The sequence below is a fragment of the Rhododendron vialii genome, chromosome 4a (assembly GCF_030253575.1).
Source record: "Rhododendron vialii isolate Sample 1 chromosome 4a, ASM3025357v1".
Classification (NCBI taxonomy): Eukaryota; Viridiplantae; Streptophyta; class Magnoliopsida; order Ericales; family Ericaceae; genus Rhododendron; species Rhododendron vialii.
In genome coordinates, this window is record NC_080560.1 from 38,599,740 (window position 1) to 38,667,890 (window position 68,151).

At 37.5% G+C, this 68,151-nt stretch overlaps 6 protein-coding genes across 6 annotated transcripts in view; 2 read left to right on the forward strand and 4 right to left on the reverse strand.

Moving 5' to 3' along the window:
- LOC131324247 (acireductone dioxygenase 2) overlaps window positions 1-2,771 on the reverse strand; it is a 5,214-nt gene extending 2,443 nt beyond the window's left edge. Inside the window, exons 1-5 of the mRNA XM_058356134.1 lie at window positions 2,526-2,771; window positions 642-753; window positions 450-544; window positions 119-233; window positions 1-36 (exon numbers count right to left, since the gene is read on the reverse strand). The exon at window positions 1-36 is cut by the window's left edge and continues 89 nt beyond it. Coding sequence (XP_058212117.1) covers window positions 1-36; window positions 119-233; window positions 450-544; window positions 642-753; window positions 2,526-2,543 — 376 coding nt within the window. The 5' untranslated portion in view covers window positions 2,544-2,771. The remainder of the gene's footprint in view (window positions 37-118; window positions 234-449; window positions 545-641; window positions 754-2,525) is intronic.
- A 4,059-nt stretch (window positions 2,772-6,830) lies between these two features.
- Window positions 6,831-9,265, reverse strand: LOC131324248 (acireductone dioxygenase 1-like). The gene is made up of 5 exons (XM_058356135.1): window positions 9,070-9,265; window positions 8,476-8,554; window positions 8,255-8,349; window positions 7,383-7,622; window positions 6,831-7,215 (listed from the first exon to the last, which is right to left on the reverse strand). Exons 1-5 carry the CDS (start codon window positions 9,079-9,081, stop codon window positions 7,084-7,086), a joined length of 558 nt encoding a protein of 185 aa, XP_058212118.1. The 5' UTR covers window positions 9,082-9,265; the 3' UTR covers window positions 6,831-7,083.
- Window positions 9,266-17,798: 8,533 nt separating this feature from the next.
- Window positions 17,799-19,827, forward strand: LOC131324249 (EPIDERMAL PATTERNING FACTOR-like protein 5). The gene is made up of 2 exons (XM_058356137.1): window positions 17,799-18,544; window positions 19,366-19,827. Exons 1-2 carry the CDS (start codon window positions 18,415-18,417, stop codon window positions 19,635-19,637), a joined length of 402 nt encoding a protein of 133 aa, XP_058212120.1. The 5' UTR covers window positions 17,799-18,414; the 3' UTR covers window positions 19,638-19,827.
- Window positions 19,828-28,878: 9,051 nt separating this feature from the next.
- Window positions 28,879-34,669, reverse strand: LOC131324006 (uncharacterized). The gene is made up of 5 exons (XM_058355836.1): window positions 34,599-34,669; window positions 30,503-30,548; window positions 30,133-30,300; window positions 29,879-30,031; window positions 28,879-29,288 (listed from the first exon to the last, which is right to left on the reverse strand). Exons 1-5 carry the CDS (start codon window positions 34,667-34,669, stop codon window positions 29,259-29,261), a joined length of 468 nt encoding a protein of 155 aa, XP_058211819.1. The 3' UTR covers window positions 28,879-29,258.
- Window positions 34,670-35,271: 602 nt separating this feature from the next.
- On the forward strand, window positions 35,272-40,145 carry LOC131324250 (uncharacterized). Its single transcript, XM_058356138.1, has 2 exons — window positions 35,272-35,422; window positions 39,290-40,145. Exon 2 carries the CDS (start codon window positions 39,304-39,306, stop codon window positions 39,838-39,840), a length of 537 nt encoding a protein of 178 aa, XP_058212121.1. The 5' UTR covers window positions 35,272-35,422; window positions 39,290-39,303; the 3' UTR covers window positions 39,841-40,145.
- A 4,487-nt stretch (window positions 40,146-44,632) lies between these two features.
- On the reverse strand, window positions 44,633-51,601 carry LOC131324251 (VAN3-binding protein-like). Its single transcript, XM_058356139.1, has 7 exons — window positions 51,129-51,601; window positions 49,102-49,209; window positions 46,590-47,016; window positions 46,135-46,368; window positions 45,977-46,026; window positions 45,187-45,244; window positions 44,633-45,005 (listed from the first exon to the last, which is right to left on the reverse strand). The coding sequence occupies exons 1-7, from the start codon at window positions 51,438-51,440 to the stop codon at window positions 44,791-44,793; spliced, it is 1,404 nt and encodes a 467-aa protein (XP_058212122.1). The 5' UTR covers window positions 51,441-51,601; the 3' UTR covers window positions 44,633-44,790.
- Between the last annotated feature and the right edge of the window lie 16,550 nt (window positions 51,602-68,151).

Genomic DNA, 68,151 nt, shown 5'->3' on the forward strand with positions numbered 1-68,151 from the left:
TCCAAGCATCATTGCGGTCCCTCACATCAAAATAACCTTCACCACAGTGCCAAATGTTAGTGAGTTGCAATTAGTAGGCTGAAAGTACAAAGTCAATTCATATATCAACTATTCCTACCACTTCCAGCCAAGCAGTAGCGGATCTCTTCATCTGTATGAAGATGTTCTTCAAAAAAGTTTTTGATTTTCTCCTCATAATTTGGCAGCTTCTCTGGGCAAACCTCAATGAAGTCCTGAAGATAAAATTTAAAATATCGATCTTACAACGTGTGACGAGCTCGGCAATATTTCTACCCCAAGGCGGAAAAACTTTGTCTAACATAAACAATATTTCTGTTTCTTTTCCATTTTTCCATTTTCAGAAGCAAACTTAAAATAAGATTAGATGCTCTGTGAAAACGCAGAGACAGAGGAATGAAAAATAGAAAACAAAAAGCTTTCTCACAAACCACGTAGGAATATCCACGTTCCGCACGAATTTTCTTCAATTCCTCATCTGCTTCATAGTTATCAGCATCCAACCGCCAGCTGAGTACTCCAAGTTCTGCAACATTAACATGAAAGCTCATTAGCTGTAAGCTAAAGATTGTGTGTGTTTGATGATTTAAGGATGTTGATTTTGAACATGACTGCATAAGTACCAGAAAGCTTGTCTAGAGAGACAAATTCCTTGGGTTCCCGGTGATGAGGAAGTCTCTGGTCTTCGGTGCTATCATCCATGTACCATGCCTCTAGGACTTCCTCCCTGTCATCCTGAAGTAGCCATAAATATGAGGGAACACATCATTCCAACTTCACAGCAGTATCTTTTATCTTTCTACCTTAATTTTTCTTTTAATAAGGAGAAATTCAAAGACTGTTAAAACGACAGAACACAATTCCATAGGTCAGGACTCGAGAATAATAGATGTCGTCGTCGTCAAAATGGGATAGATCACGCTATGATGAGGTCATTGGGTTCTTGTCTTGATAACTGAAAACTCAAAGTTCATATACCTATAAAATATGGAAAGCGCTTGTGATACATAATACATAGAGTTTCTACCTAATACATAAAGTTATGACAGCAAAAAGAGCTTTGACTGTCATTAGCAATTATTTAGAAATATGTTCCTTTCAAGCTCAACAAAGTGGCCCTATCTCATTTTTCATTCCTCTTTAATCAATATCCCTTAAATGCCACCACAATATGTCGAAGAGTTTTTATGTAGGAAACATCCAACAGTATCAAAAATACCTTACAAACAATCTTCTTAAAGAATTCTTCATTGGCCCGTGCATATGTGGGTGGGTTACCCACATAAATTGCAGTTGATCCAAAAATAAGCTTTGTACATTCAATATAAGCAGTTGATTTTATCAACCATGAGAGACCATAGATTTGGCTTTGTCATACCAGGAATACCATAAATGTATAAACCACTAATCACAAGGCAGAAGCCAATTGTGGAATTGAGGGGCCATATCGAGATCATATGAACAAACCACAAAATAGGGTGCACTAGAATCTGAATGATTATCATGTCGAATAAGATCCCTGATAACAATACAACCACGTGCACGGGGAGGACTTATCACCTTAAAACAAAATCTTCAAGTTCATATACCTATGGGAAGTAGGTTCCCTCATCTGAGCATCCAGAAAAACTATAGGAGAAAGGTTTTAAGATCATAGGAAACATCCGCTGAATTCTACTACAAAAAAATTACCACAAATGTCTCAATTCATATCATTCATCCTTGAATTGGCAGGTGCACCCTTTAAGTCCTGGTCGGGGCACATATTTCTTCTTAATCAAATAAAACAAATAAAAACCACCAAAGCAGGCTACCAAGCAACTCCAACGGACAACACTCGTCTCCATTTCAGGAGTCCGGTGATTATAATTTACTACAAACAGATGGTAAATTACTTACATCACAAAACAACTTTTTAGTTTTTACCAGAACAAAGAACCTAAAAACTTCCTGCCCAATCCAAAAACTACTGCGGGAAACTAACCAAGCCACGTCGAGTGCTTAAACAAGCTCATTTATGCAGCGAGTTGAATGAGCACTTAACAAGCTAAGCAAAGGCGGCACCTTGTTTTCTTCATACAATATATTCCGAAAGCTTAGTTCAAATTTGGCTTGCTTATGTAACAAGACAATGTGGACGAGATTTTAATGTGCGAAAAAGAGTTACAATTGAGTAGTCTGATTCAATTTTGATAGACCTCCAATGGTCAACTAGCCTGTTCAATTAATTATCGGTACATCATCGATAGAGAATTCATTTTTAGTCGTGGCCAACTCAGGCGCACTCCGACTAATCCTGGACCAACCCTACCATCCCTAAATCAATTGGGGAATCTGATTAAGATTATTAAATGAACACAGGCTATTACCACAACATTCCTAAATCAATCGGAGAATTAACGAATACGTAATAAGAACTATACAATTTTAGAATCAGATTAAGATTCTGCACAGAACGAAGCCAGAGCAGAAACCGTAATTGAAAGATGGGAAAGCTCAAAGATTACCTTGCACGATGAACCCATATCCTCTCTCTCTCTCTCTCTCTCTCTCTCTCTCTCTCTTCCTTCTTTCGAGTCCTGCGCTTTGAGGCAACGCGATGGGGGAAATTATTTTAAATTCCGAAAATTCTGAAGGGATTTATGGTGTGTTGACGTTAAAACAAGTACTTACGTAGTATTTTTTATTTTAAATTAAAAATAATATATTTAGAAAATAATCTATTTTATAAAATAAAAAATTAATATTTAAAACATAAAAAATTTAGCAGAACGGGCCTTATAAGTGCAGAAGGACAAGACATCACTGTTAATTTGACCTCGTTTTTTTTCGACATTCCATGGTTTTTGTTTACGTATACCTCGACTAATTTATTTCTGGTGTTTGGGCATGTATAAGTCCATCCCAATTAATCTCTTTCTAGTCTAGTAAAAAACAAATTATCTATGCTGAATTATAAAATTCAAAAAAAAAGAGAATTTCAAAAAAGTCCCTAAACTTTCTTGAATTTTACAAAAAAATACATAGACTTTAACTAATAACAAAAAAACTCCTAAACTTACCATTTCGTAAACAATTAAGCCCCCGTCGTCTAATTCCGTCCATTTGTAACGGATGGAGCTAATGGAATGCGTTATCCTTCTTCTTCTTTTACTTTTTACTTTTAATTTTCAAAAATTACTTTTATCTCTTTCTTTTTTTATAGTAAATAAATATGCAATAAAGTTTTTTTTCTTACTATTTATCAAAAATTACTTTAAACCTAATTTTTTTACTATTATTTACAAAAATATATTCAACCCTCCTTTTTTTATTTAAAAAAATTGACCCCATACCACCAATCAACCCTACAACCAACCGCAAATAAACTAGCCCCAATTTCAAATTTTGAAATTATTTTAAACCTCCTTTTTTATTTTACTTTTTACTTCCAAAATTAACTTTTAACTCTTCTTTTAGTAATAAATATGTAATAAAGTTGCTTTTTTCTTACTATTCCCAAAAATTACTCCCACTCCCATTTTTTTATTTTCAAATTTTACCTTTCCCTCTCTCTTTTGGTTTTGTTTAGAAATTTAATCGTACACCACCAATCAACCCCACAACCAACCAATAGGGGAATTTAAGATTGCACACACACACGGACGCGGGGGGGGGGGGGGGGGGGGGGGGGGGGGTGTGGGGGGGGGTAATTCGAAAGTAAAAAATTTGGGAGTTAAAGTTGTTTTTGTAAATAGTTAGAAACGGGATTAAAAGTAATTTTTAATAAATAGTAAAAAAAACTTTATTTCCTATTTGTTTACTACAAAAAAAAAAAGAAAGAGTTAAAAGTAATTTTTAAAAGTAAAAAAGAAAGGTTAAAAAAAGAAGGTTAAAAGTAATTTTGAATTTCTAAAATTGGGACTTGCACTTTGGTGGTTGGTTGTGGTGTTGATTGGTGGTGTGAGATTGAGTTTCTTAAAAAAAAAAGAGGGAGAGATGGGGGGATGTAAAATTTGAAAGTAAAAAAAAGGGGGAATTAAAGTTATTTTTGTATATAGTAAAAAATGGGGTTAAAGTAATTTTTGATAATTAGTAAAAAAAAAGAACTTTATTACATATTTATTTACTACCAAATAAAATAAAGAGCGAAAAGTAATTTTTGAAAGTAAAAAAAAAAAAAAAAAAAGGTTAACACCTTCCGTTAGCTCCATCCATTACAAGTTGACGGAACTGGATGGCTGGGGCTTTATTATTAACGGAATGATAAGTTCATGTGTCTTTTTGTCATTAGTTAAGATCTAGGTTTTTTTTTGTAAAATTCTTGAAAGTTTAGGGTTTTTTTTGTATACTTGCAGGAGAGTAGTGTTAACAAAAAAGGGAATGACAAAATCATTTCCCTTGTTGTTTTCTGCCACGAAAAGTCAAAATCATTTCCCTTGTTTTTTTTGTATATTGGTTCTAAATGCATCCGGGTTCATTGAACGACACGAAATCAGCAAATTCCGTAGTAGGTATATAAAACTGTTGGCCAATCGAATCGAGGGTCTTTATGGTAGTTTTCGGTGGAGAAAAGGTTTCTTTCAATTTTCGCGGCTGTGTATGAAACTGGAGTTTGAAATTTTGGATGGTGCAGGTTTTTTATGCACTCGCTCTATATCAATGACGGGCGTTGTTTCTTGTGCTTTGAGAAAACAATGTTCAACTTTCATGTGGCCCTCATGCTTGAAGAGATGGATGGCTCGAGCTAAATCCGAAGGGGATAAGAACACTACGGGCCACATGTGTTCCAGTAACTAATATAATAAGTATTTAGTATTTTTTAATGAGTATTTATTTTTGAATTAAATATGATGCATCGTAAGAGAATGACCTGTTTCCTAAAACAAAAAATAAGTGCTTACAAAATAAGAACCTCAGAGGAACGATATTTGGATGGAGTTACAACTTCCAAGCAGGGTATAGCAATCAATCTTAAAGTGGGACATCGTTGAGGTGTGAAGCTCGCTTTGCTTCAGATTACATTCGGATACAGATCAAGTTCGTCTGGACGCTCGATCAAGGAGTGGAAGTCTAGGGCATCTGGAAAATCGCACATATGGACCTTGTCCGAACAGAGGTTACGTGCATCTGGACGGGCATGGCTTATTTGACTTGTTTTTATATTCATTAGTCGATTTTTAGAGTCAGAAAATCATATTGTGAAATAGAGGTTTGTACTTGGTATGGCTTCCGAAAAGTAAGCACGTTGCCCAACCTTGTATATATTTGTGTAATTTGTTCTTTTTTCGTGCTTTCAATTTCTCATGTGTGTTTATGTGATTCATATCATTCCATTTGTTTGTTGGATTGAACTCATTCTTCAATATCCCAACACATTTTAGATCGAAGAAACTCAAAAGAGATCGTCATTCCTCACACAAACATTCAAAGAAAGAAAACAAGACTACACATAGAATGATCATGGATGTGAAAGATAATTTGGGTGCTCCACGCCTCCAACGTATTACATTTCCACACATTCAAAACTAAATATATGAATGTCACCCGAATGAACCACGTTGGAGAGTATTAGAATAACATGCGACAGTGTCAAAGACCACCAACTAGTTAGTCAACTGAATAACTGCTCGGTGAATATTGTGTGGCATATATAATCTAACCCACAGATTGATTCTTCCATCCTTTTTTCCTGACCCATAGATTGGATGACAAGTTCCAGCCATAAAAATGGAATCTTCCATCCTTTTCACCTTACTTAAGTCTTACGATGTGATCACTGAGATAATCCATAAATCCACTATCTTAATTTATGGATTAATTAATATCACAATTAGGGCCCGTTCCAGAACCGAAATAAGAACTTATTTTTTGTCTAATAAGAAGCCTTGTTCTGGAAAATAAGAAGGTTGGTACTTATTTTGGAAGAATTTATATAGGTACCGACCAGCCGGGGATGGAAATCGTACCGACGGCTGCGCCGGGCTGTCTCCGGCCACCGGATGGCCGATCCGAGCCGTCCAAAAATTCTATAAAAAAAAATCGAGGGGGCGAACGCAAGAATCAATAGCATCCGAGGTGTGTAGGGTGCTTGATCCGAGCACTCCTTTTTCGTTTGAAATCATATACATGAAAAGGGGGTGCTCGGATCAAGCACCCTACACACCTCGGATGCCGTTAATTCCCGCGCAGGCCCCCTCGGTTTTTTTTTATAGAATTTTTGGACGGCTCGGATAGGCGGTCCGGTGGCCGGAGACGGCCCGGCGCGGCCGTCGGTACGATTTTCCTCCGCCGGCGCCCATTCTCATAGCAACAATCTTATTTTTTGTATAAGGTAACTTGAAGCTCAAAAATCATGTGTTTACGCAAATAATTTTTTTATCACTATGGATCTTGTTTGATAGATCTCATTGAGATCTTTAATACGGTACAAAAAAATTTGAATTTTTTTTTTCATTTACATTATTTTTGAGTTTGAAAATGTGAAAAGAACTTTTTATTTGAGTTTTGTGGAATGACCCTTCTTATTTTTGAATGAGAAGTTCCAAAATAAGTACTTATTTTTTAATAAAGTTTCCGGAACGGAGCCCAAGTTCCAAGCATTATCTAATTTCGAACGCCATACAAATCAAGACAAACACATAGGCCTGGTTTGATTCGAAGATTAAAACATACTGTATGAGATTAATAGTACGTCCTGGGATTAATAATCCCGACAGCCATTGCGGGAACCAAATGTGGGATAACTCAGGAATAGGTACACTTAATCCCATTCAAGACAGTTAATCCGTGAATCAAACGAGGCCATAAAACAGTAACGTTTTCACCATCACTGTCACTTTTTACGCGACTCTCAATTTTATGTTTTATTGGATGCTTTTAATGTAAACCACTCATACAATACAGAAATTAAGGACACACGTGAAATATGAAAACAAAAAGTCTAGGAACACTCCTCCCGGACACAATTGTATCTACAATCGTTCGATACATATGGGTCCACATGTATTGAACGGCTCCGGATGGAATTGTGTCTGTGTTTAAAAATTATGTTCCTATTGCTCGATATTAAAATAGAGCTCAAGTTCAATGAGCTTGGAGTGGGACTCCGATCTTCTGAGTCAGAACACTCTCGATGTACCCCTTCCTCGCCGGATGATCCTCCTGCGGACGATTGTAGGCCGTCCACACTGGCTCACCCACAAACAACCTCATCAACTGCAACAAAAAAAGAAGAAAAAGAAAAAGCTATGAGATTGCCGAGGTTACGGAAAAACAAAAAAAACAAGCCGAAATACCGAAATAAGTTTCAGACTTGTAAGTTTACAAGAATACATTATGTATTAGTAGAAGTATGTACTAGTACTGTGATATAGATTTGTTACCTTGACGTAGTTAGTGGTGTCGAGGGTGAACCGGTGGTAAATTCCGGCAGGTAAGACGATGAGATCGCCGGCCTTGATCCAGATGCGAATCCAGCGATCGTCCTTATCCCGGACATCGAAATACCCACTCCCTTCCAAGCAGTATCGAATCTCTTCGTCGCCATGGATGTGCTCTGTGTAGAAGTTCCTCAGCTTCTCCTCGTACTTCTCCACTTTCTCAGGGCACAAATCCAACATATCCTACCAATTTAAGCACCTTCAGATGTACATGCAATACGAAAGATACGTCTTGATTGGAGAAATATGATTGGAGATGGATGGTCCGGTCCAAGGTTTTAACCATGCACCCGCGGTCCGTAACAGTTTTTTTAGCATTCCAATACCATTACAACCCGATATACCAATGGAATTGCAAATCAAAAACATATCGGCCGGCTGGCTCTCGTTTGGTCTGTTTTCGATTCACCATCATGGGCGATTTCGGCACTTTCAAATTTTTTCCGTCAAGAATAATTTTTGAAAATGCATGACCGCTACAATTAATCAATCCATAGCAGCTAGCTTGAAACTCGATATTGTTACACCACAACCATTTCCTATATTTAAAACCTTAGTCCAGTTCATCTATTTGTGGGCTCTTTCCGGACTTATTTTGTTCACTTTTTAGATCTAATACCGAGAATCACGTAAAAAAATCATGTCGACCCGATGCCGTTTGAGAACACCACCTTCATTAATCAAACATAAGTTTTGACAAAATTAATGTTACTCCATTATTGACACAAACCGACGAGAGACTGGACCGTCGAACTCCTATTTGAAGTTAGGTGAGTGAGTTATGACTCATGAGTGAGAGATGGAGTAGTACGTACAGAGTAATTGTAGCCCCTGGCTTCTCTAATTTTCTTCAATTCCTCGTCCTTCTCGTACGCCTTTGGGTTCATATGCCAGTATAGTACTCCCAGGTCTGTGCATGTCACGCATAATTTCATTCATCACACCGATTCGTAGTGGAGAGCAACAGAACAGTCAAGACATGCATCTACGTACAGATTACAGAGAGAGAGAGAGAGAGAGAGATGTACCAGCTAACGCTGGAGTGAAACGAACTCTTTAGGGTTGCGATGATGAGGAAGCCTCTGGTCCTCAATGTTTTCGTCCATGAACCATGCCTGTAAGGGCCCGTTTCGGAACGTAAAATAAGTACTTATTTTTTAAGAAGACAATTTTAAGCTTAAAAATAATATGTTTACGCAAATAATTTTTCTACCAATATGAATCTTATTTAATAGATTTCATCAAGATCTTTAATACGATAAAAAAAAATTAAAAAATTATTTTTTATTTACATTATTTTTGAGTTTGAAAATGTGAAATAAACTGTTTATTTTTTAAGAAGGTTTCTGAAACGGAAGCTAATACAGTATACGTATAATTTACTCTTCATCAAAGAACGTTAAGATTGGGATCAAGAGAGAGAAAGGGGGTAACCCAATGGGTTGACAAAGTGGTCTTAGTCTGATACTTAAGAATTTGTTCTCTTTTAAGGTCTCAATTCTTTTTGTCATCTCACTCCACGCGTAAGCGTGTGAAACAATAGTGAGAGGAGCTATAAGGATTAGTTCAAAGTGCTCCTAAGCTGGTCCGGACACTACTGAAAGAGAGAGAGAGAGGGAGTAGTGATTACCTCAATAGCCATATGGGTAAGAAAGTAGAAACACCGTGCTCGAATACTTCCTGCGTTGGTGGGCTTCGCTTGGCGAGTTGCAGAGGCTCGGGGATTTTAACGTGGACGACGTTAGTGAAAATCTTGTAATCTCGATGGTTCGGCACAAAAATCAGCTGAGATGCTCGTTTTCTTTGATGCCAATTGTGTGGATCAATTTCGACTGTTTTTCTGTGGATGTGTTTCTTCGGTCGGAGAAATTTTTCGGTGCTGGGTATATCCTATGTGATACCCGCTCGGCGCATCCGGACCATCCAATACATTTTAGACCGCTCGGATTGAAACTCACCCCAATGCTTTCTCTCATTTTTTTCTCTCCAAATTCGAATCGTCCAAAAACGCAATGGATGACTCGGATGCACCGAACGGACACCACGTAGCACCCGCTCGGCACCGAAAATTTGACCCTTCTCTCATATCTCACTCATATCTCTGGGCTGAGCATTACAATCCAAAATTTGTAAACCTCCCCAAACCAACGCAAAACAAATACACGCACTCACCATACTAGATTAGTACTCCCTTCGTTTCATATTGAGTGTCTATGTTACCGTTCTGAACATTTTAAGAATTTTTTTATATATTTCAATCTATAATGCTAAAAATATCCAATGTGTATCTTATTTGATAACTCTCAGTTAATTTTATTATAGAAAAATTTTAAAATCATAAAAAATACTATAAATTAAAAAAGGGGAAAAACTGAAATGGTCCATATAGTTAAGTGTTTGTGTCAATTTAGTATCTGTAGTTGTAATTGGCTCGATTTACACTCTGTACTTTCCATTTTGTTTCAACTTAGTCCAATTACTAACCACCGTTAATCCGCCATTAGTCCTTTTAACAGCAAAATCAAATGACCCCTTTTTGGGGGTTAAAACAATAATTCTTGCATTCCCCTCTTGCCCTAATATTAGGGGTGTGCATGGGTCGAGCGGTCGGGTTTGACCCCCGAACTCGACCCCGACCCGACATGGCGGGTAATTAACAAATGTTTTAGGCCGGCAAACCGAACCAAAAAAGGGTAAGAACCATTCGCGAGCCCGATTCTTTAAGTCGGGTCAAGTTCGACCAAAAACCGAATTAATCTTTATGAATTGGTCGAGTCGGGTAAGAAACGCACCAACCCGGACTCTGAACCAAAATCTAATTTTTAACAGAAAATGAACATGTACTTGTCTGAAGCATATGTTCGACCCCACCCGGGACCCTTCGGGTCTGGTCAGGTCCGCGGGTAGACGGATTTTTTGCACAGGCCTATCTAATATACCTCTGAATCAAAACACAGCTCATTCTCCATTGATAAGAAGGCACCTGAGATGAAATTTGATTATAATTTTTTGCAAAAAGTCACCCTCTAATTCAGCATTTTCATGATCAGCCATGAGGCAACATAATCACTGGTATTGTCTACCTGTTCAACTTGTGGACAAATACTGAGATACCTTATTTTTCTGCATAGTTCTGAAAATGCATATAAAATCATATCCAAAAGTTACAACATGATATAAATCTAAAAGTCACAACATGATAAAGAACAATGTCCAAAAGTCAGAATATTATATAAATTCAGGGGTTGTTCGGCTAAATAAACCAAGTGGTTTTTTTTTTTTTGTCTTTATTCAATTTTTTTCGCATTTGTTAGTTTTTTTGTCAATTTTTTCGGAATTATTGATTCGTTATGACGAAAAGAATCTAAAAAGTAAAAAATTACCATCGAAATCCATTTTTATTAATAAAGACGAAAAAATTGGCTTATTAGTTTTGTTTTGTCTTTATTAGCTTATTTTTGTATTTATTTAAAAGAACTAACGGCAGTTAGCAATTGGACCAAATTGGAACAAAATGGAAAGTGCAAAGTATAAATCGAGTCAATTATAACTACAAGGACTAAGTTGACACAAACATTTAACTACAGGGACCATTTCAATTTTTTTCACTAAAAAAATATAAACAAGATAAAAATAACCAAAAACTAGAGATAGTGTGATTGATTCCACTGGATTAGTCGATATACACAAAAACTAGTCCGAACACCTAAGTTCAAAAAACATATTATAAGAAAGCTTTACTCAAAAAAATTTATTTATTTATTTGCTCGGCAAGCGTTACTCAAAATTTTGGCGTATTAAGAGCTACATATGCTCCCATCGGTTCGTTTAATTGTCGTTTAGACTTACTTTTAAAAACTGACTTTGTACGGTGCTAATTTTGATGGGCTAGGGGTGATGATGCCATAAACCGATCAATTCGAGTGCTCTAAAGACACCTACAAGACAAGTTCAATGATCGGTGCTATCTCTCCACGTGAATAGATAGAAATTTCTTTTCGGTACCGTTGCTGTCAACCGATTCCCTCCTCCCTTTTGCCAATCAATTATCTTCTATCGTCAATGAAGTTTAACAAAGAAGTGGGCGTTATCGTTGTCGCCGGAGCAAATCTTCAAAATATAGTGATTTGAAGTTTTTTTTTGTTTATTTGGTTTGGGTATTTATGGTTTATTAACCATGAATCGGCGATTGAATATTCATGTTTTTTTTCTCGTTTTGTTCGTTGATTTTTTTATTTATGGCTTGTTTGGGTATTCTTACCATGATTATTAATGAAGATTTCCATGACGATACACAGATTGAATGGTTTTTTGTTTATTTAAACCATTTACCATGAAATATTTGTTCGAATCATGAGATATTAATCGTGTCCACGTAGTAATCGTCATGGTAATTTAACCTTGTAACGGTTTGAATATGTCATGTTATATATATTTTTTACGGTAATTTAGCCATGTTCCATGTAATAAGATCAATAAAAAATATGACTTTCTGTTATCTGGTTGGCCAACTCGAAGAATGAAGAAAAAATGCAAATATGTAGTCAACTTATCATGTTATATTCCTAAAAATAAGTAATCAATCATATTGAAATTTACCAAATCCCATTGAATTAGAAAAATAATCCAATCCAATCCCACTAAATTGGGAAAACAATCAAATCCAATCCCACTAAATTAGGAAATCAATATAACATTGAATTAGAAAAATAATCCAATCCAATCCCACTAAATCGGGAAAACAATCAAATCCAATTGCACTAAATTAGGAAAGCAATATAACATGATATATGTATATCATAGTGAAAAGGGTAAGAAAGGTAATTCACACACTAAAGGATGAAAACATAAGTATGAAAAAAAGGTGAGATGAATTCTTACATGACATGAATAAAGAGGATGAATATTTAAATATTCCTAATAAATTCCCTTCTTTACAAATTTACATGCACTCGATAGTTTTTTATTTATTTAAATTCTTGGGTCAAATATGAAAAATGACTTCTCACATACAGGTTTAGGACCTTTTCCTTTAACTTTTTTTTTTTGGGTAAAGACCTTTTCCTTAACTTATTTGTATTAACTTAGTCTTTTCTGCAATCTTTTATTAGTTTCCCACCAATTTTTTAAAAATTACATACTCATTTTTATTAGAAAAAATTGAAAATAACAAGTATAATAATTATTTTTTTTAATTTCCAAAAATTGGAATATTTCAAGATGATCCACCTGGAGAGGAACATTAATTCAGGTCAAAACTTCATCCATCCTCAACTTATGCTAGTATTATTTGACATGTCTAGTGGGCCCTACTCCAACAAAGCCAGACCGTACCGAAAACCAAACCCAGCAAGCATCGACTGACGAGCCCTGTGTGTACATGGGCCAACACCCAAAATGTAGGCCCGAACCCGCAGAAAAATCGTGGATGGGACCCCCTCTCACAACCTTTGCTTTCCAATTTCTTTGCACCTATACAGACGTTTTTTATATGTTTTTCTTTTTTTTTTAAGTAATATTAATCGGATGTCCGGACTAGGCTGACCAGTTTGAGCGCACCTTGACTAATTCCGGGGCCGTGAAAGTAACGATCGGACATAACACCCCAGTAGCCCCAAAGTTTGAAATATTTTACCTCCGTAACAATGGAACATATGACTTCAAGAATGAGCATTTATTATTTCCTCACAACCATTTAGCCAAATCCCTTGAAATTACGTTTTTGATATGCTTTGACCTGTCCCTGGTCCCACTCTTGAAATCGATAAGGGAGCATCCCCCTCCCAGTAAAGCTACGCACCTTAACACACAATTCCGAAAAAAGTGACATCCGGAGCCGTTAGATGGATGTAGATTCATGTACATTTAACGGTTTCGGACAATTTTTTTTCTTTATGGCAAAATTGTGCTTTAAAGGTACGATCCTGAAATTTTTTCTCTCTCTCCGTTAGGAAGTTTTTCGTGCCTAATTTCATAATTATAATATTTATGTTTATAGCTCATTTGAAGCATCAATTATGTTAAAAGTCATATCATCGGACATCTACTGTCAATGACATAAATGGAAATTCATTGATACATTCATACTTGGTTAGAGTTTATTCTAATCGTATATGTATTTGTTATTTTTATCTTTAACTAGCACTTCATATCTCTTGATGCTGCTGATTCTAGGTATGAATCTAAGGCAGATTGTGAGTGCCGTTTTCTGCGTCAGGCTCAATGTCTGATTTGGGGTGAAAAACATCGAGTGCCTTATGTGTTCTTGTTTATATTTGATGATTAGATTGGCTTTGTCCAAAAAATATTTGTAATGAACTTCATTATGTAAGTGTCGTTAAATTGATATATTAATATAATCTTCTCCATTTTGTAAAAAAAAAAAAAACAAAAACAAAAACAAAAATGGATCTGATTCATTCGGACTAGATATTGCAGTAGCTAATTATATTCATCTATATGATCAATATGAATTTTTCCATTGATGTTCTCAACAAAATCCAAAATGTGGTGAATCCGCCACAAATACAGCATAATTCTTTTTTTTTTTATCCAACAAAAATTTCATTCAAGAAATGTCATAATTAAGATATCTACCAAAAAAAAATCCGGAACAACCAAAGGAAAGAGCCTAAACCTACACCACCTAGGCCGGAACAACACATACTGCAAAGCAAATCGAACGCAGTTCACATGGCGGTAGCCATACAATGAGAAGGCGGACTAATTACGACTAAAAACAGAGAGCACAATTGGAAACCCTAAAACCCTCCATGGGCACACCCAAAAGGGGGTAATGGAGTGATTTTTCAGTGCCGAACAAGTATATCCTACGTGGTATCCGTTCGGCGCATTCGAGCCGTCTGATACACTTTTGAACGGCTCGGATTGAAACTATCTCTCTCCTCTCATCCAACACTCTCTCTCCTTTTTCTCTTTCTAAATCTAAGCCGTTCAAACACGCAATGAACAGCTCAGATGCGTGAGCGGACACCACGTGATACACACTCGGCAATGAAAAATTTTCTCCCTATACGAGAGGGACAAAAAACCCCCCAAAAAGGAGGCAGAAAAACACAAACCGGAGCTGAAAACAAAATACTAAAAACGAAAATAAAAGAGAGAGAGAGAGAGAGAGAGAGCCCAGTATGGGAGCGTAATTCATGGAGAGAGAGAGAGAGAGAGCCCAGTATAGGAGCGTAATTCATGGTGAACAAATCACTAGTTTCAATTACCATTAGTTTCAATTACTATCCAATTTATTGGAAATGATTTCAATCATTGCCTTTTCCATCGCTATCCAATGTACTAAGGCCCCATTACAAAACACCTTCTAAAAAAATAAATATTTATTTTATATTTTTAAACTCAAAAATAATATAAATAAAAAAAAATTTTAAAATTTTTTTGCACCGTATAACAAGATTCATATTGTATATTTTTATATTTCATTAAGCCAATTATTTTTGAATTTGAAATTGCTTTCTTAAAAATTAAGTACATAAAATCCGTTCCGAAACGGGGGCCTAAGATGTGTTTGAAATTGGGTAATTAATGCGCGCATGTCGTGAATCCGTCACAATTAATGGTGCTTTTTATTTTTATTTTTTTTGAAGATCTTAAGGTCAAGATGTGGATTATGATATAAGATTCAATTCAATACCATCCTTCAATGGCTATTCATTTGTAAATTAATACAATCATTCCAATTTTCATCAAAGTAAATTTGGTTACATGCCATGTTAACGACAATATTTTAAGAATACTTACACTGATTATGCGTACGGAAATTACGGGAAAATGAAAAAAGAGAGAGTTATATTCTGTATTTTATGGATAGATTACGAGTTTTTTTAAGGGAAATAATTTGTACACTCTTTTTTTTTTTTGATAACCTTTTTTATCTTTTAGTGAAACTTTTGTGCTTATTTTTTCACCGAAAGACAAGAAAATGAGTGCACTTATAAAAAAGGGCATATATAAAAAAGAGTGCAAAAATCTCTACCCTTCTTTTAATTATTTTTTCATTTTGTAATGAACAATCAATTAAGATAGATAAAGTAAATTAGTTCTAACAATTAATGATCTGCTAAAAAATGAAGAAAAAGAAGGAGAAGTTTTTCAGTGCCGAGCGGGTATAACGTGGTGTCCGCTCTGCGAATTCGGGTTGTCCATTTCGGTTTTAGACAGCTTGGATTTGGAGAGAGAAACAGGAGAGAGAGTGTTGGGGTGAGCGGAGAGAGAGTGGTTCAATCTAGGTCGACCAATACACTTTTGGATGGTCTAGATGTGTTGCTCAGGCCCCACATCAGCCGGGTGACGTGGTACCCACCCCGCATCCAAAATTTTCTCAAAAAGAAGATGGTCGAGAAAGAGAAAGAGTCACTTCTTTATTGGACAAAATGAATCTAGGTGGTATTAAAGTGCGGACGTCCCATTTTCTCATCTTTCCGATCAAATTTTGATGATCCGAGCCGTTCAATATGTTCAAAACGTGATTTTAAAGATACTCATGAAAAATTAGCAAAAAAAAAAAAGATCGGGAAGAGCTTCATCCGAGCAGTTTTTATTTGAACTGGTTGATAAAAAATAAAAAAAATTTGCTCGGATGAAACCTTTTTCAGCCTATTTTTTTGCTGATTTCTTATGGGTACCTTTAAAATCATGTTCTAAACATATTGAGCGGCTCGGATCATGGCAAATTGGTCGGGAAAAGGGCGTCCTCACTTTAATACGGTAATGGCGCTCTTATAAGAAGTTTTGTGTGCATATCCATATATGAACTAGTTCTTTTGTGCTACTCTTTTCGTCCCTTTTTAAGTGTTCTGTTTCATAATTCCAACTTATTAAAAGACATCATTATTATACCTTTCACATCAACTTTTATCTCAATTTTCCTTCTTTATCCTCTATGAAAATATCATCATTACATTTTACTTACTAACTTTTCAAACTGGAATATATTTTTAGGGGTAAAATGAAAAATTCACTAACTTTTAGCCGCTAATTTTACAAAATAAACATTTATTAAGGAACAGCCAAAAAATGAAATACTGAGACTCTAAAAAAAACGCAGAGAGTACAATTTTATGACAATTTAACGATATTTTAAATTAGGACATGATATTTTGCGTGGAATATATATATAATAAGATCATGAAGTGAAGTTTTGGTAAGCAAAAATCATGAGATCTCGGATTGATATCTAATTTTTGAATCTTACAGTAATATTGACAATGATTCAAAATTCCTCATTTAAATCGGAGATTTAATAGCCCATCACTTCCAACATCTTCTAATATAAAAGGGGCAAGAGAGCATGCACAGATTATCTGTTCGTACCCCTCCGCAACTTCTCGCCAGAAATACCTCTATACTCATAGTCTTCTAGTCTCGTCATTTTGAACCAGAATTAGCCAAGAAATCCAAGCAAGGCAGTATGTGCGTTCGGTTCCTCCTTTTAAACTTATCATGTTTTACGCACTTTGATCACGAATCTCGTCTTCTAACATTGCATCGCTTGTAGTAATATTCTCACCAGTTCAATCGATATAGTTTAGGGTGATAGCACCGTCTTCATCTCTTTCACGAAGTTCCAATGATAAATTATTTTGCGTAATTGCTATTAAAAATTTTATTGTTTTTCCCAATCTTTTGAACAATACTATTGTTACAAAACGAAGATGCTAAATTTACCGACAGTTAGAGAACCGATGGGGAACCGACGGACACTCAGGGCTTTTTAGTTTTGAAACCAACAGCTGTTTTTGCATACATACGTACATGTGTAGAGAGAGAGAGAGAGAGAGAGAGCTGTGGGGACGAGTGAGTTCAATAATGGTGTCTTACCATTTTCTCTTTGGCTCAGATGTTCCTGCCGTACGAGGCAGAAACCCCCAAGACTCTCCACACGTACGCCCACACGTGTGATCTATAACTGTACACACCCCGTTTGTACATCCACACGAAGTACTGTGCATATTTTTCATGCACCTGACCAGCCCTCCGCTTTTAGTAATATTACACTTCCGTCCACCCTTTTCCCATTTATGCGCCCCAGAACCCCTCCACTTTTAGTAAGTATTACACTTCTGCCCACCTTTTTAACCCCTCCGTTTTTAGTAATATTACATTCTTGTCCATCTTTTCCTCAGCTTTCCATTCCTCGTATAGCCCCTCTGGGACTTTTTACTTCCAGGGTCAATTTCTTACCACAATGGCATACCCGTAATACTGTCGATCATCAAGGACAGGTTCTTTATTCTATCACAATCAATCAGACACAGTTAGGGTCCCACGCTCTCACCTTTTGGCCAAGAACAAGGACAAATAAAACCAGTGATTTTTTCCATCAGCCGTGCCGTCAGCACATACTCCTTCGTGCATATGTTTTGTGTCTTGCAAAGATAATTTCAACTACTTATTTTATTTAAGATATGTTATTTAGTGTTTTCGTAAAATATTAGTCAATTTAGATATCGATAAAAATGTTTACGAAACACTTGATCGTAAACATGTTTGGTTCTAATATTTCGAAGGCTAGCTTATGTGAACTTCGAGGAGGGTCCTAATTCCTTCTGTCAAAGTTGAATTTGTGAGCCTATTAGGAATCCCGAGCCATCTATGAATGTGCAGTGATGGTGTTGGCTTCATGTGCCGATCCTCCGATACCACCTAATAAACTTTTCAAGAAATAGGGCAAACAAATCTCTCTCTCTCTCTAGACTCTCTCTCTCTCTCTCTCTCTCTTTCTCTCTCTCTCTCTCTGACTTGGACTCACGCAATACCATCACAAGCAATCCTAGCTACTAGCTAGCATAACATCGCACACCTAGCTCTCACTTTAACTCCTCTCCATCCTCATACCTTGTTCTATGTTTCTTCAAACTCATTTGTTGAAGATCGGATTCACATGTAGCAGTAGTATCCCGGCAGCTAATTGTTTCTTGCTAACGCACGCCTGAACAGGTCGGCGATGGGCGTAACGCGTCGCGTCCAGCAGAGGAAGAGGGTTTCGTCCGCAACGGTAGCTGCCGTAGCTATTGCCTTCCTCTTGTTCGCTTCCGGTACTTCAGCTTTTGGTCTCCACCCGACTCGGCGACTCGGTGAGTTCAAACACAGCAACATTATATATGCTTCACATTCACACACATCTGCTACATATTCACGTATTTTAATTTTACTTATTAATTTTCTTTTTTTGCACCCTTTTGGCTTAGGTTAACATTTTCTGTAAAAGCATATGTAATATTTTTTTAAAAATGCTAAAATAGTCAATTGGGTTGTTGCCGTTTGCATTTTGTATGTGGGAAAATATGAGGAAGTATATGAGTGAGTGAGGCCTAGTTGGATTAATGTGTTATGAGAATGTCTTTACTAAACCTATCAGGCTACCAATAGATTTAGTAAGGATATTCTTTTCTTTTTTTTTTCCTTTTTTCCAAAAAAAAAAGAAAGAAAAAAAAAATGTTCTTACTAAACCGAAACCTATTGGTAGCCTGATAAAAAAAAATTGGATTAATGTGTAATGAGAATGCCCTTACTAAACCTATCAGGCTACCAATAGATTTAGTAAGAGTATTCTTTCTTTTTTTCTTTTGTGAAAAAAAAGAAAAAAAAATGTTCTTACTAAACCGAAACCTATTGGTAGCCTGATAAAAAAAAAAAAAAATTCATTATGTCCGAAAAAGTGTGTTATTAAGCGTAAACTGACCCACAAATCTTTGAGTTATTAAAAAAATATCGGTCGAATACCATTTGATCTGACAAAACCATAATTCCACATTACTATGGAATGGTAGCTATATGGGGGTTGGTGGGGGACCCATAAATCTTTGAGTTATTAAAAAAAATATTGGTATTGTAATCTAGTGAGTATATATGAAATTAGGATATCATTTCTCTTTGTTTGTTGTGTTGTTATTAGGTGGGGAAGTGACAGAAGAGGGGGAAGGAGTTGCGAAGAGTAACAACATCATCCCAAGTACTGAGTCAGGGGGTTCGACGGAGCGAGCGGCGGCGACTCAGCGGAGGCTCAACGGGCCGGGATCGTCGCCGCCCAAGTGCATAGCAAAGTGCGGGAGCTGCAGGCCGTGTCAACCCGTCCGAGTCGTGATTCAACCGGGCGTCAGCACGCCGTTGGAGTACTACCCGGTAGCTTGGCGCTGCAAGTGTGGAAATAAGATCTTCATGCCTTAGGAAAATGAAAAGAAGGAATTTACTCCAATCAGTATTGGGTTGATGATTAATAGGTATAAGGTATATATATGGATAAAAGGTAGCAAAAGCAACACCAATAACATATTTATTTAAATAAAAATAAGAGTATTCCTTCAGTGTTTAATTACTCATTACCAATACTAATATATATGTTCTCATGTTGCTTTTATTGTGTTTGTTAGGAGTAATTTTTATGGATATTTAGGGTCTGTTTGGAAAAGTTTCTATTTTTCAGTTTTATGTTTTTGTTTCCGATATTTTTTTAAACAGGTACCATAAACATGTTTGTGTTACTATTTTTATTTACAAAATACATAATAATTCAGCTAATTTACGGAAAATCTAGAAACAGAAATTAAGTTTCATTTGTTTTGAAAATGCTTTCGACAGCCCAAAAAATAAATAAACAAAAACTATTAAAGTCACCAAAAATGTGTTTATTTTTATTTTTAATAAGTAAACAAAAACTCTTTTCTTGTTGTTTTTCATAAGAAAAATGATTTTCACACTATTCTTTTTGCCATCTACACTCCTCGCATAGGTGTGTGCGGTTAAAAAATGAGTTTGAAAATCAATTCTCTTTTCATAAACGAAAAACAAAAAACTAACATCTTTACTAAACAGAGCCTTAGCTTTCCATTAGTCATTTTCGCTTTCATCGACCTCACCCCTCGCATAGGTGTGTGCGGCAGTGTGCCCCGTGTATAGAGTATACGATTATGGGACCCACACGGGATGGGGTCCATTCCGAATTAACAAACAAAATTGACGGAGGAATTGAATAGGCCGAATAATGAGGCGGGGTTCACTCGTCCCGTCCCTATCCCCGAATATCTTGTCATTTCTCGTTCAAGCCTCGATCGATCTCCAAGACTCCAATGGTGTAATAGTTTTGGCCCCCCAATCTCCGTACCAGATGAGTATGAGTTTTCTTGTCCTATACCCCCCATCCCACTGTATGGCTCGAGAAAAATGATTCCTAATTCTATGTGTATATTTTTCCCGGTTCAGTTGTTATCCCAGGTCACCGTACGTAGATCTCGAATATTTTTTCGTTGTATCCAATTTTTTTTTAAAAAAAGACATTCAGAAATGGGTAGCAGCTTTTCAATTGTCTTACTGGTATAAAAAATACATTAATTGTTCAGTATCCTTATAATCTATTCGGGTTTGGAGCAGGTACCGGAGTGGGTTACTTAATACCAGCACCAACTCAAACCCGAAAATATTGTTATCAAAGAGTAGGGTTAAGAGCTCCCCTCCATAACCCTTTTCCTCCACACTCCACCAAACTGAACTTTTTGGCTCCAAACAAGATCCAAACTATTCATCTTTGTAGCCCTCGCCCGTGAATATGTGTAGAAAAATAAACTTGACACGACGCTCGGTATACTGCAGTATATATGAAAACATCATCCACTTTATATTACAGTATTTTTTTATTTACCAAACGATGTGGGATCAAACTGAGTTTTTGCGCACACGTATTTTTTAGGGCGATACCAACACGATAAATGGTGTGAATCCTTTTTGCGTGTTCCAAATGAAGTTAAAAGATTAAGTTAGCTGAGAAACGGGAACGTAACGCGTTGGGAATACGAGTGTTTCATCGAGATTCTCTAGAATCCAGAGCCTCTCTCTCTTTAATGATTTCTTTGGGACTTGCATTAATGCAAGTCAAATTGTGCGACGGGTCTGTGACAAAGAGGAGTTTTTTTCTATAATTTTTGGAAGCCAAATTGATTTTTAGGTTATGAATTATGGATTGTAAATTACTAGTATAAAATATGCGAGTGGATTTGTGCGCGCGTCTGGTCCGATATCGTATGCTTTCTAGATTAGAGGTCTATGTAGTGCACCTCATGTACTAGAGTATGGTGCGCGTCCATAAGTTTTACCGAAAACTCATCATCGTGATTCAGAATGTCCTATTTGTAGTCTAATATTGTAGTTGTACTAAGCATCAAATTAATCAGGCATTGATAACCACATGATCAAGATCGATTTATCTTATCGTTTATTAATTTTTTGTCATGCTGCCTATCCATTTTTTAATAATAAACGTTGACCGACTGAAGAGCTAATGATATCTGATCAATTAAACATTTACAAATAAGCTACTCAGCCATTTTTATTATAAATTACAATCTACTACAAATTACTCGTATGGCTCAGTTTTTTTTTTTTTTTTTGTCAACGGAAAAAGCATACCCCTAATCAGTTTGGATGCTCGTAACCTTTTGTCGAAGGAGAATGTGATTACTGGGAATCAGATTTCTAGTAATTTGACACCCAGAGTAATTCTATTCCGATATTTGAATTAATTAAGTAATCTTTTCAATGAATCATTTATTTTGAAAATATCCTAAAGTCAAATATTTCTTTTTTATATTGATCAGTAATGCTACCCACATAGATTTTGTGCACAGATTTTTTGTGGGGCCCACTACGGGTCCCACACAAATAATCCGAGCCGTTCATTAAATGTAAAACATTTTTTCAAGGGCCCCCGCAAAAAATCAGCTCAATCCGATACTCATAGATGCTTGATTCAATCATTAACTTTTCATTCGAATCTCAGGATAATGAAAAGTTAAATGATTGAATCAAACACTTATAGATATCGGATTGAGCTGATTTTTTGCGGAGGCCCTTGAAAAAATGTTTTACATTTAATGAACGGCTCGGATTATTTGTGTAAGACCCGTAGTGGGCCCCACAAAAAATCTGTACACAAAATCTGTGTGGATAGCATTACTGTATATTGATTGAGGCAGAAATCTAAGATTTTCATAAAGTGAAAGGGATGTAACCTGGAAAAAAAAAAAAAAAAAAAGAGAGGTTAGGACGTTGTTTGCTTTCCTGCACAGTATATACGTATTACCTTTGCCAGCTTGTTTTTTTGTGGTCAGAGAGAGTAAGAGGTTGCACTGTACCCCAAACAACTGTGCTATTCACACGGTGAAAACCTACACAGACCGCGTGCAGATTTTTTGTGGGGCCCACTATGGGTCCCACACAAGCAATCTAAGCCGTTCATTAAATGTAAAATATTTTTTCAAGAGTTTTCGCAAAAAATCAGCTCAATCCGATACCTATAAAAATTTGATCTAATCATCTACCTATTCATTCGGATTTTAGGATAATGAAAAAATAGATGATTGCATTGAGCACCTATAAGTATCAGATTGAGCTGATTTTTTGCAGCCCTTGAAAAAATATTTTACTTTTAATAAACAGTTCGGATCATTTATGTGGGACCCGTAGTGGATCCCACAAAAAATCTGTGCACAATCTGTGCAGGTTTTGTCTGTGTCAACTGATTTATTGTACCCGAAAAGTGAAGAGCGTTTTTGCAAAGAGAAATTAAGAACAGATCATACACAAATTTGATCCAATCAATAATTTTGAAAATATGTTTTTGAGTTTTCTCCGTACAAAATTAGCTTAATTAGATAGTTATAAGTGTTTGATCCAATCTTTCAAAATTGAGGATCTCGAATTCTAAAAGAATTTTGAAAATAAGTTAGATGATTAGATGAAAAACACTATCAGGTATTCGATTAAGTTAATTTTTTATGAGATGACTCCAAAACTTATTTTAAAACTAATGAACGGATTGCATTATTTGGGGAGATGGCAAAGTGGGCCCTACTGATCGGTCTGTGCACAATCTGTGCATAGACTTTATGTGCAAGTAGACTTTTGATAGATCACTAAACTATTTTTGGTTTATGTTCTTTTTATCACTCAGGTGTCGGGCCAGCTTACAAATACCTCAACTAATCCTGGGGACTTATTCCATCGGCCACTTGCAGGAGTCTCAGTTAAAATTAGAGAAAAATTCTGTATAAATTAGCCACAAAGAAGCTAGTAGCACCTGAGAGGCATTGAACCTGAAAACTTTGGAGAGAGCAAACCGTCAAGTCCCAGGCCTTGCTCTTGGGGCCAACCCAACCCCCTTGGAATTAACTTTTTTTTTATTTTATTGACGTTAAAATATGTAAATTGTTTTGGAGATATTACGGATGATTGACATTAGAATACATTTACCTTTTCAAATGTTATATACAACATTTTACTATCAACAGTTGATCTATTCAAATTTTGCCATTCTTGATCGTAAATCCTGACTCCGTCACAACCGGGTGTTGGACAGAATCAATGTTTCAAAATTGGAAGGGACATTTTTTGTTCACCAAAAAGTGGGGGGGAGTTTGTTTCCTGGAAAAATAACAAGACGATAGACATGTGAATGATCAACTGGATTCGTTTTATTATAGTCATACATTTTACTGTTTGTGTTTTAAGGACACAAGCGTTTTGGTTGATCAATTGAACCGTCAAATCATGCTTCCTAGGCCCACCATGGATCTCACACCTTTTGCAGATCCGCTTATGCAGATTTACCGACAGGATACCATGTGTGTGGTACTCGTCCGACACCCGAAAACTTCTCACTATTGCTACCTCATTTTATTTTCATAATTATGATTATTGCTGTAATCTGAATTATTTCATGCATGATTGCCACACCTAAACAAAGACCTTACAAAATGAATAATTCGACTCATCATGGAATCATACCGAATTCGACATTTGATTTTTTGGAAAATTACGAAACATGATATATATACTACAGTACTATTGTTCCGTACAATCTTTTAAAGCTGTTGCCATTTCATTTACCCATCACCTATTCAAATTACTTGAGTTCCTGTCCTTCCTAATCTGGAGAGGACCCAATGCCCTTTTCTTTCTTTGATCTTCGTACCCATGCCCTTTCTAAAAGCAAAAATTTGAAGAATTTACACTCATTTTGCAGGTACACTCACAGTGTTCAAGGGGTCCAAGTGTGTGGATAGGGATAACAATCTCATCCGAATCGATGCATGCCTGACCTGATCATCTGCATTGATCGGGGTAGTTTTTATCCGATTTTTTTGAACATCGGGGTCGATTCTAATTTTTAATTTGAAAAAAAATGGCAGGTTTTAGTTCAGGTTTGGTATTAACAATATCCGTACCAAAATCAAATCTCAACCGAACTCTAACCCCATATTATAACACATATTTACCCAAGTACCTTCACCCACAGAGAGAAATGCATGATATGTGCTCTCATATATATTCACATAAACGCACTCATACACCTATATAGACAGTTCCCACGCACATAAAAAATCGGGTTCAGGAAGAAACCGAACCAAATTGATCCATGTCGGATATGGTTACGGTCTAGGCGAAAGAATATCTGCCGAATTCGACGGTTCGGTTTACATTATACTCAATTGCAAGCTCGATTTGAATTTGACAACAACCCAAGCTGAACCGACCCATTGTCATCTATCTGGGTGTGGACTCTTTGACCATTGTGATTTGTGAGTGTGTGTGCAAACACAGGCAGGTATGTGCCATTATGATTGGAGTATGTGTCAGTGAGTGTTTTTGTATGTCTGTCTCTAGCACATGCGGTTTGAAGAAAAACCAGTAGTCTTTCTGGATTAGGTGACACAATACAGGATGGCTTGGCTCCATAATGGAGTAGTTTAGAAACCATACATGAGGGGTACTTGTTCACTTGGGGGTTCCTAAAACAAACCTCTCACTCAACACAATTTCTATCAAGTTTTTCTTGAATCTGGCTTGTCTGTGCGCGGTCCAAAACTAGACTGCAAAGGTGTGATTGCAACCGTCGGATGGTATTTTTAATGGTTCAGATTAATTTGTTTTCATGTTCTTACCAGTAGGAATATACTTTTCCGGTAAAAGTTTCAATAAAATTGAACCATTAATTATCAAGATGAACGGTTCAGATCGAACCGCATACGCTTCTCTGCAGTTGACTGCAGAGAAGCCGGATCTTTTTACTACTAATTTTTCTTTTCCTTTATTTCTCTCATCTCCTCTCTCTCTCTCTCTCTCTCCACTTATCCTTACTCCTAAAACCTTCCTCTAAAATGTCACCATTGGTCCCTGCATCCAAATATGCATGTACCTTTGTTCTCGTGCAATTTCGGCCGCAAAAATTGCACAAAAAACTATTTGCCCGGGAGAGGTTTTGTGCAATCCTACGACTAAAATTTCGCGGTAACAGAAGTAAAGTGACAATTCCGGCAAAGAAAATTTGAGTTAAATACCACTACAGGTACACCGTACCCAAACAGAGAGTCTAGATTCTAAAGTAGTCTATTGCCCATTCCACCTCACACCCTAAATTTTCATCTGGTTTCAGAGTAAGGAAAATGAAAAGAAGAGAGAGGGAGAGAGAGAGATGATATGAACCACGAAAAGTCTAAGGTTCTTGACGGAAGGATCCCGACGGCTCGCCAGGCCCACTCCGGCCACCGAACGGATAATTCGAGCCATCTAAAATTTCTAAAAAAAAAATCGAGTGGGCCTTCGCGGGAATCAACGGCATCCGATGTGTGTAGGTGGCCGATTAAAACACTCCAATTTTTTTTAACTGTAGCGAACCCTACGAACCAGTATGAAGTGATAATTTGATTTGACAGAGTTTGGTTGTCTTGCCTTTGAAGTTTGGGTGCATGGTACCGTTGTACTCCTATTTCCTTTCCCCGCAGGACCTCAGCAGGGCCCCCCGCGTCCATCAATTCTGTTTCGACCCATATGGAAATAATGGAATGGATCTTCACTGGTCAATCTTTGTTTGGAGTAATTCTGAAGAATGATTCTATATAAGTCACTTGTTTGAGGCACTCTCATGTAGCGCGTATCAACTCCGTCTATCACCTCATATTTACTTGGATACATAAATTTCACGTCAATGTGTGATAATAGAAGCGTTTGGGATACTACGGAGCCCTACAGCTAGCACTAATAATTACTTGAGCGCTTCCTTCCATGTCTTCTTGTACACTTTGAGCTTTTTTTTAGCCTAATGATAAAAGATGCTTTGATAGATATGTTTGAACGCAATGCATTATAATCTCGGGATGTGCATAGGGTTCACATGCATCTTGTAAAGCTCTCAATAAAGCTCACCTTAAACGATTCCCAAAAATACTACTCATAATGTATTCATGTCCAATTGTGTACTTTGGATAGTGGTGTAGCCAATAATTAACAATTGTGAGGGCACATTTTAAACACAATTCAATCAAAAAAATTCATAATATATAATGCCATAATAATAAAAGAACGATTGCGCTGAAAAATAAAAAGTTACTCCATCCGTTCCTTTTTAAGTGTCCTGTATCTCATTTTGAGTTGTCCCTAAATAAGTGTTATATTGTAAAGTTAGTAAGTAAAAGTTGGTACATTTCTATTTTGCCCCTAAAGGTAAATTCTTTTTTGAAAAGATGATGAGTAAAAGTATAATGATGATGTCTCCATAGATGATGAAGGATGAGTTCAAAATCTGAATGGACAAATATCCCTTAGGAATAGATGTGCCGAAGAGGTTGGAATAGTCAATGGAAAGGAATGAGAGGAGTAATCTAGAAGGATGAAGAAAAGAGCAGAGGTGAACAGAGAGGGACTAGGCAGTGGAGACCCTAACCCAAAATTCCAAGGAGGAAAGACAATAGAGCCCTAAAAAGAGGATAAGACTCCTTTGGAATCAGTGCTCACCAACTTTCTCTCTCGAGGGAATGTTCACAATGAGAGCTCAATCTCTGGGATTTGATGAAGAGATGCGCTTCATATTTATAGACCACACGAGCTAATACTCGGGCGCCAAGTGGCGCGCTAATAAAATGACATGTGTCCCTTCTGTACCCCCTAACCGTCGAGGTGTCGCTACCCCGCGATGACCGCAAGTATGACGGTAAACGTATCCTCTTATTCGCAGAGATTCTGTTCTTCTTTTATAGCCACCAAGCCACTAGATTCCCTTCATTCCCGTTAGGGCAAGGTCGTGACATCTTCGGTCATGTCAGTACTACTGCCAAGCCTCGAGGGGGCCCCCGGGTCATGCCTAAAGGCCGAAGTAGACTTTAGAGTCTGGGCAAGTTCTTAAAGTATCTTGGCTAAACTGCGTTATCGTTCCATTACATTGGAACCGCGCCAAGTATTTTCCTGTGTAAATACAGTTCTCTCCTTAAATGAGGAATATGGGCTCGCGACCCTTATATAGGTGCAGCATAGCGATGGGTAGGCTCCCACGCGCGGGGCCACGTGTCGCGCGACTGAGGCGCCACATGGCGAGCTAGGATTCATCAGTCAAACCGTCAACCCCGGAAATGATGAGTACACATGTCGCATGCCCATTAGATGGTCAAACGGGTCAATGGTCACGTCTATTGACCTTTCCTATAGATGGTAAGTATGAAAAATAATATTTTGGAGATACAATTATGTTGACTTCTAAAACTTCGTGAAAGTCAAACTAAGACACTTAAATAGGGACGGAAGAAGTACTATTTACTAAGAAAAGGTAGCAGCAGTACATAAATTATCCAAACAAACGAATTGATTGAAGAGAATAAATTTTTTACACCGCCAGTGTAAATATTTGTTTCCTCCAAATCAATTGTATTGCGCAATGTTGCAAAACAGTGGTCTCAATCAATAAAACATGACGACGTGGCGCAATATAATTTATTTGAATGAAACAAATGTTTACACCGGCAGTATAAAGAATTTAATCTGTTGATTGAATTGGTCTAAAAGCAATTCAAAACACAATAACTAATGTCAATATTTAGCAATCTTGATCCAATTAAAAAGAATATAATTATTTTCGAATATTATCCCTAAACCTCCAAATTTGTATTGCATTGTGAGTTCTATTAACAAAGACAAGAAACAAGACGAAAATCAAAATTTATGAATAATTGATAAAGTATAATGCATATAGTCCATGATTTAGCCACTTTTGAATTTAGATATTATGCACTAGAGAATAAGTGATGACTATTTTTTTGCATTAGACATCTCATTTCATCAATTTAGTGGAATTGTTCTAATATTTGAAATAAAAAGTAAAGAACGAAAGGATATACAAAATTTATTAAAATGATCAAATAAAAAATAATTTATTAAACCAATTTATAAAAAGAAATACAAAATCTGAAAAAAAAGAAAAAGAAAAAAAGAGTTGATTGACGGCCCGGGCCACACTAAACAGTTTATTTTCTCGAGTTTCTGCCAACCTTCACTTGTAGGGCTTTGTAATCTCTGCTTCTAGCTTCAACCAAGCAAACGAGAAGTCAACTTGTGTCCACTTGTTTCCCATCTGGAATTTCTTCTCCGTCCTCCGGTCAATCATCAACATGATTTCCACCCGATTCACAGAAGCAATGACCTCATCAACTAACATTGGCCTTGATTCAGTCGCGACAACTACTATACTCATCTTGTTCATTAGCAAAGAATAAAAATGAACATAAAGGCTCAAATAATGCCGAAATGTAGAAAACTGGATAAGAATCCTGTCTAAAAACCATCCGATTTAAGACCAATTTGAGAAAACTCAGAGAAGTGAATCTAAAATCCGATTTGACAAGAACTGTGGTCAATTGAACTCGAAAGGAAAAACATCCCACATGAAATTCTTTTTCACCTGACTCCCTTGGAGAACTTATAAGCTTCACCAAGAAGAAGGCATGATTCACATTGTGTGCAATATACACAGGCCTAGAGCCTAATGGGAGTCGACTTCAGGATCTTCACCAAAAAAAATACGAAGAATTTTACACAAGAACACCTTGTGGTGCAAAATATGGAAATTTGAAAGTGCTAATTCATATCACTAGAGGAAATGTCATAAGCCAGTTCTCCAAGCAAGGGAAGTTCTTTATAAATTGCTAAAGAGGACCGCACCCAAAAAATACTAATGAACAGGACCAAGAACATAGTTTCCTTAATCCTTTCTAGCGGGGGTTAGAAATCTCATTCTTCATGTCAAACGCTTCCAGAGTAGAGGACATACATTGAAGAGAAATTATGTAGTAGTGTGGGCACCAATAATATCTAACTATCCCATGCAAGAGCAATTTTGAGGTGGGTGTCAGAGCAATTCTGCCCAATCACATACAACAGTTAGCCTCCAGGAATTAGCCATGGACGCAATGACATGTCAGAGCAATTATGAGGTGGGTGTCTTACAAAATATCCAACTGGCCAAGATTTTGGACAATAAAGTAATATAAGCATCAAAAGTGCGAAAACCACCGAAGTTTCTCAGAGGCAAAAATGATCTTGATCAAGGTTAGGTATACAGAAAGAAATTTTTAAGAGAATTCTAGAAGAACTACCGGGTCGATATCCACCACAGAAGAAGGCCTAATGTTGATGATGTTGAGAATTTCAGCTTTTACTAGCTTGCACTTCTCCGATTTTTTCAAAAATTCTGCAACACTCTCTCTCGTTTGATTGCAAGCAACAGTCTGCTCCAAATAATTGAAAACCTACAATACCATGAAAACATTTGAGTTTGTAAAGATCCCCAGTACTATATGCCAAGAGAAAGCATAATATGAAACTTTTTGGGGAGGAAAGTTTACAAAACTTTGACTTCTGATGGTGCTACAGAAACAATAACCCGAGTGGGATCCTCCGCAACACCTCTAGATCGTAGAAAATCGAGTACTTCGAAATTGGTAAGTGCACTATCATTGGCGTAAAGGCAAACAGAGAAATCATCTCTCTCTCTCTCTCTCTCTCTCTCTCTAGGGTTCTACAGCTCAATTGGAAAACAAATCTGTGCGATTCAGCATTTATAGTGGGCAGTGGCTTAAACTATTAAACTAGAAGATCGCAACAAAAAGAAATAAACATAAACCCTAGGTTTAATCAGAGCCCTAGTTAAGTTTTTATGAAAGCCCTAATAATGGATTCAAAACTCCCCTAAAAAAAGCTTCTGCAGTACTTTTAAAAACCGGAGAGCTTCGGCTTAAACAATCATAGTAACCAAGAACACGCACGCTATACATATGTAAAACGAAATACTAATACAGAGACAATAAGCACACCGTGTGCAAATTAAAAAAAAAAGGCCTTAGAGAGTGAGGCGGAGAGAGGAGTGTTCGTTTAGGGTTTTTTCTCTGGTTTTCCGTTGATGTTTGAGAGGGAGAGGGAGATTTTGGAATTTAGGATATTGGTTTGGGCCGACGGGAATTGGGCTGGACTGGGGTAGAATATTAATAGGGAAAATAACGGTCAATAACGTGTTTTGATATCTTGGACCGTCATTTTCCCATATTAATATAGGAAAAATGACGTTATGACGATCAAGGACATGTTTTGGGGTGAATTGGGCTGGGCAAGGCGGTAAAAATTGGTTTTAACGGGCTTCAATCCCCAGACCTGCCACCCCGATCGAAGCCGGACGAAATTCTCACGGTTTAACCCGAACCTGATCGAAGGACCCATTGGGTCGATTTTTCGGTTGCGATCATTTTTCGGTCAAGTTCGAGTTGTCAAGCGGATCAGCCCTGAGCAAAGCATAGTTTGTTCGTTTGGAGGTCTCAAAATCTCTGTGCACAGTCTCCAATAAATTTTCGTATTCTATCTCTTTTCACTCATTACTCTTAAAAATCTCCTTCGGAAATCAAACTGAGCATGGGCCTCGTTCTAGAACACCTTCTTATTCACGTTCAGCAGGTGGAGTGGTAGCTCATTAATAGGCATCATTTACTCCATGCATTTAACTTAACTGAGTTTCAAACTCAGGCGTGGTTTGGCTTATTAATCATTTTTTATTTACCTTTTATTTCTATTCAATTTTTTTTTGTATTTTTAGTTGTGCATCGTTTTTTTTTTTGAATTATTAATTCGTTTCAATGAAAGGAATCGAAAAAAAATTTATGAACAATTATCAAAATTTGTGAATCGCATTTTGCTCTTCACAAAATATAGCGTGTGATTTTTTTTTTATAAGAGGAATCAATTCCATATCAATAAGAGCCCGAAGGCAGTACTAATTTCATTACAAGATAAAAGAATGAACCAAAATTATCAAAATCTAGAAGTGAGCACAAGCACCAGTCGCAGGCTCAAGGCACCTACTGCCAAGGCACGCTGACGAGAACGGCGGACATAAGAACCAGATGCAGAAAAGGTAATAGAGAATCAAATGATGACACCCAACTCAAACCCTATGTCTAGAATAAGCACATGTGAAATTCAAAACACGGATATGTCATCCTAAAGAGCCACACCCAAGGCAACCCTCCGTTGACATGGCGGGCTCTGGCCATGAGGAACAAAACGCCATCAAGCTTAAACCGAAAAAGAAAAACTAGACCGGGAACAAACCGGATAAACCCGCTGGAGGGGAAGAACTAGGGCTGTAAACGAACCGAGCAGCTTGCGAGCTCGGCTCGGCTCAGCTTGTTAAGGCTCGGTTCAACTCAGCTCATTTAGTAAACGAGCCGAGTTCGAGCTCGAATTTTCGACTCATTTGACAAAAGCTCGGTTCATTAAGAGTGGCTCGGCACGATTATAGAGGCTCGTTTAATAAATGACTCAGTTTGGCTCGATAAGTGCTCGACTCGTTAAGACACAAGCCGAACTTAAGCTCGAATTTTAGGCTCGTTTAGTAAACGAGCCGAGCTCGAACTCGTCAAAACTCGGCTCGGCTTGTTTACAGCCTTAGAAAGAACTAATAGGAAAAGAAAACTGAAAAACTAACGACAAAAAAACTAAAGAAAAAAATCTCCTTTCCCTCTTTATAGTACTCATGAGGCCCCGTTCCGGAAATGGAAATAAGAACTTATTTTTTAAGAAGGCAATTTCAAGCTTAAAAATCATGTGTTTACGTAAATAATTTTCCTATCAATATGGATCTTGTTTGATAGATCTCATTGAGATCTTTTATACAGTGAAAAAAAAATTGAAAAATAATTTTTCATTTATATTATTTTTGAGTTTGAAAATGTGAAATAAGTACTTATTTTTTAAGAAGGTGTTCTGGAACGGAGCCAGATTAGTATGTCAATGTTGCTGGTAGGGCTACAAACGAACCAAATCACTCGCGAGCGGCTCGCAGCTCGACTCGTTGGTGGCTCGTTCAAGCTCGACTCAGAAGTTAAATGAACGAGCTCGAGCCGATTTTTTCAGCTCATTTTGTAAACGAGCCGAGTTCGAACTAGGTTAAGCTCGGCTTGAGAGTCAGGGTATATATACTTAATTTTATGATTTTTATTGTTATTTCATAATTTGTTCTTTCAGTTTTACTTTCTAGTCAATCAAGGGAAGCGAGAGTACATGCACACCAGTACATCCCCGCTCCATAGAAAAATGAAGGATATATACCTTCACAATTAAAATATTTTTGGTTGTATTAGGCCTATGCGAAGATATATATACATTTTTCGTTAGTTCGTTAAAGCTCGTGAACAAGCTCGAGCCCGAGTCAAGCCAAGGCCTGCTCGGCTCGAGCTTGACTTGTTAAGTTTTCACTGAGCTCGAGTTTGTGTTTGTTAAAAACTTAATAAAAAAGCTTAAACACCGTAAAACTCGACTCGGCTCGGCTCGTTTACTGCCCTAGTTGCCGGCAATTACAGAGGTGTAAAGGAAAAAATAGCACTTGTTGTTCCACACAAGTACATAACTAGGCAATACCCAGAGAGAGAAAGAGAGTGAGTAATTGGGTTTCTTCCACGAGGTTAAATTCTACACGGCCCCTCCGTGTAGAATGGGATGAGCGGCAAAAGAATTTATAACTGACACGTCATCCTAATGCCCATTTAAAACGAGAAATTATTCGTTGCCGCAAGGGCAACAGCCAGGTGGTGCCTCCCACCTTCCACTGACACGCGTTTTCTTTTCTCCGACTATCCCACTAGACACACGGCATTTTCTTTAAAATTAAGTGTTTTAAATTTCAATCCGTTTGAATAGGCGAGAAGATTTTATTTTTTTTATCATTTAATTCTAAAGGGTCATAATTAAATTTTGACTATAGGGCTCTCGTTGATTAGCCTTAAGAAAGTCGTAAAATAAAATATCTCTTAGGACTAACCAACGAGAGTCTTAGAGTCAAAATTTAATTATGACCATTTAGGATAAAATGATCAGAAAACTAAAATCTTTCTATCGGTTCAAATGGATTGAAATTTATAGCACTTAATTTTTTAATATATAAATTGAAGGTTGAAAAATTAAGTGTTCCAAATTTCAATCCGGTTGAATGGGTGAGAAGATTTTATTTATCTGATCATTTAATTCTAAATGGTCATAATTAAATTTTGACTCTAGAGCTCTCGTTGGTTAGTCCTAAGAAAGTCGTAGAATCAAATATCTCTTAGGACTAACCAACGAGAGCTCTAGAGTCAAAATTTAATTATGACCCTTTAGAATTAAATGATCAGATAAATAAAATCTTCTCACCCATTCAAACGGATTGAAATTTGAAACACTTAATTTTTCAACCTTCAATTTATATATTAAAAAATTAAGTGCTCCAAATTTCAATCCGTTTGAACCGATAGAAAGATTTTAGTTTTCTGATCATTTTATCCTAAATGGTCATAATTAAATTTTGACTCTAAGACTCTCGTTGGTTAGTCCTAAGAGATATTTTATTCTACGACTTTCTTAGTGCTAATCTATAGTCAAAATTTAATTATGACCCTTTAGAATTAAATGATAAAAAAAATAAAATCTTCTCACCCATTCAAACGAATTGAAATTTGAAACACTTAATTTTAGAAAAAAAGATGTGTGTCTAGTGGGATAGGCGGAGAAAAAAAAACGCGTGTCAGTGGAAGGTGGGAGGCACCACCTGGCTGTTGCCCTTGGAGCAACGAATAATTTCTCGTTTTAAATAGGCATTAGGGTGACGTGTCAGTTATAAATTCGTTTGCCGCTCATCCCATTCTACACGGAGGGGCCGATTTAACCTCTTCTTCCACACTTGCCCAAATTCATCCAAACTCCATTTCATAATCACAACACACCTAAGGGTCACTAAGTTGCTGTAATCAACCTCTTTCATCTACATTCGAGTTCAATTGAAGCTACCACCATCACCTCCTTCCTTGAGCATCAAACCCACCATTTCCGTTTTGTCGACAGCTTGACGTACCTCTGCAAAATGCCATTTTCGTCTAGCTCAAGTTGTTTTGGGCTTAGGTTTCTTCAAAAAACTTGTAGACGACTTCGAGACCTTCGATTTCAGTAAAAGAATCACTCGAATCGGTTGAGTATAGCTAGAGATATCACTGCTCAAATTTCTGTTATTCCAACCCCGAGCAGCTCACTGAAGCTCTGAAAAACTCAATTTTTCTCCTAGTTAATGTGGGTTTTGGGCTTAGACTTCTTCATTGAATCAAAGTTCGGCCAAATCTTTTAAAGGTGGATCCACCTTACCCGTTCCTTTTGATGCACTAATGGGAATTGGACTTTAGAAGAAGGGGAGACCAAGGCAAATTAGAAGGGAATTAGGAAATTTATTTCCTTTCTTCTAGCCAATCTTCCATTCAGAATGGGACACGATCCGGCACTTTTCTGCAATTCCAGATTGACTTTGGACGCTTTTAATTTACCGAAAATACCTCTAATTATCATCTTTTCCTGCACAAATGATAATCCAATATAAGTGATGAAAGATATAATAACCATAGGCAATTATGCGCATTTTGGGACTAACAAGATGTGACATGGGACTTCCATGTGTCAATAATTTGTGCTCATCAATCAACGTTGTAGAGCACTTCGAGGAGTTCGTTTTAGACACAAGAATCATCCAAAAAGATGGAAGGATGATCACAATATCACAGCTCAAAGTCCAGTCCGAATTTGTGACTTTCACCGTCAAATTTTCCCAAAAACGAGCTTATTCATCCAAACCGAAGGTACTTCTTATTCCATTAACCCTATAAGTATATTTAGGCGTATACAATGTTAAGAAAATAGAGTCCCACATTGTTTGGAAGTGGAATGGATGATCACTTAATAACATTTGGGACCTCTCCACTCATTGCCAATTGGTTTTGAAATGGATATAAAATTTCCACATGGTATCAGAGCGGGGCCTGTTTCACCCCACATTTTATAAAATTCACAATACAAACCCACGATGACAGACCAGCAAAAAGACTGCACGATGATAGGACCCAAAAGTGGCCACATGTGACAGACCTCAAACACGACTGCACGTGAGGGGGATGTTAAGAAAATAGAGTTTCACATTACTTGGAAGTGGAATGGGTAATCACTTAATAACATTTAGGACCTTTCCACTCATTGCCAATTAGTTTTGAGATGGATATAAAGTCCACATGTGACAGATCTCAAACGCGGCTACACGTGAGGGGGATGTTAAGAAAATAGAGCCTCACATTATTTGAGAGTGGAATGTGTGATCATTTAATAATATTTGGGACATCTCCACTCATTACCAATTGATTTTGAGATGGATATAAAATTTTCACATACAACTTAGATCAGAGGCTTGAACAACTTAGATTAGGGGCTTGAACGAAGCCTTGAAAAATAACACATATTCTATTTTCACAAAGATCAAATATTCCAAACATTGGAACCACTAGAGGTTATGTTGATCGTTACCTTCAAGGTCCCAGAATTAGTCGAGGGGCGCACAAACTGATTCGGATGAGAAAGAAATAAGCGCTCCTCCATAAGGTCACATGTTTCATTCTCACGGAAATCAAACATTCCAAACCTTAGGAACACTGGGGATTATGCTGGTCGTTATCTTCAAGGTCCCAGAAATAATAGAGATATATGTTGCAATTAACGAAATAAGGAATCCGAATTCAAAAATAAGTCCGGATCAAGGCCTGTGAAAAAGAAAAAACAAATACCTGACATGTAGACTTTAGGGCCAAATGCTAGCGAGGTGTCCGTACTTCATAGACACTGCATACTACTCTAGGTAGAATTAAAAAGATATAAGTGAAACCAGATTTCCTCAAAAAGCATATATTTTTGCAGACTTAAGGGCCAAACGTTTGAAACTTAACTGAAAAAAATAATTTTGCAGACTTGAAAGGTTTTTTTCTTTCAATCGATAGGAGATCATTTTATATCAATTATGAATTATAAAGTACAAACCTAGAATAATACATCAATTGTGAGAGCCCACCAAATAATCAAGCTCAACAATTTAATCAATACAATAAAAAAATCCATCGTAAAAAGAAAAAAAAATAGAAGAAGAAAAAACTCCTCTAAAGAAAGATCACTTACATGCAATTGTGAGCTTTCATGGTTTAGGAGGTAATAGGCTAGGTTGGGCAGGGTTCCGATCGGAATGGATGGTGAAAAAAATGTTGTCGAGGGGAGGGAGGTTATTGGTCTTAAGTTGTGGCTGTTCCACCGTCTTAGGCGGTGAGGTTAAGGTTGGTGGATTCTGGAAATGCAATGGCCACGGGTGTTTGGTTTTAGGTTGTCGGATTTGTACAGTCTGATGTAGAAAAGGAGAGAGAGAGAGAGAGAGAGAGAGAGAGAGAGAGAACAACGATCAGAATTGTGCCGACAAAATTCCAACAGTGGCAATGGTGGCGCCAATTGATATTCACCGCAAGGTGGACGGTCTATTGCGTATTGCAGAGACGATGTGGGAGAGATATGTCGACCCCCCATTCCGCTAAGCCCTATACGTTTAGGACCCTTTTTTTTTTTTTTGTCCTCATTTGATTTTTTTTTCTTATTTGTTAGTTTTGCACCAATTTTTTTTTAACTTTTTGACTAGACGAATCGGAAAAGTAAATTTTTTTTAATTTTTACCCAAATATTTTGGGAAATAACCACATTTAAATTAAAAAAATAGACTTTTTTGACTCTTTTTTTTGTTGCTAAAAAGTGCTTATTTTTCAAAATATTTGGGTAAAAGTAAAAAAATTTAACTTTTCCGAGACGAATCAATAATCTACAAAAGTTTGGCATAAAACGAACAATCGCGATTTTTTTTTATAAGGACAAAACGTTCTAAAAGAAAAAGTTCTTGGCTTAAAAGAAAGGAGATAGAACAAAGAAAAGGAAAAAGAAAAACAAAATAGAATCAGAATAAGAGGAGGACCATGCCTTGTCTTTCTTTGGGCTCAAAAGATTAAAGTAAAGAATACGAGAGAGTATATGGGGGTGGACAACAAGAGTGTGATGGGCCATCCCAAATTCGGTTCCATGCAATATTCCCTTTTTCATAATTGAATCTTTTTAAATAATTTGTATGTTGCAAAGCCAATTGGTCTTCAAATCGATCTAGATTGGATTCGGATTCTCGGGTAACTATCTATCATGGTTAGTACGTAGGTTATCTTAAAATCTACGAGTTGGTAAGGATCTATCATCTAAAACTAACTCCAAGGGTCTGATATTTACGTGTTGTTTTTCGGTAACAATTTTTTCAAAATGTTTTTTTTTTTTTTTGGGTAAACATTAACTGGCTTAATCTTTAGAGCAAGTGCATTAGCTTCGTGTAGGTACAAATAGAGAGCTCAACCCAAAAAACCCACGTGCACCAGAATAGCAAAAGTACCTAACCAGCTAATTTAGCTACAGTTCTTAGCTGATAGAAGGAATTAAAACTAAATACAGTTTTATAGAAAGTAAAAAATACAATTTTATTATAACTTTCATTTTGGATTCAACTTTATTACAAATAATATTTCAATACAAATTCAACCCATCATACCAATGCAATAATATTCTATTATTCCGGATGAAAATTGGTTGGCCATGTGCCGGCACAGGCACGGCACGGCCCGACCCGACCCGATTAAGTTAATGGGCCAGCACGTCTTGACACAATTGAAAACGGCACGGCACGGCACGATTTAAGAAAACGGGCTAGTACGAGACAACACGATTGACAAACGGCACGGCACAACACGACACGATTTAATTAAACGGACTGGCACGGCATGACACGATTTAAGAAAACGGGCCGGTACGACACAACATGATTGGCAAACGGCACGACACGACACGATTTAAGTAAACGGACCGGTACGGCAGGACACGATTTAAGTAAATAATGTAAACAGGCCAGCACGACACAGCACGAAGCACAATTAGCACGGAGTTAAACGGGCTGGGTCGGCACGGCACAACACATTTGACACCTCTATTCTTAGGTAAATGTACTGAAGGACTGTTCATGAACTTTACCATTTCTTTATTATATTCTCTCTCTCTCTCTCTCTCTCTCTCACTTGACAGATTGGAGCTGTACATCACAAAAGAAAAAGGGAAAATAAAAGTAATGATATTTTAATAGAGAATAGGTTAAATGGATAGGTGTGGTATTGAAAGAGATGTGAGTATGTAAAATGAAAAAATTATACTATTCACTAGCATTTTTAACTAATAGGAGTAACTGGTAAACTTGCTCTTAGGATTTGGCTTTCTAAAACTCTTGTGAAAGTGTAAGTGGGCAGAGTTCGATCCCCGTAAGCACACATCCCCTTTCCAAATTTCCTAAGATAGAATAGATTAAGTTTAACAAATGGTGAAAAAAAAAAAAACCACTTGTGAAAGTAACCCATAGTTGGTTCAAGAGACAAAAACTCTTGTGACAGAACAATTGCCATTGAAGCTCAGCCATAGATATAGACCGCTGAGATTAGGAAGGAATAACCCGCACGCAACAGGACAAAATTGCCAACATTTTTGTTCCTATATACTCCATAAGTTCATGAGGAGTTCTCTTCGTTATATGATCATCTGCTTTACTACTAGCTAGTATTTCCTTCCAGCGTCCGAGATCAAGATGACTCGTACGGATTTCAACGAGGTCAAGAACGTCAGTGATTCTGTAATATTTGTGGAGAACCATGATAATCGCAACGACGACAGGCAAGTCCCTGCAAGAAAGACCGTCACCGCCGCGCTGTGGCCCGGCGGGTACCACAAGCGCACGTACGTATACTTCAGTGGAGTCTGGAGGAACTTCAACAAGTTCGAGCGGTGCAGGTCGATAATGGAGATTTGGTGTCACGGAGATACCATAAGCATTCTCGTTGGCAATGCCAGGTTCGACATAGAAACCAGCGGGAATAGAGAGTTTGGGATTCGTTTCGACGAGGACAGGGACGAGTTTTGCATATGGTGCAAGAAAGACTGGAGCGACGATCATCCAGGAAGGTATCGTATCATAATAGAGAGGCCTTTCGAGCTCATCACTAACTACCCATCCTCGTATGACAAGGTGGAGAAGAAAGATCACGGCGACGGAGGCATGGCTACGATCATAAAACCTAAGAGCCGTGGAGGCATGGCTAAAATGATAAAACAAGGTAAGAAATAGGTTCTGCTGGTACTGTCATGTGTTGTTTTACTTACTAACGTACGATCGATGTTTGTTAAGATCGATGTGTTACTAGCAATAAAGTTGTTACGTGTGTATCCCGGCTCCTTTATCAGGATGGTGAGAGTGAAGTTTGTTTAAGTTTCTTTGTTATTGATGGTCGCTCTTCCATCAGTTGCTGATGGTAACAAATCTTCCATCAGTTGCTGATGGTAACAAATGAACGGCTCGATTCATTTGTTAGAGTCGTGTACCGAGCGCATCCTTGTCTTTCTTTTGGGAATAAAATTCTTTTATTTTACTTATTACTAACTTAGTTTGTTGTATTGGCCTGGTTTGGAGGGTGTTTTTTTCGTTATATTTGTTGGAGTATTTCTATCAAAATAAATTAATGATCTTGTGTTGAATAATTAATGACTATAAGAGGAGTCATTCAAAGTCTAAAGATAAATTGATATTGCATGGGATAATGCTCACCTTGTAAATTTAATAGAAGCAAAATTCAACAATTCAATCCGTATTTTTTCAAATGAGCTTGGATTCTTGGGTCACTCGAGCCTCATGTAGGATCAAGCGCTTACCATTTTATTAAAATCTGTAGGTAGTGATAAAGATGCAACTCTATTTTCTTATACCAAAGCATAACGGGCCCCCAGCGCTACAGTAGAATGCTAGCCTGCGACCAACACCTCAATTTGAAACTCAAACGCCTGAAAATAGAGAGTAAAAACATTTTTTAAATGCTTGCATACATTTCAACAGTATAACAACATTTTAGATATGTAAGAGTCAGTGTTAGACCAGGTGCTTCGGACAACATCGCGTGCTCAGCATCGTGCTCATTGCGTGCTAAGTCCATTAAAAGCTGTAGTTAAGCACTACACTTAGCAAGTACGTGCTCTGGGTTGGCACCGCCACATCAAGGGCATAGGGTCGTGTCGTGCAATTTTGGGTTAACGGGTCGAACAAGAAAGATTAAATTGTTAATTTGTATTTTTATCGAGTTACGCGAATCATTTGATCGAAATGAATGCCTCATAATATGCTCGTAAAACATACCCTTCACACATTTTCCATTTGGATTTGCTTACATAATTGCAACAACCAATTTGAGCCCTCGTGATTTATCAATTTGAGCCCAGCCCAATTCACCCTAGCCCTAGTCCAGCCTAATTCCTGTCGGCCCAAACCCACCAAATCCTAAATTCTTAATCTTCACCCGCACTCTCTCAGGCCCTTTTGAATTTGCACACGGTATGCGTATTGTCTCTGTATTATTTCCGTGCCATGCCCCGTCCCTGAGCCATGCTGTGGGCTCCGAAATGATGGCCCAGCCCGCTCACCTTAGTGTTTGTGCTCGTGCCATGGGCTCCAAAATGATGGCCCAGCTTAGCTCATGCACCTTCGTGCTCGTGCTCGTGCCATGCCGACTTAGTCCATTCGGCATCTCTAGTAGTAGTCATGGGATGAGCAATTCCAGTTCTCCCAATGGATTGTATATCTCATGTTTTATGTGACTAGTTTTTTAAGAGATTTGTAATCCCTCTATCAATAATTGCATTTGAAAATCAGAAATGAGAATGAGAACCCTTGGGATATGTAATTTGATTCCATGTCTAATCCAACCAATCAAACAGGTATGCGTTTTACAGACTTTTTGTCAGTTGAAAAATTCGTTATGCGGATCGGACAAACTTTTTGAAATAGAAGGAGTAGTAATTTGATACCCTTGCCAGACAGTAATAAATGGCAGAATGGCTATCATATTGAGAAAATTTATTTGCCACAGTAATAAATGGTAGTAATCTAATACCCTAACCACACCGGTTGCTTTTTTTGAGAAAATTTGTGGCCATTCTTAAAAATGACAAAAGAAATGGCAACTACCACCCCACACCCACAGACTCAAAAGTTTCTCAAATATGGCAAATGCCAATTGATTTGCCAAATCTGAGAAAATACATGGCAAAGTTGCCAATTTTCTATCGAGGGAGGGAGAAAAATAAAAATGGCAAAATGACATATATGAGTGTTGCGCATTTGTCAATGTTTTGGCAAAATAACACTATTCATTGGCCAAAATGAAGATGGCAAGGATAAAATGGCAAAACTCTGGTGCAGATACTCTAACATGCAGAACTATGTTTATTGGCCATTTCCCTGCATTCTCTGGACTGGACGATCATATGGGACAATGAAAAGGAGATTTTTTCGGATCGATGACAAAAATTTGAGACCCGTCACACACACAGAGAGAGAAATTGCGACGAATAGGTTAGGACGGACTTTTTTGAACATTTGCTCTTGTTATTTTGTTCCCACCATTAGCACCATATGACGAGATTTTCTAAAGTAGTGTATTGGATACGGGAAGGAAAAAAAAGTCGTTCAAGTCAACAGGGTTCGCATGGTACTTGAATTTCTTTTAGGTAAATGCTACGGTGTCTGCCCGTCGTTTGGCGACACCGTAACTTTTGGTATAACCGACCATTAAAAGCATAATAAAAATCAGTGATGTGTACAACCAAAACCTTACAAAGGCATAACCCCCAAAATTTCTGGGGCTTTTGAGGGTTATACCTCTGTAAGGTTTTGGTTATGCACATCACTGGTTTTTGTTATGCTTTTAATGGTCAGTTATGCTAAAAGTTACGGTATCCCCAAAATGACCGGGGACACAGTAGCATCATCCTTTCTTTTAAGGTTTTTCATAATTCTAGTTAGGATGATGCTATGGTGTCCCCGGTCATTTTGGGGACGCCGTAATTTTTGGTGTAACTTCACCATTATGAGCATAACTAAAACCCATTATAAGTACGGTCTTGCTATTGTCAGCCAAGTGGGCTGACGATAAACACACTAAAAGACAAGAAAAACACGTATTTTTGTGCACTTTTTACATCCTTTAATACACATTCATACACCTATTATCGTCAGCCCAATGGGCTGATTTTAGAATTTTCCTTATAAGTATAACAGAATCCAAACCAAGCATAACCAAGGAATATCTAAAAAACCAACTAAGGCATAACCAAAACAAACCAATGCATAACAAACAAGTTATGCCTTTTTATGGTTCTGTTATGCTTGTAATGAGTTTTGATTAGGGAAATAATATTGGTACTCCAAAAATTGATGCAGGCACTCCAAAATCAATGTAACTTCAAAGCCACTTTCCTTTATTTTTTGGAGTGTCTGCATCAATTTTTAAAGTGCTAATATCATTTCCCTTTGATTATACTCATAATGGTTTTGTTATGCCAAAAGTTACGGTATCTCCAAAATGACCGGGGACACCGAAGTCATTCCCTACTAAAATTAGTACATTTAAACGCGGTGGACGAAGAGAGAAGGCAGGGCAAAACCTATATCATTAGATATCTCTCTAGTCTCCTTCCTACGAGGGCGTCCTCATTTTAAATAAAATGCAGACGTTCCCTTTTCTCCTTTTTTCCGATCAAATTTTGATGATCTAAGCCGCTCAATGTGTTTAAAATGTTGTTTTTTAGGGTACTCATGAAAAATTAGCAAAAAAAATGACCGGGAATGGCTTAATTTGAGCAGTTTTTATTTAAACCGTTCGATAAAATACAAACGAAAACTGCTTGGATCAAGCCATTCCGGTCTTTTGTTTTTGCTGATTTCTCGCTGATATTTTTAAAATCACGTTCTGAACAAATTGAGCGGCTCGGATCATCGCAAATTGGTCGGAAAAGGAACGTCCTTAACTTAATAAGTTAAGGGTGCCCTTATTGGAAGTTTTGTGGATATCTCTCTCTCTAAATTTTCTTCATTACGATTGTAAGTTTTGTTTGGGCTTGGCCCACCGGTGTTTGGGCTTCGGCCCGTTACATTTTTGCATCCAACCTTTGACTGAATTCCTCTCCTCTCTTCTTTCAACGTGATGTACCTTTTGTCAAGTTTTTCTTAATAAAATGTTTCTTTTGCTGATTAAAAAAAAGTTTTGTTTGAGTTAATATTTTAATTGTTCAACTATGGATTGAGCCCAGTGTTCGAATAAAAACCTAACGTAAAATTACTAGTAAACTTAATTTCACCACAAATAAAAATAAAAATAAAAATTGTGCGTTCAGTTGCAGCCGCCACTCCGATAAAGCGAAGCTCATCCCACTTTGTTGAATAAAAACTACGCCCAATTTCTTGATTCACTAAATCCAAACATGGTTATTCTATAAAGTGAAATATTACAAAGTCGAGACAAATTATATATTCTTCAACTAATAAAAGGCCTGAACTTCGAAAAATCATTCATTGGTTTTGCAGTACCGCTACCTGGTGGCCCAACACATATTTCACTACACATTCTTATGAGGCGTGTACGTCCTCACAAAAATGTGGTGAGGATGGTGTTGAAACAACACCTGACTGTACTCCCAAGACCAATGTCTCGTTCCACTAAGGTTTTTATTTTTTAAGTACTTATTTTTCATCTTATGAGATAAATCATTCTCTCATAATACATCACATCTAATTTTAAAAATATATTTATTTGAATAACAGGTACCAACTCTAGACTCTGATAATAAACAGAGAAACATGGCCAAGCTCACCAGTCACCAACATGGGCCAACAAAGCAATTGTTAAATCAAAGGCAAGTCTTTATTTTCATCTTTAAATTATATATATTCTTGAAACAAAGTGGTATTTTTCCCTTTTCTTTTTGACTGTCCAAGATCCCCTCTTTCTCCCCCCTCTTAACAAGCCTCTTGAATCACATGGTTTCCTTGATTTTCATTCACAGTGACAAAACCAAGACAAGAGACCAAAACATGTGCTCCCAAAGCAAAAGAGAGGCCCATTTGGATAACACCACACTTTTAATTTATCTTCTTTACAAAAGAAACACCAAAAAAAAAAAAGAACCAACCCAACCAAATTTCCAAAACACAACAATATACTAATTCTACCACTCTCACTCTAGTTAAACATCACACTCTATGTCTATTGTTCTTTTCAGCTACAACGGAGAGAAGCCTTGTGACACCCTGAGTCCAAATATCATACTCCCTCTGGTTCCGGCACTCGAATTCGACAACCCCACGCATCATGGTCTTCAGCCCGAAGTACCGGCGGTGTTCGCCGCCCTCGAGCAGGTGGCGGCCGGGCCAGGCCGGCATATCTTTGTACACTTCCAACACCACATCTGTTAAAATATCGAAAAACACAAACAAAAGGAAAAGGAAATTTAAAGAAAGATGACATCTTTTGAATCGTTTTTTCTTTAATTAGTGGGGCACATTCCTTTCTCAAATCCCAATATGGAAGAAGACCCACAACTCCATTTCAGTTTTCCACAGTGAGAAAGACAAGAGCAATAGACTTACTCTTTTTCTTTTTTGTGATGGTCCCAGCAACATGCCTGCTCTTCATCTTCAGCATTACCTGCAAATCCATTTGGAATTTTAGCCTTTAGAAACCAAAGACTGAAGTAAAAGATAGAAAGCAGATTCATTTGGTCTATTATGCATAATCATTGTTTTGGTGTGTTGTGCATTATTTCAACTTTTGTACTGAATCAATGACTCAAATCATGTATAGTGAAATAGAAAGAGAAAGAAAGATCCATTTAGTGTTATTATGAATAATCATACTTTTGCTCTATTATGCATAATTTCAACTTTTGAACTGAATCTTAACCGCAAGTGGAGTGGAGTGCGGTTGGCCTCCCTTACATACTCTCATGCATATGGGCAGGGTTCGATTCCTGTAAGCCCCATCCCCTCCCCCAATTCCCCTAGGATAGATAGTTTAGATTAGGATTAACGAATGGCAAAAAAAAAAAAAAACTAAATCTTAATCGAGCATGTGAAGTGGAGTGCAGTTGGTGCCTCCCTTATACTCCCATGCACATGGGTAGGATTCGATTTCCGTAAACACCCATCTCCCTCCCTAAGACCCATAGGATAGAGTAAATTAGGTTTAACGAATGGCAAAAAAAAAAAAAAAATGAATCTCTCAAAGGTTTGAAAGAGAACAAAAGGAGTATCCTGTCAACCGAATTGAACTTTCGTTTTCTGGAAAACTAATGGCCTATGAATGATCAAATTTCTCTTCTTAACCCTGCCTGTATTCAGAACATTCAGACCAAGGGTTGAAGATGGAAAGCAAACAAACCTGGCCCAGTTTGTTGATATAAACAGACACTATTTTCCAATGAAGATCGCCTGCACCAACAAAACAATCAAAATCATACTCCCATTCTCGAATTCATAACAATGCCATACACAGCTGGTCTAGCGGAAAAGTTGAGATATGTTTTGAGAGAAGTATACCTTTCCGAGTTCGCTTGAGGAGTACACAACCTTTAGCCAGCAACTCCCGACTGCAAACGCCCAGGAAATTCTCTTCAGGGACAAGCTCACCGCTGAAACTACTGCCGTTGGAACTTCCATTGCCAGAACCTCCCTCATTAACATTTGCCATTCCTTTCTCCACTGGAATCACCGCCGCTATGTTCCACACTTCCTTCAATGCCCTTGCCTTCAATGTGGCCGCCCCACGCAAAGCTACATCCCCAACATTCCACCATTGTTATTACTTTTTTTTTTTATCGGAATTGTTATTACACATAACAACAATTGCAGAACACACAATCACATTACTGCTCTTACTCATGGTTGTGCTTCTTACGAAAATAGTAATCGCGATTGCATATATTTGTTAACATTTGTTAGAATCGTGTATTTGTTAACATGATACCCACAGAAACATAATAAATTTGATGTACCAGTGGCTGCAGCCGCAGTTAGAGTCAGGATATCTCCAGCAGACCGGACGTTAACAGCAGAACTAACAACAGAAGCCAAGTGTTCGCGTTCAGCCCCCATGGCCTCAGCCGCTTCCACGCATTGTGCAGCCACCAACGTGGCGGCAGAGGCAACCGCCATATCTGTCTTCGCCATCTGTTTATCTTTCCCCGCCCCGGAGGTGGCAGCTGTGGCCGCAGTAATAGCCGCCACAGCTGCGGCCACCCCGGCAACCTGAACAGCAGCATGGAGCTGCGCATTGTGAGCTCTAGTCTCTTCTTTCTTCTTCTCCTTCCTGTCCTTCAACCACCTCCCCACTGTCTTCCCTCCACCACCAGCCACCGCACCGCTGCCGCCACTAGTGGCCCAACTGTACTGAGTGTTAGTTGGGTTGCTCGAACGGGCACACTGAGTAAGGGAAAAATTCACATCAATCATCTGAAAAGGAATTATTAACACATCCCTAAAATTGACATTAATAGTAGAATTTTATCATATAATTAAGCATTGAATATCAAAATTTTAGGTGGGTGTGTTGTGAGTTGTGACTACCAAATTTGTGGTGTGGCGGTCCATGGTTCATTAATGCGCCAACATTCTACACCAGAAGATAGGATTGGACCCCATTTCTGATTTGATAAATTACAAGTCAACCATATTTATTTGCATCATAATACTGTAATTTAATCATATCATTCATCAGAAACTTGCATTCACATGCCTGACTACTGTGATAAGTACACAATGAAGATATAGACCTGAAATTATAAAACTACCCTCCACATTCTTTTGCACTCTCTTCTGTCCTTATCCTGGTAAAATTATAAAACTACCCCTCCACATTCTTTTTTCCTGGTTGTGTAGTATTGTAATTTCACGTGAAAAAAAAAACAAAAAAGAGAGTATAACTGGATAAAGGGCCGGGGTGTTAAAAATAATTCCTGATAAATATGTGCACGCCATGTATATTTATGTATATATGCTAAATCCGATAAAAAAAATGTATGTGTTGAATACACCTATATATGTATGACAAATTGACTTCAACCCAAGTACCTGGGGCTAGCTCCATTGGTCAGCACTCTTACATCTTATTATGAGGTCAAGAGTTCACTTCTTCTCACGGGCATGCAAGTATTCTTACCTTGAGATTATTTCTCCCCTTAATGGAAACTTGTAGTTGGATTGGGTTTATAATGGTTGATCAATTGGTAGTTCATACATGATGCAATCAATTGACTTCTACCCCTTTTTTTCTTTGCCATCATGCCCCTTTTTCTTTTCTTTTTTTTGTCTTTTTACTCATGAATTTACAACTTTACTCCTTCACGAATGAAAAAAAAAATTGTATAAAAGGATAGTGACGTAAATTCATATCAGTAAGGACCAAAAAGACAGGATAGTAAAAATAAAAAATAAAAAAAAGGGAGTGCAAAAATTAAAACCCATATATAGATATCCACATATATAAAAAAAAATTATCTAGAAATAGGTATGTGTGTGAGAGTATATATAAATGCACTGTGCCCATCGACAAGACCACAACAATTAATTTCAGCCAGAAGATGAACCAGCTGGCCATATAGGGACCTCTGCAATTCTGTTACTCATTGTACTGGGGATTACTAGTGCCAGTCAATTTTTTACGGAAATGGTTTTCACTCTTTTTTTTTTTAATGGCATTCTCCTACAAGTATATTTTTGTATCAAAAATGCACTTGCAGGGGAATAACATTAACAAAAAAATGAGTGGCAAAATTAGCGGCCTTGCAGCAATAGAGGAAAGAGTGGAAACACTGGTTTGATCTATATTTTGGGCAGGAAAATCACGAAAATGGAACTCCAATGCCGATACAGGCTTTTTATGTATAGAGAAGAAAGCGAAACATCATAAACCGAGTGACTGGGGATGTTGAGGTAAGTAGAGACATTTTTGGTTACAGTGAAAGCTGGGAATTTGGCATCCCTCACTGTCACTCACTGGTTTCTCAGATGCTTTTCACGACCAAAAAAGAGAAAACAAACACCAGGACCCCCACCCCCATGATCATCTGGGTTTTTTCGAATGCACTGTGTCAGAATCCGGCAAATATGTCTCCTGGCCGGAGGAATCACACAGGCATGTTTTTTTCACTAGGGAATGGAATACGAATCCAGTTGTCTATATATGCACGTATGTCGGTGCTCCCCGCATTCACTTTGGTGGTCGAAACCATTCATTATTTTTAAGATAATTAAGCTCGTGAAGAATACCCGCAATATTCATTTTTCTTAATCCAGATGTACTAGTAGTATCTTCAAAAACATATAAACTCATATTGTCCGCGGGTATACAAAATTGAACGGTTACAATTGCAAATGTTGTCACGAAAATTAAGTATCCACAAATGGACCGGACAAGACCGGCTACCTTCTAATCGAATTCTTATAAGTGCATGTATGTATGCGTGTATGGAAACATTTTATGAGAGAGAGGGGGGGGAGGGAGAGAACCTTGTCGTCGATTTCGGAGGGAGAGAGAGGGGGGGAGTCAGTGAGAGAGCCACCATTCAAAGGCCCACTGTGAGAAAGCCTGCCTGAAGTCCGTGGTGATACATCTTGCTGTTCATCACCAAATAAATAAACGAATAATTGAACATTTATTATTAAAAACCCCTCAAAGTAAACAGACATCATTGAACTCTTGTGGATTTCTTAAACTAATCAAATAAATAGACAAAAATAAAAAGAACCAACTGGGTCTGAGGAGAGAGAAACCGGAATGATTGCAAGTGGGTTTTATCATAAATTATTAGAGTTGAAAAATGGGAGTAATGGGCATTGAAGAATGAGATACCTATGTATATAGGTATAGATACATAAAAATTTTAAAAGGGAATTTTTGTAAAATGGAGTGTTCAGAAACTCATGTTGTGATTTGATTGGATGAGTTTTTGAGAAATTTTATAAGGTTATGAGTGCAGGGAGAAATAAGAGTAATGATTGAAAGTAAACGTAATAATTGGAGAGATAGAAAGAAAAATAAGAATAATAATTGGAGATGAGGATAAGTAATGATTGAAAATAAGGATAATAATCATTTTTTGAGTTAAAAATTTCTTTTCAAAATACAATCCAAACAAAGCATCAGCAAAAAGTGCTTTTCTCTAGTCCCTTCAGTTGCATAAAAAGGATAAAAATATCAGTTATAAATTTCCGTGTATTTAGTTACTAGAAAAATTGTAAAATCCACAATTCCAACTTTCAGAAAAACTTTTCTACAAAGTATTAGATTTTGCCTAAATGAAGAAATTTTAGTTTATATTGCAATATTTTTTTAAGAGAACAAAAATTGAAAAATAAATTTTCTTTTTTTTTTACTCCACCTCACTATACTTTTTTTGAAAATCTATTTTCCGCCCAATATTTTTAACAACTCTACGGAGCCTCTATATTTTAATCTTTCTCGAGAAAATAGAAAGCCGCTAGCTGTTACTACAGTAATTAATTGTACGAAAACCCATTTGGTAGTTTCAAGAATTTCTTGGATTTCCCATGAACTTAAGTAATTGCCAGGGAGAAAATATACTACTACTCCACTATTTACGCCAATAAAATCAGGAAAGAATCTTATACGGAGTAGTACAATATTTCATTAAATAGTAATTTTCTTGACAACCCAAGAGTAAATAGGAGTACAAGAAAATATGGCACAAAATTACGAAATCAACATCTAATTATTTAGTATAATTTATATAATTAACTAAAAAATGAAAGCTTATAAAAACTCAGAGCAAGTGAGCTCTGTTTTTCTGTATTTCAATCTTTCCCGAGAAAATAGAAAGCCGCGAGCTGAGGGTAATGAAAATGTGCGAAAACCCATTTGGTAGTTTCAAGTAACACTCGAATTTCCCCTGAACATAATCATCCCCAGATAGAGTAATGAACTTAACACACTTCTTCCCAATACATACTTGTAATTTTCAACAACCCAAGAGTAGATTAAATTAAAAGGGAAAATGGCACAAAATTAACATCTGATCAATTAGATCCGTAAAAACAAAATCTAGAATGCATTTAAATGTGCACACATATAACAGAGTGAGGTACAAAAATGAAATTGGAATTCCAAATAGAGACAGAGGAAGATATTGAGCTACTCAGAGACAAACAAATATATCCCCAAAATTTGTCTCTACATGGCTTTTGTTGGCTTATGCTTTATATATATATATATATATATATATATATATATATATATATATATATATATATATATAGATATAGATATGGATGCTGATTTCGGCGCTTCACGTGACGGTATATGACGTTACTCATATACGAAGTGGAGCGCTTACGTACAAAAGTAGAGCGCGAAAATCAATTTCCTAGATGTATATAGGCGATGATTTTTGCACTCCAAAAACTTGTCAAACCTCCGAAGGAACTGGACATGGTAATTTTTGATCATCCGGCTCAAGCAAGATAGTAAAAAATCATCACACATGTGTATATATATATATATGTGCGTATATGCTTACAGATTGCGACATTATGCGTTCCATGACGAGCTGAGAAGTCTCGGAACAAGCGAACGAGAAAGGGTTTCCGGAAACAGCCGCCGCCTCCTCCACCTCCCCGGCGATGTCCTCCGGTATAGTTTCGCCGCCTCCGCCACCGTTGATTCCGCCGCCGCATTTGGCGCCGTTGGCCAGGGTTTTGGAGAGTATTTGAGCTGGTGAAACAGCTTTGGAGACTTCTAGAGCGGAGAGGCTCCAAGAGCGGGAGAGGAACTCCATGGGCTCGAACGGGGTCTCCGGTGGCCTGAACACCGCGTGTTGTATTGGGTCCATGGGGTTCAGAAATGTGCCTGGAGAGAGAGAGAGAGAGAGAGAGAGAGAGAGTGTGTGTGTGTGTGAGAGAGAGAGAGAGAGAGGGAGTTTGGATTTATTGGGGGAGGAAAGGGTCGCTGTGATTTATAGAGAGAGGGAGAGAGAGAGAGAGAGTGAAGTGAGAGACAGATCGTCCAAAGTGAAAGTGGTAGTACTTTAAAGCGTGACGCTTCTGATTTGTAGGAAATCAGATTTTCCCTTCTTCTTTTTTTCACTTGTTTATGGAAAATCTTTTACGGTAAATAAAAGGATATTGGAAAATAATTTCCACCCTACTTTTATCAGCTGACACTCTTTTTGTTACTACTTTTTATTCATGTGAAAGAATTGAATTGTTTTTCATATGGGAAAAGTGATTCAAAATGTAAGGATAATTTATTAGTTTCACATTTACAGAAGACGAGAAATATATAGTGACTATGAATAAAAAAGAAGTGTCAAAATCATTTTTCGAAGATATATTACGAAAAAGATGAAAAAAGACAGTAAAATTTGATTTTATGGAGAGGCCAACACCCAAAATTCTCCAAATTTGATGCATCCATATAAAAAGGAAGTGTCAAAATCATTTTCCGAAAATATATTACAATAAAGATGAAAAAAAGGCATTAAAATTTGCTTTATGGAGAGGCCAACACCCAAAATCCTCTAAATTTGATGCATTCATATACCAAGCGAGTTTCAGCCACGAAATAAGACATGACATTACTTACACCATCCCGCAATTACAGTAAAGTTCGTTATATCTCTGGTTAATGGCTTAAATTAGATATTTACCTATTATTACCTTTCTTTCTCTGTTTTTTTTTTTATGCATATAAAGTATAAAATCTATTGAAAAGCATCCTATAAACATAGGCGTTTGATAATTAATTAATTACTGTATATATTTTGGATTCAAATTCCATTCATTTAGTAAAGGAACCTTATCCGTAGTCAAATAATTGACCAAAAGAAGCTTTCTTTTTCATCGAAGGGGAAAGGCCCATGCCATTCAATACGTATGCAAAACATTCTACGAATAATAAACTGTGACTGCGAAAGCCTACCAAATTCCCAAAATTACTGTATAACGCGATCATGCATGATTATGAACTGGTTCACCATTCTAAACCAAGTTAAATATATTCACCACTTTTATTCAAAAAAAAAAAAAGGACCGGAAACTTCGAGCCAAATAATTATTTTCTGCTTTGCTTTAATCAAAGAAAGACATGTCCGAAACGTCAACTCTTTACTCTCTAGAAGCCTCTCTCTCTCTGGGGGGAGGGGAACGTTAACTCTTTACTCTCTCTCCGCGATTAATTTACTGATCTTTGATAGTTAGGGTTTCAGTCGCCCGGGGGGGAGGCGCCTCCTTCCCTCCTCCCCCGGGCATCTCCTCCTTTCTCCTTCCTGCTCTTTCCTCACCCCTTTTTCATCCGTCTTCGGGCTCCTTTCGGCACTGTTTTCCTCCCTGCATCGCCGTCTTCTCCCGTCGGTTTCTTTCCCTGGTCTGATTTGATTGATGCTTAACGGCTTGGTGGAGTTGCGGTTGCGGGAGGGTCAGCGGTTTGGGCATGTGTTTTCTCCGGTCTGTTGCCGTTTCTAGGGAGCGGGCTTGTGCTTAACAGCGAGGGTTCTGCACGACCGGTGTTAGTGCGATCACTTCACTTGGCCGTGCTGATTCTGACCGGTGGTCATCCCTCCTCTGGATTGATAGGTGGATGGCGCGAGCATCGCCGGTTTTCGGCTTTGGTGGCGGTTTCTGGTTGGTTTTGGGGTTGTTGGACCGCGACCCATATTAGTTGCCATCACAAAAGCCAAACATATCGCTAATAATTTCCCTTGCAACAAAGACGAAATTTGATCATGTGGGAAAATGGTTTTAATTGTTGAAAACTTTTTTCGTGTTTAATTGCAACCTTGAAAATTACGGTGCCAGAGAGTACAAAGATGGCGGTGGGTGGTAGAGCTAACGTCCATCATCGGTGGTGGCGGGGGTGCACTGGGTGGTGGTTATCGTTGAGCGGCACTGGTGGCAGTGTAATAGTATTGTCGGTTTCAAGTTTCAGAAAAATCTTTTTTCCCCAAAACCAACTAATTTTTTAGTTGACCTTCTTTTTGCTAACACCAAATTTTTTTTTTTTTTTTGAGAATTAAAAAAAAGGACGGTGGCAGCTATATAGGAGTATATATATAGGGTTATAAATGAACCGAACAGTTCGCAAGCTCAGCTCGGCTCGTTAACACTCAACTTGTTTAGTATACAAACCAAACTCAAGCTTGAACTTGGGTTTTCGGCTTGTTTAATAAATGAGTCGAGATTTAGCTCCACAAAAATTAAGCTCGGCTTAGCTCGTTTGCAGCCATAAATTATATGTATATATAAACTAGCCTCTGTGACACATTGAAGCTGGCATTTGGAACCGGTTAACTGCATCCATCATTGGGGTTTTAATGAGTAGGCCATGTATAGGAAGGGTCACAATCGTTGAGAACCTAAGAAAGAGGTAATTCCCTCATCAAATGATGATCACTGGTGAAGATCAATCAAATAATTGAAATTATGCAAACAGCTTGTTTGGTCACACTCACATAGATCAGATCCAATATCATATGAAGCTCCCCTGGACCACCCCAATTTACGTAGAAACGTAAAGACGGTGTTTATATGACAGGCAATTCCAAAGACTCTTGACAACAATTTTTAAGGCCACCTCATTCCAATGCGTAAGCGCGTGAAATGGCTGTAGGAGGGACCGTAGAGATTAGTCAGAAATGCAAGTAAGCTGGCCAGGGCCACCAGAGACGGAGAGAGGTGTGGGCATATGGGGGCCAGGGCCCTCGCGCGGTTTTGGGTTTTTTTTTTTTTTTAAATATTAATGTTATTTATTTTTTGTTTGTTGAGAACATCTAAGTATTATATTTTGTATTGAGTGTTATTTAGACATTAAAATGTGTTCATTTTTTGTCCCAAAACTTAATTTCTCTCTCTGTGCACGGTCTTCCTTAAGTTTTTCCTTCAATTATTGATCTCATTTCTTTTTTTATCTCTATCTACTTACTACCCAAAAAAATCTCCCTCAAAATCTAAACCAAACAAACTATTAGATTCCCGAACCTTCAAATTTCAAAATCTGTTCATAGGTTGCTCCTGTGTTTACAAAATCCTGGTTCCGTCCCTGCGGGCCACCCTACATTACCCAAAAAGAAAAAGGAAAATTCTAAAATCAGCCCTATAGGCTGACAATAGTAAGTGAGTGAATGTATATCAAAAGGTATAAAAAGTTCACAAAAATACTTGTTTTTCTTATCTTCTAATATGCTTATCGTCAACCTAATGGGCTGACAATAGCAAGACCGAAAGAAAAAAAAAGAAGAAGAATTGGTCTACTTTCATTAATCTTCTTAATCGGGGGCATCTTCAGGATCACCTTAAAGTCCGATCTGAATTGGACACGGATCATTGAATATGCAGGCCTAGTCATTACTCATAACCACAAAGGTTGCTCCAGTGGTTCGTGCATATGCCCAGGCTCTGGGAGTACTCTTCGAGATCTAAGATTTAATTTGATTCCTCACAGGATAAGTACGTTGCAGCAAGTGGAGGGTCGTGACAAGTGTGGTATCTGTTAAAAAAAACTTATGCATAATTTATTTGTGCCAAAATAATAATCAAAATCAATAACCAAAATGTGTCATGTCAGTATTTGATTATTCATTTAGTCCACAATCAAACTTAACAACTTCTACCTCCACATTGGTTATTTTTGCATCCCTAACAAAAAAAAAACCCCCCACAATACACAATGTACATCTGTCCAATCGCAAACGAGTTTCAATCACACACCCGACCACACCAAATTATTCGTCTCAATGAGACGATTCCAATGTATGGTGTTTTTGAGTTATTGAGTTTTGAGTTTAGTTATTGAGTTTTGGTTATTGGTAAAAGTTGTTAAGTTTGATTATAAAATTTGGTTATTTGCTAAAAGATTTGTAACTTTGTTTATTACAATGTGAGGTATTTTTTGAGCATTGTTGTTAAATTTATTTGTCCACACTCATTTGCTCGTCACAATGGGAATGCTCTAATAGGAGTACAACTAGGAAATTTGAGTACGTACAAGCCAAACGTTCTTCTGACCGTGCCAAAAGGCCCAATTGGATGCGGGGAAAGAATTTAGGGTATTAGTTAATAAGAGAGGATAAAATAGTAAGGGGTATTGGTTAATAAAGGATGACCCACATTGATGTTATATTTATGGAGAGGGTATTAAATAGTACTTGGTTTGGAAGAGGTGGGATTAAAAAGGTGGATGATGTAAAAAGCTATTAAGTGACGAATTTTTCCTTGTTCGGTCTCAAACTTAACTATTCATTATATTAATTATATAATTGCAAAACCGAATAAATTTAGTTATTTTTTTATAATTAAACTAAATACCAACTAAATTATTAGTTTAATAATAAAAATAATAATTAAATTTGGTTTTGTTAAAGTGTTTTATTATCCATTTCTGCTTTTTAAAATATATACCTAAAAATATAAAGTTTGGTTTTTTTTTTTTTACAACTTTTTTCTTTGTTAAATATTATATTTTAATCCGAAAAAAAGAGAGAGTAGAGAAATGGTTACTAATCATGTATGTGAAGTAGATAATTAAATCTCACACTTTTTTTTTTAAAACCAAAACACCACTCACCATTACTGTACCACCAGTGCATCTCGTCTCTATCTGTACCCCACCCCACCGCCCCACCCACCTTCCCAGCTTCTCCCATGGATGACGACGGCGTTCAATTTTTCACATGACGACAGCGACCATTCGTGCAGCAGTGGTGGTGGGTCCTCTCTCTCTCTCTCTCTCTCTCTCTCTCTCTCTTCCATTTTTCCCCGATCCGGTGTGAATGTGTGTGACTGTATACGGCGGTTCGATTATGAAGACAACAGTTGATGTTCAGATGATGATGGTCCGATTATAGGTCAAAATTAAAAAAATTCTTTCTTTTTTCACAGATCTGTGGGGATAAATTGTGTTTTTGTTTTCTGTTTCTTTAAATTTTGTGCTTTTGTTTGTAAAACCTTTCAATTAAATTATTGAAATAGATCGGAGATGGTTTTTTTCGCGATTTCATTATTGAAGTAGATCGACATATTTTGTGTTTTTTTGTGGTGGTGATCTGTTTCTATTTTTGTTCTTCTTCTGGTTTTGCTATCTCTATGAACAGATTGAGAGGGAGAGAGTCGTTGGGGGAAGGGACAAGGAGGGGTAAAACAGTCAACATTCAGCCAGATAAGGTCAGATTATTTATGGACTGGGTTCAACCCATCCATATTTAATCCCCCTTTGGCTGGATTAATTTGGATTAATTAGTCTCAGGCATAACTTATCCGGGTATGAAAATAGACTGCCAAACCAAGGCAAACCTTGGTTTCTATGTTTATCCGGGCAGATTAACCAATCCCCTTGCTATGGTTACATCCAATCGGGCCCAAAGGTACATGTGGGTTCAAGATGCGAACGTACAACCAAGTTATTCGACTTATGCATTAAAGCATACAATGGTCCTATGGCTGATGAGGCAAGATCCTCTGTACCGAAGGAATTTCCTGCCATTAGATTTAAAACATGAAAAAAAGTTCACACAATCCAACGGCTGGAAAAATCAGCTCAATCTGATATGTGTTGATGCTCGATCCAATTTTTCATGTTTGCATTCAAATTTCTGGATCCTGTAATCTAAATGAAAAAATGAAAGATTGGTTGAACATATGCACATATCGAATTGAGCTGATTTTTCATGGAGGCACTCAATTTTTTTTATAAAATTATTGAACAACTCGTATTATCTGTGCGGGACCCGGAATGGGCTCCGCATGCCCGTCGGTACCCCATCGGTATGAGTTTGATCGGTATGTATAGCATTACTCAAGAAAGAGGATTGTAGAGGCACAAAAGTAGATTGGGCACACAACAAATTTGCAAAAATATAAAAAAAGAATCCAACAATTTTAAAAACGACTACAACCTATTTGTGAGTACTTCGAATGGTGCTAGGGTTGTAGCAGACATGTGACTTGTGGGGTAAAAAACCTAATACAGGATATGTCTTTTGTGATTTTGGTTATGTCTCTTGCGGTTTCTGTTAGGATCGTCACACATACATACGATTTATGAGTATAAAACAGTAAAGAATTAACACAGAGATATACGTAATTTTCCAAAATCGGGTACGTCCATAGGAGAGAGAACGGTTGCTGTTCTTTTATTATCACAATATGGAATAGGGTTTACAACATAGAGTATTTATAACTACTCTATTCTAACTCTAATATGGTACTTAGTCTGTATCCCAAAAATGCCCATGTATGAACCGTACTATACCATGGGGGCGTTGCCCCTCGCACCCCCCAATTACGGAATGCCTAGGCCTTTGGCCGAGTCTACTTTCACTAGATCATTGGCGATAGGCCAGATGCCATCGCTCGGCTCCGCTCCAGCATCTGACCTTCTTTCTAGAACTCCTTAGTACTCTTCATACTTAACATATGAATCATAATTCTAACAGTTTCGATTATGTCATGTGTGATTCCATGTTATACAACACATGAACTCATACATGGCATAACATAGGACTACACATGGCATAACCGAAAATCACAAGAAGCACAAACAGAGACACCATAAAACTATACAGCATAGCTTTTGCCAAAAAGGTATGACTCGTCCACATTGTAGACACCCCATTCTGGACTGTCCAGATAACGTTATTTGTCGATCTTATATTTCCCCAATGATGATTTTAGTCGAAAACAGTTTAAGGACAAAGGTGTGGTCGAGCTTTGAGCGTCCCGAACCTCTCTCAAACACCTTTCAAAACCCTTCAAACCAGAGCCAAACAGCCCCAGCAAAGCCCAATTGGCATACGCCAGTGTCCTGGAGGCGTACGCCAGTTATCTGCCACGTGTCAGTCATCGACCAGTGGCTTAGCTTTTACTGGCGCACGCCATTTACAAGTGGCGCACGCCAGTCAAACCCAGTCAAATCAACTTTATTCAGCAACTTGGGCGGGACTTTTGTGCCACCCTGACGTCGGCTACAGCGTCCCTGATGATTACTTTCGGCAGAGACGTTCCCTCTCTCTCCTACACCCCCCATCAAGGCAAGTCCCATGCATTTAATGCATGGGAGGCTCCAACCTTGCCTTAGCCAGCCAAACAGGCCTTAGCACCTAACTGATCTCAGTCTTCCCCCCTATAAATACCCCCCTTGCATTCATTTGCAAGGGGTTGGCCTCATTAAGAAGTAGAAGCTCTCTCCTTCCTCCTTTCTTGCTCTCTATCCCTTTTTCTTCCATTGAAAGAGAAAAGAAAACAGCCCACTTCCACACACCCTGCTGACATCCAGCCACCATCTAAGCTTCCATCTCCAAGCTTTAAAGTTCAATACCACCTTCAATCCTCAAACAAAAAGGTATACCACCTTTGTGTCCCTTTCTGTTTTTGGCCCCTGAGGGGAACCAGTGAGGCCCAGGCTAGTAAGTAATACTAGTCCTGGCCTCAAACTGGCAAAATACGACAAACGTATGAGGTGATACATGGCGCACGCCAGTAATCATATGCCGTACGCCAGTCATGGTAGAACGAGCACTACTGGCGTGGGGATCATGGATCGTCATTCCTCTTATGTTATCTTTCTGTCAGTCACTCTTGCATGCTAAATAACCAGTTTACCGCTTTCTGTATATTTAGAACTGTTTAGATGTAGTAGTTAATACTCGCTTCTTATCTGCTCAAAAGGCCCCTGGGATCCTTCTGGTCATGCTCCAGAGCCCAGATGATGCAAAAGCCAAGCACTGGATTAGGGTCCAACGTGCGTACGACAGTCCATGACTGGCGTACGGCAGTTAAAGCTAGGATCCAGTGGCTGGCCCTTTGCATCTTAGTTCAATCCTGGCCTCCTTTCTGTCCCCACATTGTTTAGGGGGTTTCCTGTCTATTTTCATGGCTTCAAGCCATCTCATCTGTCTGTAAATGTATATATCCTGCTTATTTAACTGCATGGTTTGTCCTGGGTGTGCGCTGGTCCCTTTCCAGAGCCCAGAGGATTGCAAATAGGGACTGTGAAGCTTAACAAGTGGAGTACGCCAGTTATGAGGTGGCGTGCGCATGTACAATCAGCATGCAGTGGCTCGGCCAGTGCATGCTGACGGAACCTGCTTACGTTCCTTCAGGGCAGCGTACTTCAGTTTATTCAAGCTACTCAGTACTTGTTCTCAATCTATGTTTAGCATTGCAATCAAAATCATCCATAAACATTTTGTCGCCTAATTGCAACTTGTTAAAGTTTTAACCCCCCATTAACTGTTCCCTCGCCCTAACTGGCTAAAAAATGATCAAATGAGAGAAAAATGCAAATGTTTTATAAAACGCCCGAGTAGAGACCGATCTCCGGATTGGGCGAGAGGGGTGCCATAAAACCCTTCCCCTCTCGTAACATGGCTCCCGAACCTCAGATATCGAAGGTGACGACGGACCGGTCTACGCCTTTTCAAAATCAAACAAACGTGGCAAACGTTTTTCGAGTTCGGTTCCTTGGGTGCTCCTACCGCTAAAACCCGAGTGGCGACTCCGAATCGAGGCGTTTCGCCGCGCTCTTCCAACAAAAAGGGCCGCGCCCAATTTTACGAATAAAATTCCCGGGGGCGCGTGCCCACACACATGAGAAACCATTGAGTTTGAATTAAGGGTTGTTTGTCTTTCTTTTGGAAATAGATGAATGTAGTGCTCTATAGTATAACCAAAGAACATCATAACAGAAGTGCCGCTATACAACCGTTGGGCCAATTGTCTCGACCGTTGGGATTTTGGATTTGGATTTGTGAGTAATGAGTATAGAAAGAAGTAAAATAATGATTAAAAATATGAATAATGATTTGAGAGAGATAGAGAGAAAAATGAGAGTAATGAATGGAGCGAAATAGGATAATGATTAAAATCCAAAATCCTTAACCGAACAAGACCCGCTGTTCGTTTTGGAATTTTGGATTTTAATTTTTAGGTAATGAGCGTAGAGAGAAATAGAGTAATGATTAAAAATAGAAATAATGATTGGAAAGAGAGGAAAAAAATGTGAATAATAATTGAAGAGAAATAGGATAATAATTAGAATTCAAAATCCAAATCCCTTAACCCGAAAAAAATCAGTGATTAATAATGGCTTATTTAACTCTTCAGTCTGTTTTTTTCTGTTGAAGAAAACTCAGCTTCAAATTTTAGTCCTCTTTAATTAAGACCAAGTACAGGACCAGTCTTTTACGCAAATTCAAGAACTAGTTGGATCAGAAGAAATGGATGGGTTGACGCTCTGAAACCAGCTCATCAAAGAATATTGCAATTTAATGCACATTTTGGCTTACTACGAGTATCTCCAACAGCATCCTATCTACCTCATTCTCGTCTGAGAGGCGAGGGAAATCATAGAAGAGTATTAATTCCACACGGACCCTCCGTATAGAACCAAATCTCCCCCAAGCCAATGAAAACATGACAACTTAGCCTTCTCTCCACACGCGTTGTTCCGTGCAAAATGATTATTTGGGATCTTATGAGGTAAAAATAATTATGAAAGTCTCAGAGACAAAATTTAATTATGACCCTTTAGAATAAAATGATCAAAAAATAAGATTTTTCGCACAGATTCAAAGTGATTAAAAATTGGAGCACTTAATTTTTTAGACTGTTTAAATATACCATATTTTTTAATATTTAAACAGTCTAAAAAAATTAAGTACTCCAATTTTTAATCCGTTTGAACCAGTGCAAAGATCTTATTTTTCTGATCATTTTATTCTAATGGGTCATAATTAAATTTTCTCTCTAAAACTTTCATAATTAAGTTTCTGCTCCATAGGATTCCAAATAAAAAGAAGATAATTATGAGAGCTTTAGAGATAAAATTTAACTATGACTCTTTAGGACAAAATGATCAAAAAAATAAGATATTTGCACTGGTTCAAACGGATTGAAAATTAAAGCACTTATTTTCTTCATCGTATTTTTTAATATATAAACCGTCCAAAAAATTAAGTAATCCAAATTTCAATCCGTTTGAACCGATGCTAAGATCTTATTTTTTTATGATTTTATTCTAAAGGGTCATAGTTAAATTTTGTCTCTACGACTCTTATAATCAAGTTTCCGATTCATAGGATCCCGAATAATATTTTGCACTTAACAACACGTGTGTGGAGTGTGGAGAGCAGGCTGAGTTGTTATGCTTTCATTGGTCTGGCGGAGATTGCGTTATACATGGAGGGTCCGTGTAGAATTTAATCTCATCATAAAAAACCCTCTACCAACAGCCTCGCTCCAGCCTCGCCGTTTTGTGTTGAATTTTTGTGAATTAGAAGTCTGTCTCGACTAGCAAAATCTAAAAAGGAGCACAAAATTATTATCAAAATCTTTAAAAAGTTAGCTAAAGACAAAAATAATTTAAAACAAACAAATTTTTGTATGTGAAACTGTTTTAATTGTTCAATTTCACTCTTACAAATTCAGAAAAGTAATTACCGATATCTGTTGAAATTGATTATTTACAAAGCTCTATAAAAAATTATATAACATTTATGAAATTTTTTTTTGTATTTTTTTAATTAGGAGTAAGCCCCACAAGTTTAGTGCGGTAACTGTAGCATTGTTGTAAATAAATGTACCTAAGTGTTTGTGTGTGAATTGTGATTAATGTATTTATTGATTGTCTTGTCTACTCCGTCTCCGGCGGATATGGCCGGTCCACGTCACGGTTGGCCTCATTGGTACAATTCACAGCAGTGCTGTAGGAATTGTAGGGGTTGAAAGGATCCATGGGTCAGAATGGCGATTCCCTTCCCTTCCGACAGCTATCCAGGCAGTACGTACTTTTCTGATTCTTTTTGCGAGACGGATTAATAATCGGTCTTGTTATTGTCAGTCAATTGGATTGACGATAAATACACTAGAGGACAAAAAAAATATGTATTCCTGCGTACTTTATACACCATTGGATATACATTCACACACTTATTATTGTCAACCCATTGGGCTGATTTTAAAATTTTTCATTAATAATCTACTAAAATTTGACACAAAATGAATAAATACAAAAGAAATAAAAATAAAGACAAACTAACTCATTTTATTTTAAGTTTAAAAGAACACAGCCTAAATATAGAGGATGGAGAAGTTCAATCCTCCATTTTGAAAAGTTGATGGTACACTTCGTATCAATATTCATCTCCATGAAAAGTGAAATAGAGAGGAAAATGTGAAATAGAAGATATGTTGGAGTTGTTTTTCCTCTATATTTAAATAAATAAAGATCCTCCCTCAAAACAAAATATCAGCTCCTCTGTAGGAAAATGCTAAAAAAAAGCTCGTTGGACTATTGTTGAAATTGAAAAAGTATATTGAAATGTATGAAATATATATAAAAGTGAGCAAAAGTATATTGAAAATTGTAAAATTTTTATTAGAGTATGTATTTTTCAGTCATTTCATAGGACCCGAATTATTAAGCGCTTGTGTGTAACGTGTGTTGCTCAGGGCCCTCCATTATTACCCATTCCAAGAGACTCACATATTTATTTATGAGTCAAAGGGTAGGTCAAATTTTTGCAAATAGCAGCACTAGATCCCCTCATGTTTGCTTTTCGAATCTCACTCATGTACTTCTTTTCGTTTGTATTACAATTACTAAGTTTTTAATCATTTATGAATTTCGCATTATCATATACCTAGAAAGTGAAGGATCCCGAAACATCACGTGACAAAATCTAAGAGCACCAAATAATCATTCACTCAGTTGGTGTGCCAGGTCCTTCTCCATCTACCTTATCCATTCCAGTATGAAATTACATTTTGCGATCCCATGCCCAAAACTCATAGATAATGTGGGTTGGGGATCTCATGCATAAAAGAATATCTTTGCCATAAATTTCATTAGTTCAGATAAATATATGATCTGCACATGATCTAATTGTACTGTATATGCCCATAAAAAAAAAACATTTTAGTTTATTGGCCGTCCATTTTATTAAGAGAAGGTTTATGTACTCGAGTGAATTTCTTATAAAGAGATTCAGAAAACCGCAAAATGCATATTTACTAGTGACTTACCAATTCGACGTACACATGCATGTTCATACGTACGTATATATTCAGATACGGATGGGTTTGAAATTGGCTAATACTGCTTTCATGTGAATTCTTTGTTAGACGAATCAATTATGTATTTATTGTGTGTACATAATTTTTTGTGGTACAGCCGTATAGGGACTAGGAACGTACGGAAGGTCAACCCCGTGGCCAGTGATATGTGTAGCAATATGGTCCATTGGTGAGACTAGAGAGTGTAAGGCCACCACTGGTGTTGGCTAGGTCTAAGGCCGAGAGAGGCCGTTCTCCTTCTGACATATTTAGGTGCTGCAGCAAAACTTACTAGCTAGCACCACAGCAGAGAAGTACTGGGATTCAATTATTTCTAAAACTCTCAGAGCCTGGCACTAAAAAGGGGGTGTTCGGACAAATAAGTTAAAGTGGCTTATTTTTTGTCCTTATTCAAATTTTTTTCGTATCACTTGGCTTATCCTCAATTTTTTTGGGAATTATTGCATCTTCATGACGAGAGGAATCTAAAAAGTATAAAATTTTGATCGAAATTCAATATTTTTTGAATAAATACGAAAAAGTGGCTTATTAGCTTATTTTTGTTTTTATGTGGGTTTGTTTGGCTTATTTTTTGCAGGAAAGCCCATGGTTTTTTTAGCGGAACAAGCTCTAAGATAAGCTTGAGATGTAACTTTAGACACAGAAAATTTGCAAATTTGGCTTTTGCTCGAATCGGAACCTTTATCCGTTTGGTAGGCTTAGCACTCAATCTAATAGTCATAACGATAAAAAAGAATACTTTCTCATATATTTAACCAAATTTTGGGTTTGATGACCCCGTTTGTTTAAGAGTTTTGAATTTTGAATTTTAATCATTATCATATTTTTCTATAATTATTACTTACATTTTTTTCTCTATCTCTTTCCAATTATTATCTATATTTTCAATAATTACTCTATTTCTCTATACACTTATTATCTACAAATTCAAAAACAAATGAGGTATGATTAGTGGATGAACTTGTTCTAACAAGCTAAAAACTAGAAGAAGCATAGGTTCGATCCCTAGCAGCTGTATACTTTGAACTTAATCGCTGCGTGGTGTGTGGGGCCACTGCGCGCAACACAACCAAGGGAGACTCTCCCAAGGTGTAGCCTATGGGAGAGTCTCCCCTGGGTTATGCCCTTTTTTTTTTTTAGAAGAAAATCAGGAAATGCATCTCTCGGTTTCTTAATTGAAGAGAGAAAATAAAAGGAGAAACATGGCTAGTATCAATTCATCATATATACGCACACATATTCGAGAACTATTCACATGATAAATAATACTCTTTCTCTCTTTCTTTTTTTTAATGACGATTATTCCGGCCAACTTACACGTACTTTAACTAAACGTTCTTTGATCGAGTCAAAAGTAGAACATCCGCACCGAAATTAAAAGATTCACCAAAAAATTCTGTCGTGACCCCAAATACCGGGCCTTGATAGTAAATCATAGGCTTGCCATGCCTGATCGACTACCAACGTCATCAATCTCCCTCCTTCAGTTTTTCAATATCTTTCTTCTCTGTTCAAAAGCCTCTTCAAAACAAAAGCCTCCAAAAAGCACAAAGCAGCTTTTGCTTTATTTTCATCTTTGTTTCCTTTCATTGCCTCCTGATGTTGTACTGTTTCTGTTTCTTCTCCATCAAGGTGACTCAGAACAGGGGGGGGGGGGGGTTGGACCACTCTCAGCATTCCGATCTTAAAAAAGCTTTTCTTCTTCTTTGACCATGTTTTGTTTTGGGCTTATTTTCGTTATTTTGACGTGGACAAAAGTGTCTTCCATGGTCAAACAATTTGGCAGTGGGCACCTATAATGTAGGAAAGAGAAATTTTACAGTGCCGGGTGGGTACCACGTCACTCGGTTGACGTGGTGCCTGAGCGTGCATGATCGAGCCTTTCAAAAGTCTATTGGACGGTTCAGATTGAAACATTCTCTCTTCTCTCACCCCCACACTCTCTCTTCTCTTTCTCTCTTATTTTTCTTTATCCAAATCCGAACCATCCAAAATCGAAATGGACAATTCGGATGCACCGAGCTGGCACCATGTGGTACCGCTAAAAATTTCTCCTTAACGTAGTAATCATTCACTAGTATTGGACACTATCCCTTGGAGTTCAATACTACGTTTTTCCCTTTTTTTTTTTTTTTTGGGTTTAAATGCTTCTTATTGAGTCCGCGACAATGTTTAGTTGACAAGAATATTGACGCACTACATGACAGTGCCCTAAGATAACCCGATAATTTTCCCCCTAATGACATACAATGGACGAGATTTTCTATAACCTGATCATCGTGGACCAAACCGGCCCCCATCCATTTTGTATCCTCCGTTTTGCACCATGCAGTTTTGGACCATTGTAGGCCTTTCCTGGGCCGACAATGATCAGAACCATTTATATTTTAAATCTCTCAAAAACATAGGTTCTTGTAAAAATTAGTTTGATCAAACATCTATTATTAAATAAACAGTTTACATTTGTAGAAGACAAACTAATCGTCCAAACTTCTACCTCTATTTTGTCATTCACAATTCTGAACCGTTAATATAATAATTAACGTTCAATCAAGCTAAGTTTTTACGATTACTTTTTTTTTTCGAGATCTAAATTGATTGTAAATAGACTAATGACCTATTAAAGATCCAACTCATTTACAATCCTTCCAAACTCATCAATGGACAATCCGGCTGATTGGGTTATCCGCCGTATTATACCTATTGTATTGAAAGTTAGACCCTCGAAAATCGCACAAACTAGTATGAATCTTACAATGAAGTCAACTAACATAAAAGTTCACAACCCTCGCATTGTTCATCGATTCCCGCTACTAAAAAGAATCCAAATTTTGTATACTTGGAGGTCCTTGCTCAGTACTTGGGTTCAAATTTCCATAGCCGTTTGATTGTGCTAAACATACCCTTTCGTGTCTGAAGTGCGTGGTGGGATTATAGTTTCGGCCTCAACGTAGGTGCAATGTGTTCTCACTGATTATGTGATTCTGAAACCAATACTCCTTGACAGCAAAGTAGTTTACGTTCATGCTTTTTTCCTAACCCAAAAAGAAAAGAATCCACTTTTTTTTTTTCCTTTGAAGACCAATATCCTAGAATTATGGTGCTCCATAAAACTGTTTTTTTACCCTAGGAGAGATAGATGCTTTTCAGAATGTTGGCAGAATCTTGAGATGCATATGTTGCTTCAGTTTATTTTTAATATGCTGCTTGTGCTTTTGAAGTGTACTAGAGATCTTAGGAAAAATGATTAGCCCTACTAATTGCGAAATGGAAAGTGGGAACAAGAAGCCTCTCAAGGAATCCAGGGAAGCATCTCTTGTAAAAATTCCAGCCGAAGAACCTTCTCCACTGAATCCTTTCATGATTACCCACTTATATCAAATCACAAGACTAGACCAATTCATTTCTTGAGAGAGAGAAAGAGAGAGAAGACAATCCCAATGGTATGGGGAGGCGGGGGGCTGCTGGGCCCAGTTTTTGGGCCCATTCCAGTTTCGCTTCGATGATCGGAATCGTTCACTTTGTAGAACTTGTCGAGTAGAACAACCATTTCAAAAAATCAGCTTAATTAGATATCGTTAAGTGCCTGATCGGAACCTTTTTATGTTGAAAAGAATGGACCTGAAACACTGGATCAAATTCACTGCAACCCATGGACCGAGAGTTATATGGGCTCTGATTAGGCATTTAACGATATCCAATTAAGCTGATTTTTTGCATGGTTATTCTACTCGACGAGCTCTACAAAGTGAACGATTCCGATCATCGGAGCGAGACCAGAGTGGGCCCAGAATCGGACACAGCAGCACACTGCTGTCCAGCAGCTCCCCCGCTTCCATGGTCTGGTAACGAAGATTCGAGGTTTAGGAGTTTACTCTTTTTTAAGATATTAGTTTCGAACTTCTCTATGATATATAAACTCTTTTATGATCTGTCTATATGGAGCATTTGCTTTGGTTATAAGTAGGGCCCTCACAAGTAGACAGTGGGTGCTCCAGAATTAGTCGAGTTACATAAACTGGTCCGGAAACCTACATGTTATCAGAAGGAGGGAGAGGGGGGACCAATTCATTTTTCGATCTTTCTCAGCTATCAAGAATGATAAGGAACATGATTGGATCGAAGCAATATATATGTTTCCATTAATTAAGATCGAAGCAATATAAATGATAAAGATTGTAATTTTTTTTTTTTTGGGTTAGGGGGTGTTTCCACTAACAAAAAATACGAAAAACTTAACGTATTTTACCATGTCGTTTTTACTAACAAAAAAAATTCAACATTTTACCATCCCGTTTTCACTAACAAAAAAGTTGTCAACAAAAACTTTTTTTGCTACAGTAACTCTATTTACAAACCCATCAATAACTTATCCACTACCGGAAATAACTTGACATTTCTCAACAATTATTTCACTATCGGAAACACCTAACAACTTCTCAACCACAAATAAAAATCTACAAAATTTTCACTACCGGA

Excerpts from the sequence above, each read along its gene's own strand:
- LOC131324248 (XM_058356135.1), bottom strand. Across the intron at positions 8,350-8,475 it reads AGAGTTCGTTTCACTCCAGC|ACCTGGGAGTACTATACTGG; the intron begins GTTAGCTGGTAC and ends TGACATGCACAG. Across the intron at positions 7,216-7,382 it reads ACACCACTAACTACGTCAAG|TTGATGAGGTTGTTTGTGGG; the intron begins GTAACAAATCTA and ends TTTTTGTTGCAG.
- LOC131324249 (XM_058356137.1), top strand. The coding sequence starts at position 18,415 with ATGGGCGTAACGCGTCGCGTCCAGCAGAGGAAGAGGGTTTCGTCCGCA. Across the intron at positions 18,545-19,365 it reads CCACCCGACTCGGCGACTCG|GTGGGGAAGTGACAGAAGAG; the intron begins GTGAGTTCAAAC and ends TGTTGTTATTAG.
- LOC131324006 (XM_058355836.1), bottom strand. The coding sequence starts at position 34,669 with ATGGCATTTTGCAGAGGTACGTCAAGCTGTCGACAAAACGGAAATGGT. Across the intron at positions 30,301-30,502 it reads GTTTAAGCCGAAGCTCTCCG|AACCCTAGAGAGAGAGAGAG; the intron begins GTTTTTAAAAGT and ends ATTGAGCTGTAG. Across the intron at positions 29,289-29,878 it reads CTGTGGTGGATATCGACCCG|ATCCTGAAGTCGACTCCCAT; the intron begins GTAGTTCTTCTA and ends TTTTTGGTGAAG.
- LOC131324250 (XM_058356138.1), top strand. The coding sequence starts at position 39,304 with ATGACTCGTACGGATTTCAACGAGGTCAAGAACGTCAGTGATTCTGTA.
- LOC131324251 (XM_058356139.1), bottom strand. The coding sequence starts at position 51,440 with ATGGACCCAATACAACACGCGGTGTTCAGGCCACCGGAGACCCCGTTC. Across the intron at positions 49,210-51,128 it reads AACGCATAATGTCGCAATCT|CAAGATGTATCACCACGGAC; the intron begins GTAAGCATATAC and ends GGTGATGAACAG. Across the intron at positions 45,006-45,186 it reads CATCACAAAAAAGAAAAAGA|ATGTGGTGTTGGAAGTGTAC; the intron begins GTAAGTCTATTG and ends ATATTTTAACAG.